Source organism: Patella vulgata, chromosome 8, assembly GCF_932274485.2.
Source record: "Patella vulgata chromosome 8, xgPatVulg1.2, whole genome shotgun sequence".
Classification (NCBI taxonomy): Eukaryota; Metazoa; Mollusca; class Gastropoda; family Patellidae; genus Patella; species Patella vulgata.
The window spans coordinates 3874101-3925786 of record NC_065886.2 but is presented as its reverse complement, the minus strand read 5'-3'; the positions used below and the strand labels follow the sequence as shown (position 1 = coordinate 3925786).

The 51686-nt window shown below is 38.1% G+C and overlaps 4 protein-coding genes across 6 annotated transcripts; all 4 read right to left on the bottom strand.

The window, feature by feature from the left end:
* Positions 1 to 2317: 2317 nt before the first annotated feature.
* LOC126831161 (cytochrome P450 2D26-like) lies at positions 2318 to 4542 on the bottom strand. Its single transcript, XM_050561844.2, has one exon. It carries the CDS (start codon positions 3582 to 3584, stop codon positions 2490 to 2492), a length of 1095 nt encoding a protein of 364 aa, XP_050417801.1. The 5' UTR covers positions 3585 to 4542; the 3' UTR covers positions 2318 to 2489.
* Positions 4543 to 8190: 3648 nt separating this feature from the next.
* LOC126831159 (protein unc-93 homolog A) lies at positions 8191 to 27895 on the bottom strand. Of its 3 annotated transcripts, none has more exons than XM_050561842.1 (5): positions 27793 to 27895; positions 17588 to 19644; positions 17070 to 17205; positions 13406 to 13537; positions 8191 to 11310 (listed from the first exon to the last, which is right to left on the bottom strand). In XM_050561842.1, the coding sequence occupies exons 2-5, from the start codon at positions 19613 to 19615 to the stop codon at positions 11075 to 11077; spliced, it is 2532 nt and encodes an 843-aa protein (XP_050417799.1). In that variant the 5' UTR covers positions 19616 to 19644; positions 27793 to 27895; the 3' UTR covers positions 8191 to 11074. The 3 variants fall into 3 exon arrangements, with proteins under 3 accessions (XP_050417799.1, XP_050417797.1, XP_050417800.1); XM_050561840.2 differs by lacking the exon at positions 27793 to 27895 and adding an exon at positions 27591 to 27738; XM_050561843.2 differs by lacking the exons at positions 8191 to 11310; positions 13406 to 13537; positions 27793 to 27895 and adding exons at positions 15360 to 15744; positions 27591 to 27747.
* An 11528-nt stretch (positions 27896 to 39423) lies between these two features.
* On the bottom strand, positions 39424 to 42337 carry LOC126829763 (cytochrome P450 2D3). Its single transcript, XM_050559879.2, has one exon. It carries the CDS (start codon positions 41797 to 41799, stop codon positions 40285 to 40287), a length of 1515 nt encoding a protein of 504 aa, XP_050415836.1. The 5' UTR covers positions 41800 to 42337; the 3' UTR covers positions 39424 to 40284.
* Positions 42338 to 47702: 5365 nt separating this feature from the next.
* LOC126829764 (cytochrome P450 2D3) lies at positions 47703 to 50529 on the bottom strand. The gene has a single exon (XM_050559882.2). The coding sequence runs from the start codon at positions 49921 to 49923 to the stop codon at positions 48409 to 48411; it is 1515 nt and encodes a 504-aa protein (XP_050415839.1). The 5' UTR covers positions 49924 to 50529; the 3' UTR covers positions 47703 to 48408.
* Between the last annotated feature and the right edge of the window lie 1157 nt (positions 50530 to 51686).

Below are 51686 nucleotides of genomic sequence, written 5' to 3'. Positions count from 1 at the left end.
AAAATATTTATTCATTGGGAGGCAGACCACCATTAAACTTCACCATCTCGGTACCCTGTGTAGTTCGTCTATTTATAGCAATTCTCTCTTTTCTCCCCTTTTGCATGCCCATTTGTGTTGATTTTTTTGGTCTAGAATACTAGAATAGACGAAGAGGGTTTGAATTAACATTTTCTGCCAGGTTTTGGTAAATATTCATGATTTTGAGGCGGAAGGATAATGGGGTTATGAGATTGGTTACGGTGATATATACGTCAAATAGTTACATATTTTTAGTATGCTTCTTCAGCGAAAAACATTCAGCCCAACGATAATTTGGGGTAAAGTTGGAGGCAGGCAAAGGGGCCAGAATTAACATTGAAGCCAATGGGGGAAATTAATGGTGGTCTGCCTTCATTGATGTCATTTTACAAAACTTGTTATCTCCCCTTAAATGTGTCGGACAATATTATTCTGAAAGATTTTTATGTTTAAAGAAATTGTGCTGGTAATTGAAACTTTGCAGTTTTACATAGGCTTGTATATACTATAAATTTCATAATTTTCTGAGGGATCACCTGGCAACTTGCGAAGCACTTCGTCCACTTGACATGGAATGACTCACATACATTTCAAGCTTCATCATAATCGAATAAACATTGGGAGCCACATAGTATTCACAAACAAATGTGAACGTACAACCGGGCATGGGTGACGACATAATGAAATGTAGCATATAAAAAAAATGAAATACTTTTCATCTGGTTAAAAATAGTATGTCTACGTTTCGTTGTGAATTTTTCGGAATTTTTACAGCGTATTACGACAAATACGCGGGAAATAACGGAACATGGATCATCAAGTCACATAATCCATATTTTTGATCTTCGCCGTTCAACGTTTTAGGAGAATTACAGACACCGTTAAAAATAGTCTTACCAAGGATAAAATTCAAAATGTAAATTGAATACTTTTTAGGTTTTATAAAGCAAGACATGTAACGCGGGCAAATATTGTCAGAAAGCATTCAAAGTCAACTGGTCTCTTCCGGTCAATACTCTGAATAAATCATTTTAAGTTTCAAAAGATACAATCACGATATTAGAAATGGAAGTACAAAGCATAGACATTGGCTGAATACGAAATATCACGATGGGAAATTTGCACGGTCAATTTTCAAATCGGGTGATGAGATTTGGATGTCACATGAGAATAAGCATAAGTTAGTTTTTGTAAGTATAGGCCGTATTACATTGTTTTGTTGAAATGAACTTCAAAATTTAAGAAATTGCGCTGATCGTAAAGAACATTCTGCTTACACCACTGCCTGTCATAACGCTAACCCTAACTTAAAAGTCATTTAAAAGGTGGCTGTATTCTGAAGCTAATCGAGAATTCGCTCTCGGAAGACTTTGACCCCGAACGACGGACTGATTACCCACCACTCGACATCTTATTCTACGCACAAGTTTATTATAGAAAAGTTGGGTCTGGTATTGTACCGATTTGATGGACTCCCTCCACACCGCACGCTGCCTCCAGGCTAAAGTAAAATTAGTGGGTGGTTCGGGTGACCAAATGGTTAACATTTTCAGTTACGTGGCGTGGTTTCGATGATTCTTTGCTTGTACGTGACAAGGAGTAGGGACGCCGACCTAAGCTCGTGGGTTTTCTCCGGTTCCTTCTACAATTACAGAACCATACGCGCTAACGAATTATTGAAATAAAATAGAGACATTGTTAGTCCCGAAATTACCCTTCTCTCTCTCTCTCTCTCTCTCTCTCTCTCTTTCTCTCTCTGTCTCTCTCTTAGTTAAAAATGGTATTAATTAGAGAGAGAGAGAGAGAGAGAGAGAGAGAAATGGGGTTTAACGTCCACTCTACACAAACTAGGTCATTTCGGGACTAACATATGGTTTAATTTTATTTACATAATTCGCTTGCGCGTAGGGGTCTTTAGCAGTGGGAGGAAACCGGAGGTATTAATTAGAGTGTAGTCATTAAGTAGGTGTTAAAAGGTAGGGGATATTGAAATGCAAATACCTATGCGGGTTGTGATATGATAAATAGTCATGGACACTTGACATGCTTTCAGAGTATCTTCACAGATGAAGAACTTATCGCCCCAACAGAACCACTGAGCAGCACATGCGACACGCAATAGCGCCATATACGTGGGATGGGTTCATTGTCAAATTTGACACTTCAAGGAAGATTTGATGAAAACTGCCGCGTGCTGATTTATTCTATCCATGTTTGCTTTCCTGTCGATTCTTGCATAAGATTTACTGTTTAGCGTATCTTTGCTTTAGTGTGTTACGTTTATTTTCATCGGGAGACGTGTTCGATAGATTTATTGAACACAGCATAATTATGAATGATACAATTCTTGTTAGATCTAATTGAGAGGCCCTTTACTAATGGGGTGGGTATGCAGCCATATCAGACCCTCATCCTCGTTAAAGTGGACCTCAGTTTGAGGATGAATAATGTCAGAATTTATGGATAAACTATCGCGGTGTAGCAACAACAGTATATTCTTGTGTTGACATACTCACTCCACATGTTCCATCAGTACTGGGTTTCTCACTGCCGGAAGTCGAGAAAGAAAACCTTTGTAGGAGATTGGTGAAAAACAGAAATATTTCCATCCTAGCCAGTGGTTCACCAGCACAGATCCGTGGACCTACTGAAAACGGTATTAATGTAGCAGCAGTTTGTTTGGATACCGCTCCTGTATCATCAAGGAAGCGTTCTGGTTTAAACTGTAAAGGTTCCTTCCAGTATCTAGAATCAAGGTGGCATGCGTACAAATTTGCGTAAACCAATGAACCTTGCGGGATTAGGAATCCTTTTACTACGGCATCTTTGTCCGTTGTGTGGGGAAGTGTCATGGGCACTGTGTTGGCTAGGCGTTGTACTTCGAACAGTGTTGCTTCGTTGTACGGCATTTTAGACTTATCAGACCAACTAACCATACGGCTATCACCGATCACACTGGCGATTTCCTCGTGACATTTCTTCTGGACTTCCGGGTGGAGGGTCATAAAGAGCAATGTCCAATCGAGGGTGGTAGCTGTCGTGTCTGATCCAGCAATAAATAGATCTAAAATGACTCTGTTCGTGTTGCCTTCACTGAGGACACTGGACTCACCCCCCTTACCACACATATCCAAATGAATATCAATAATGTCCTTTATGTCGTTTTTATCAAAAGCCCCTTTGTGTCCTTCAATATGTTTCGCAATAAACTGTTTTACCTTCGTCATAGCATTACCAACGACCATTAGTTTTGATGTCAAAAGGGGAATGAAACGAATCATAGGAAAACGATGAACAGGGCTAAACAACGCCATATCACTTTTAAAACTTATGTCTATAACGTGCATGATTTGAAGAAAATCAGCATCGCTATAATCATATCTTTTACCAAATACAACTGTACTGATGATATTGGTTGTAGCTTTCATCATAATATCATGGACTTTAAATGGTTTTCCTTCACGTGTTGTTATAAAGTCTAAAATGATTTTAGTTTCTTCCTTAATCCTATCCTCGAGAGTAGCCTTCCCGACTCCTAGATCCCGAAGTGCACGAACTGTCATTCTTCTCGCATCTTTCCATTCTTGTCCACTCGCCCAGACTACTCCCTTTCCGTCTTTTACAGCCTGTTGAATTCCCCAAAGCTTATCTACTGGTCGCGAACTGAACAGATCCTTTTGCTTCACAAAAGCTTCCTCGATAGATTCGAAATCGTTTTAAACTACCAACAACTGGTTACCGAAATAAATTCGGAAAATGTCGCCATATTTTTCTTGAAGTTCTGCATAATATTTATGTCTCTTACCTATTCGTTTGCCTCGCATATCCAGCATGTTTCCCACAATTGGCCAATATGGTGGTCCAGGAGGAATCCCAGATCGTTCCTGCATTGAGATGACATATCCAATAACTAATAGAAAGACAAGAGTCAGTAAAATGGTTGTTACATCAGTAAATGATGTTAGAATATCCCAAAGGTTATTCATATCTATACAAGTAGATCACAGCTGGCCTGTATGTCTCCTAATTAAATATCAGCATCCACCAAATCACAGTCACAGTCGGCCTATATGTCTTCTTAAAAGATATTGTAAACGGCATGTTAATAACCCACGAACAATCACTGAGTGTATACACCGCTATAAACATATATCGTATAGGTCTCTCTCCCTCCTACCAACATTCACTAAACAGACACCTTGCTCAATTGTTCACTTTATAAATATTGCAAAACGATTTATTATAGTTACTATACAGTCAACATCCACTATGTTGTTCTTTTCAGTAATATCGGATTGAAGACACGTACCTTACTGAATTATTCTATTCATAAGTAACTATATAATCAACGACGAGACATAACAATGTGAAGGTCGCGTGCATGACTGGCTTTATTAACTAATTCATACACACACCACCTCACTGTAATATTATCACACATGTATAACATGACTAGATCTATTTGTTAAGGCCAACTCAATATTTCGTCAAGGTAGCTGAGATGTAAACAAGGTTAGGTCATTCAAAAACACACCACACGACGTTTCGACAAGTATTCTCTTATATTTATCAATCACTAAATGCCACGCAAGGATTATAACGTTAGGGCACGTGATGGTTGGTGAGATTGTAGGTTGGGTTAGGGCAGTGGTTCTCAACCTTTTTTGCCAACGGCACACCTTGGAAAAATAGCGGCACACCTGGCTAAATATATATGACAAATATTTGAATTTTGCAAAATAAAAACATGGCAAGTCATAGACGGCATACAACCGTACACACAGACTAGTCATAGACACATAGAATGACAAATTAAATAAAGAAAAACACAACTATGAATTTACTTTATTGCAGTGTTTCGAATTTCATCAGTCAAATAGCTGGCTTCTTTAGTGAGAAATTTTCTTAGTGTGCCGTTCAAAATTTAGCGGCACACTTAAGAAGATCTCGCGGCACACTTGTTGAGAATCACTGGGTTAGGGGTAAACGTTAGGGCTAGGGTTGGGATTAGCGCCAGACCCGTTTACAGCTGGTGACCTTTACCCAAACTTGAAGTTGGCCCTATGAAATAGATCTATCACAATACTGCATTGCGGGGGCATAAATCGGGACAACTGTAATATACTCAACGTAAATGTAAGCGACCATATCCGGGCTGTGACTTCCCTGTGTTCATTTTATATTTTATACTCGGTATATTGCACGGGCTGAAACTCGCCATTTATTTAACATTTCATAACCGTATATTTATTGTCAATCTAGAATTAAATACTTCGCCAAATACAAAATAAATAGTATCACAGAATTCATTATAGGCCCACCTTTCAAAGATTCACATATAGTGTAAATTAAGATTTCGATAAAAATTTATGTTACTAAATGTTCTCAATATAGGTTATTTGGGTTTTTTTTATGCTATTGTTCTAATATTTAAGACTTATTTTATTTCTGAATGAAAATATCTTTAAACATTGTCTATTTAACTTCTAACTTTGCCATCTAACTGGCCATTGAGAGGACGGTTATTGTGCATTTCATACCACTTAAATCCAACTCTACCGACGAATTTCAAATACATTCAAATAACACACAAATTTTTAAAGTACACTCACTAACTTCGTATTTTTGTGTTTCATGTGTGTGTTGCAATAAGCCAATGACTGAATGTAATTTTTGATGACATGCCAGCAAAATGTCATGGCGATGTCCTGGAATAAAGTTGTCAGGTGCAGAATTTGTAGCCACTCCAAAGCGAGTCTAATACCCAGGAAATATTCATTCGCAGTCAGTTGCCCTGGGGTCAGTTGTTCAAAGCTCCGTTAACTTTTGGTTGTGCGTGACGAGGAGTAGGGTCGCCTGTCCAACCTCGTGGGTTTTCTCCGGGTCCTCCGCTTTCCTACCACTGCTAAAGACACCTACGCACAAGCGAATTATTGAAAAAAAGTTAAACCATATGTTAGTCCCGAAATGACCTAGTTTGTGCCGTGTGGACGTTAAACCCCATTTCTCTCTCTCTCCCGTTAACTTTTAACGACTCGTTAACATGGAGTTAATGGACCGTTATCTTTAATGGAGAGAGAGTCTGTTGCTGGAAGGCCCGTTAACTTTAATATGTCGTTAACTTGCCGTTATATGAGCATTTTATAGATTGTTATAGTGTTTTGTAACAGACTGCACAGTTGTCCCACTGTCTCCTATGAAGTCGTTATACATGGACATTGAATTTAAAATTAAGCCAATGACCAAACAGTCTTCTCTTGGATTAACTGTAATCAGTCTGTTAGCAAACGGATAATGAAATTGATTTTCCAGCAACACATATAATGATGGTTTGTTAGTGGTGCGAGACTCAATTTCTTATAAGAAGTTCTTATCCCGTTCGTATCCTCTTCCCCTAATTGTTGGACGCTATATAACCATGAGTTTACTGACAGTATGTATGTTTCATGTTGTTAATAAAGCTGCTACCATTATGCTGATCTTCTGTTATCTATAGTGTTACATTGATTAGAAACTGTTAAAGCTCTCGGTCCTCATTCTGGCTTATAACAACGACATAATTAATATACCTATAGCTTTAATAAAGAATTATTTCACCATCTTTATATTCGTGGTCCATTTGATTGAAACATTTACTATCTCGACTAATCAAAAAATAATAATGGTCCATTAATTAGCTTAATCTATCCCGAGGTTATTTTCTAATCCTTGTGCCTAAATTATGCCCATATTATCAGTTTTGTGACGATTTCGTATGCTTGTAATAAAAGGATGGACTAAGAATCATGCGCATGATTCTTTCAAAACCTTAAAATATAAATCCTGGTTTAAGTGTTGCGGCTGGGTGTCAAGAATAGCAATACCTCCCAATGGATGTTATGATAGGAGAACGACATAGAACGCAACCTGGTGCCAATAAGATGTTGGCCAGGTCTTGACTTAGATGTGGATATGGTGCAAGGAGTTGTAAGACATATCAATCCGATAGGTACAATCTTGCAACTGCACCCATGTAGCCAACTTCATGTTTATAACGCGGAAACAGTGCAAGGGACTGTAGACTTAGTGGTCGTGGACGAAGTGGATAGAAGCATTAGTGTGTAATACAAATTCATCAAAAGTATCAATTTCTAAATTGTCTAGTATCTTCGCAACCACCAGCAACGAAAGATTTTCCAAACAATCATTGTCTCCAATGGCAGATCTAGTTGGGGCGCATCAGACTCCCCCCCCCCACACACACACACACTTCCGATATGGATTTATGACTGAAGACGTCCCTTTACAATCCATTTTTTAGAACAGGATTCAGGTCATTGGAAAATGGCATTTACTGGCTTCTAGCTCTTGAAATTTTCCGGCGTAGTCCATGCCCTATCTATGACCCGCCCTTGGTATCTTACTATGGTTTAATACTTTTCTTGATAAAAGTGGGGTTTATCGGTTATTCCGTTATATCAACTAACGATTGTTTGATTGAAAAACAATAAACCAAGTACACGAGATGGCAGATTAAATCGACTGTTATTTACCTATAGCATTTCTATACATGCTACTACCTGAGGTCAACTGTGGACTGATTAAGAAATTAAGAAATGGCATTTGACATTTTCGAGATTGTGTAATTGGATCACGCGATTAAAAGTTCAAACTTCATCACCTTAGCGCGAATAAAAACGGCCCTAAATGGATAACTGCCAGGGTTGTTAAAGTTACTAATCCGTTATTGAGTCACGACACGTAATAATGATCACATATTACGTCTAAAACATTTCAGGCCAAAATAAAAGAGAGAGAGAGAAATGGGGTTTAACGTCCACTCGACACAACTAGGTCATTTTGGGACTAACATATGGTTTAATTTTATTTCAATAATTCGCTTGCGCATAGGGGTCTTTAGCAGTGGGAGAAAACCGGAGGACCCGGAGAAAACCCACGAGGTTGGACAGGCGACCCTACTCCTTGTCACATACAACCGGGGATTCGAAACCACGCCAGTCGACTCAATGACAGTCTTTATGATACAACGCGCGCACGCTAACCATTCAGCCATCCAACCCCCCAGGCCAAAATAAAGACCACTGACAAGGGAAACACCACGCTCGAAACTCCCGATGAAACGCTGTTGGTTTTAAAGATTATGTCATGCAAATAAAGAACTACGAGAAGGAAGAAAAATAATTTGATTTTAATAGTGTGTATAAATAAATATATATAAACATACACGATAAAAAAATATGTAGATATGTACAATGGTCCATGACATAACGTTAAAATGGGTATGGCACAGGGGAATGTCTATATACATAAAAAAAACATGAAGTTATATCAATATTTGTGTATATAACTGCATAAAAATACAACTATGCAGGCTTTACAGATGATTTTTTTTTTTGTTGTTGAGTGTTCAATCGGTTTGATTAACAAAAAGGGTCGTTGCCAGGCAACGAAAGATTAACCCACAGGTTGGAGAGAGAGAGAGAGAGAGAAAGAAAGAGAGAGGGGGGGGGGGGGTAACATCCAGTCGACACAAATTAGTTCAATTCAAAAGTAACATGTTGTTCACTTTTATTTCAATAATTCGGTTGCTCGTAGGGGTCTTTAGCAATATTATGAAAGCGGAAGACCCGGAGAAAACCCAAGAGGTTAGACGAACCCTAAAGAAATTAACGGAAATTGTTGAAGTAGAATGGGCTCCTTCGTTTCGCAAATTTTAATATTACCCATATGATAACTTTTATTGCTACAGCGTTTAAAAAATTCAATAGAATTCCTCGTCTTAACAATATAAACAACATAATTCATTTTTTAAAAAGATCATTTTTCCCGGATTTCCGTTCGCGCTGTTTTGTTACCTTTCACTTGTAAAGCGCGTTGACTATTTCTTGGAAACTGAAGAAATTAGAAACAAAGTTTTGATTTACTCTTGATCTTATATAATAATTATATATGATATATGTTTATGAAAATTCCGAGTATAAATAATTAAATAGTTCACAGTAGCTAAGTAGTCCGGTTGGATTGTCCATAATAAATGCATGTCGAACGAATACATTTTCGGTAATAAAGACATTTACACTCTGTACCACGTAACTCGTTAAACAAGTTGTGGATAAGAGAAATAAACGAGAACAAACTGTGTTTACATTCCGGTCACCACACCACATATTGTAAAATATCATACAAAATATCAATAATATGTTTGTAAAATTTCGATCATTGGCACAAAATAATTGCGAAGATGTGCCAAAAATAAAACGGATAAAAGAAGGAGGTTTAAATTCTGACATACTGTAAGAACAGTATGCCAAAGAATTAGTACTTTTTGAGATATGGGGTAAAAAATAATCACAACAAAAACAACAATGTTTCATACAAGCTTCGAAGTGTGAAACCCTAATAAACACAATCATCATCAATAACATATTTTGTCTCAGAACACAACCACTGTATTTAAATAAGGATTGTGCCGAGATGCTTTTACCTATTGATATTCGAGCAATATTTATATACATACTCGAATTGCGCGAACAATGTATCACTGTCGTTGAACAATGTTTATAGATTTATAGTGAAACTTATTGATCTCTTGAAGATGCATTATGTAAGAGCTAAATTTCCTGAATGCAGATCTTTCTTTTGACCTTAAAGCGAGAATTTCATATTTTCTAAGAAAGTCAAAACATAATTATTTCTATGTCATTTGCTCAATAGGTTATCAACTCACTATTATACGACCATGGGCATTATTTCCCACCCTTAAAAATCATTGACACAGGAAATAATAACACAATTACCTCCCTTGTTTTCATATTGCCTCCATGCATTAGCTACCTTGAAACGTTGGAATTTGAAGTTGAAAATGATATTTTTGCCAATTTCTCAGCTGGCAATAGTGAATTATAGGATTAATAGGATTATTCTTTAACAAGGTAGGACGGTTTATGGATACCATCTATTTTAGGGCTTTATTTTAATAAATATTAAAAATATAACTTAAAAATATGAAATTGTAGCTTTAATGATTTAATGAAAAAATGGAGAATAACGACTTTGTTTATTGTAGTAACAACGGTAGCAATGGCAATCGAGTCAACACTGCTCTTCTAATGCCCAGTAATTTGACAGAAACTTTTAACATATTCCCTTATCATTATCTATCTTTTAACTATTATAGCGAGCACTGTCAGCTCTTTATCTAGATCTTACATACTGCATCTTTGAAGAAAATTAAAATTAAAAATATATTGCCACACTCAATTTTTATATGATAGATGTAACATTGTGTATGTTATATATATATAAAATGAACTACCCAGTAGTCGCCATGGTAGACTATAACTATACACTAGCCGCCATGCTAGATTATGACTATACATTAGCCGCCATGGTAGACTATAACTACACAGTAGCCGCCATGGTAGGCTATAACTACACAGTGGCCATGGTAAGCTATAACTATTAACAATTGCACTAGATAAAAAGTCCGGTAAACAAACACACACATATTTATATAATAGGAATAATGCATAGCATTAAATAATAAAACCTTCAAAAACGAAAGCGTTGTATATATATAGTATGAGGAGGTAACATTAACATCATTATAAACCTAAAAGGTCATAAAGAGCAAGTCGGTCGGTTTATGCCCACTGTGCATTTTAATACCCAGGTATTGGCAATTTCGGCCTTTAGGATTAATTTTATTACTTCCTTTTTGAGGTTTTTTTTCTTTTTTTTCTTTTTAGATTCTTTTTTGGCACACGACTCGGCCTTTATAGCTGTTACCCTTTCATAACTATTCAAATATAACAGGTGATTTTAGCACGTGACAAAATACCGGTAAATAAAGTAATAAAATTACCCATAATTATCTTTAATATTGTATAACAATAAAATAAAACATATATAACTATATAAAAAAAAAATAAAACGTACGATATGTTTAATATTCACCTTTAAAAAAAAAAAGATGCAGGATTTCAAAAAAAATAAAATAAAATAAAAATAAAGATCTTGAAAGGAGACAATGTTCTATACCATCATGAAGAATTTAAACTATCTCGACATCCAACTTCTTTGTTCTAGGAATGTGACGTGCTCTATAAAATTCTGACAAAAAATAACCGAGCATACCAACCACACACGCAAAGCCAAGTATGTAAATTTTGGTCATCATACAGAAGCCTTGAGCGTAACTAAAAGATATAGTGATACCTAACCCCTGAACAATTCGTAAGCCGGTATAACCTTCTTCATAATTGTCAGGGAACAACACACCAACCAACGCTGAAAAAGAAAATGCTTGGTCGTTTATATGTTCACCCTTTTAGTTATCTTTAAATAATGCTTTTGAATAGGGCGGACCACGGCTAAATTCTTACAGCAAACAATCTGATTAAAATACAGATCTATATCTCGTTTCGTTTTTTTTTTTATACTTTCGCTGATCAGTTGTGGCGTGGGTCGAGTCAGAGGTCATACGAGCGGCTGTTGACCCTATGACGTTAGACATGTGATTAACCAATCAGCGTTGATGTTTCTACTAGGACACCCACAGTTCCGTGCATCGCACGCCAAAAATTCGCTGCAACAGATCGTTTCATTGGCTAATCCCTCACATCAATCAGAACACGGGTTATATAACAACTCTTCCCTATCCTAGTGTAGTGAAGCCAAGTAAAACGAAATTTTGAACAATAAAAAGATAGGTTGCCACGCAACGAAACATACGCCCGAGCAGTCAACAAGAGTTGTCGCATATTTTTTCTATTGTCGGTAATGAAACATTTATAATACACTAAAATCAGATTAAGAGTAACAACTCATTAAGTCATTAAGTAATTATCCGAAAATCATTAGAAATTGTTTGGCTTTTAGTTCTGCCCCTTGCTAACGTTTAATATACGAAACATTTAATATCATGGATTTAGCTGTTCAAGTTATCAAAATTCATTGAAAATCAATATACTTGTTCGTCTCAAGACCTTAAACTCTGTTTATCAATCTAAAGTCAATCCGATGATAACTTTAGTCTCTAGAGCATCCACAAGTGATCAAGAGCCATAACTCTGGTAGTAATTATCGGAAATCATTGAAAACCACTGGGTTTTTTCGTATCACGACCTTAAACACTGTGTATAAATCTGAAGTCAATCGGATATTAACTTTAGTCTCTTGCGCGTCCACAAGATATTTCAAAGTGATCAAGGGCCATAATTAGCGTATATCGTTGAAAATCAATAGGATGCTTCGTCGCATGGCCTTAAACACCGTGTATAAATTCCAAGTCAATCGGATATTAACTTTAGCCTCTAGAACGCCCACAAGATTTTTCAAAGTGATCAAGGGTCATAACTCTGGTAGTAATTATCACCGTATATAAATTTAAAGTCAATCGGATATTAACTTTACTCTGTAGAGCGTCCACAAAGATTTTTCAACGAGATCAAGGGCCATAACTCTGACAGTAATTATCAGATATCGCTGAAAAGCAATATGCTTCTTAATCCGATGACCTTAAACACTGTGTATAAATTTAAAGTCAATTGGATACGATTAAGGGTCATAACTCTGGCAGTAATTATCGGAAATCGCTGAAAATCATCAGGCTTTTTCATCTCACTAATGTTAACAACATATATCAATTTCAATCAGATGATAAATGTAGTCTGTAGAGTGTTCACAAGAAATTGTGGACGACGTACGGACGAGGCGACGGCAATATACGACCACATTCCCAATGTGGGCGTATAAAAACGAAATGAAATAAGATCTATTGTTTGATCAGATTGTACAGAAAACACACATTATAAATTATAACTAGCCTACCTTTGTTAATGTTGTGGGGCGAAGTAAAATACGTCTACAAATACCTAATCAATCTTTGGTAATCATGTCCAAACACTAATGTTTTGTTCACACATAATTCTATTACAAAAAGTCAACAAAACTGTCACGAAAAGGTGGGAGAAAGAGAACATTGCTATCAATAGGTGTACACCATGAATTCAGGGGAGGCAATCCAGCATTAGACTAGTAATCTTTGTAGAGAGAGAGAGAGAGAGAGAATGGGGTTTAACGTCCACTCGACACAAACCAGGTCATTTCGGGACTAACATATGGTTCAATTTTATTTTAATAATTCGCTTGCGCGTAGGAGTCTTTAGCAGTGGGAGGAAACCGGAGGACCCGGAGAAAACCGACAATCGAAACCACTCAGTTGACTCAATGACAGACCTTATGATACAACGCGCACACGCTAACCATTCGACCATCGAACTCCTTGTACGGGATTTGGTGATTTGTCATGATTTTGAGATGTACTTATAAATAACTATAGCCGTCTTGTTTATCTAAATACAATGACACGCCCTTTACTTACCCGTTGTCTGGGATAACCATATACCATCTGCCAGACCCCAACCACCCATTAGTAAGAAATAAACATAAAGCTTGGCAGGGTCGGGTTTCCATAGAGCCATAAACAATAACAATCCCAGGTTAACAACAGATGCTACAATACATAGAAAAAAAAACAATTTGTTAATCGTTAATTCTAAACCTCACCAGACCTGTAATATGAGAAATAAATATACTACACAAAACAGAGGCAGCAATATGTTTAATATGGTTCTTAATTACTCTCGTGTATATATGGATACAGGAACCTTGATGTTGAAAAAAAGGGTTTTTATTCTATCTATAATGAAAGACTGGGTTCCCATGTTTTTAAATGTATACATGAGTAATCACTCTATGTAATATTAAACAAAATAAACCTATTTGCTCCTGGATTTCATTAGTTATAAGAATAAGTACATATATTTATAAAAAAAAACACGGCATGGATTTGCTAGATGTTCAGATTCATAATTGTTGTATTTGTCGTGTCCAAAATAAAATGAAATTGTAATTAGCTTTCTTCATATAATTACAGAATATTTTTAAAATTTGTATTGTTTTTATTTATTCCATTGTTTACTTCATACAACAATAATTAAAGACAACAATTTAAAGACTTGTAAACAGTGTACTACATTTTATATATTATATTATATAATAACTGTTTTCAATTCTATAAATTATTGTCTAATGATCAACTTGTTAATGGAGTATCAGAAAAGCTGATCTTAAAAACTGACCATATTCCATGAACAAGCATTATAATTGAAAATAATTCTCATACACACCTCACACTAAAGACAGGGCTATGCGTAAAACTTACCTCAATGATAATATTTGACTTTACAATATGCTCGATATATTTACTTATTCAGTAATATATTTATATTATTATCACTACCGATATTCCCTGATTTTAAAAACCGTTCTTGATTCCATACACACATTTCATTCATTAACAATGCAAATAACCAAGTTCAAAAAATACCAATTACTTGCTAAAATATTCAGATGTATTAAAATATAGATAATTTAGTGATTTATTAGAATATGGATAATTTAGTGTTTTACTAGAATATCGATAATTTAGTGTTTTACTAGAATATGGATGTATTTTGCATTGTCAGTCAGATTCATACACACACCAAACATTATAAATATAGATATATATATGCAAATTCTTTCATTTTTATAGATCAATTTACTGTTCTTTGTTTTCGTTTTTGTAAAACTAACTTTATATAATTTTGAAATAACTGGTAAACCAAATATACTTGTCATTAAGATAAACAAATTAATAAAATGAATGAATGTGCTAATATAACATACAAGATACGAGGGCTGGATGAAAAGTTCTAAGCCTGAATAGGTTGGATCAATAGGGTTGAAACAAACTTTTGCCACCAACAAGTACAATCATAGAATGAATCATGTCAGCTGGGAACGACTTTCTTTTTGAGAGTGGCTGAAGAAAATTTCTTCCTGACCGGCATCCCGGCTTTGCAACATCGTTGGCAAAAGTGTGTACTCCTCGAAGGGGACTATGTAGAGTAATAAATGGAAACCATCGACTTTTTACATGCCTTTCACAGATAGGCTTAGAACTTTACTGTCGGCCCTCATAAATATAACCCTTATATTGAGGTTATTATATACATCAGGTTTGTTTTCAAAAGCCTCGAATGTTTCTCCCTAAATTTTAAAGTTTTAGATACACAAACCAATGAATGATCAAATATAATGAATTTGGAGAGGAGGCTTGCTGTATATTTTGAAAACACTTAATTCTGAACAATTAGCAAACCATACGAATCAGTTTTCAAACAATATTTTGAAATGCTATAAAAACATGAGTTGTTTCCCCTGTCTATATCCCAACCGTTAACCCTTTGTTGTGAATGGTGTCTTTAAACCTTGAATGTAATTTTTGTTAAAAAAAAAAGAATAGCTGCTTTTGTTAAGAGTAGTAGTTCTATAACTCTTACAAAGACTGGCTTCGTTTCATTTGGCCATAAACATGTGAACTTCAAACTCAGAGGGGTCACTGCAAACTACCTACCACTGCTGCACCAATGACCCCTCACGTATACTTACTGAATTCGTTAATACCAACCATTTAATGTGAAGTATTCTAGTAATTAAACAACAAATAATGATGTTTAATATCGTCTTGTTAACAGGTCAGAGTGAATGGCTACGTTCACACATAATAACACAAGGTCGGCTATTTTATATAGGGTGCAGGCGACTTCTCACACCATCTGGTACGCCTGCGATAAACATCGCCCTGTTAATCAAATATAATATTTGATCATGGTACTGAAAACACAAAATTGTAAGGAAATGAAAGCAAAATTAAACTGGCTAAGCACAAGGCTATCTGGTCATCCCCAACTTGACAGTGGTCAGTATTCTGTCCTCGATAGCTAAAAAATAAATATATACTTTATATCATAATTACGGTAAGTTTAACATAAAGAACTATAGACTATCAGGTAGCGTAACATACACCAACAGAAACCAAGCCGTCTGTGCAGCCGACAAAGGTTGTGCCGTATTTCAATTATGGACGTATAACAGCACAGTAAGTTTCTGATGATAACACAAAATGAAGGACAACACGTAATCAGCTAATAAATATTGCTGGTCCAAGTTATCGGAAATTGTTCATATTAACAACGTATCAATTTCAAACCAATCGGAAAATAATTTTAGCCACTAGAGGGAAAAATATTTTTTAAAAGGGAGCAAGGCCAATAAGTCCTAAAGTAATTCTATACTCCTATGGCTCATGAACATACCACTGTACCAATCAAATGATAAAATCAGATTTAAAATTTATCAAAGTGACCAAGGGCCATAACTCTAGTAGTAATTATCAGAAATCGCTGAAAGTCAATAGGAGTCTTCGTTTCATGACCTTAAATATTCTGTATAAATTTAGAGTAATTCTTCGTCTCATGTCCTTGATTACTGGGCATAAGTTTAATGTCAATCGGATGATAACTTTAAGAGCGACCACAAGCATTTGTGGATGACAGACGGGCGGGCGGGTGGGACGACAATATACTACCACATGTCAATGTGAGCGTATAAAACTAAAAGTAAACCTTGAAATTGTGTTCTGTGAGAACTGACAGTATTTACGTTCATCTAGTAACAAGACTATAAATTATAAAAACAAAACAAAAATAAATAAAACGAGAGAGAGAGAGAGAGAGAAATGGTGTTTAACGTCCACTCGACACAAACTAGGTCATCTCGGGACTAAAATATGGTTCAATTTCATTTAAATACCCGGAGAAAACCCACGAGGTTGGACAGGCCACCCTACTCCTTGTCACGTACAACCGGGTATCGAAACCACACCAGTTCACCCACTGACAGACCTTATGATACAACGCACACGCGCTAACCAGTCGGCCATCCAACCACCTTTAAAAAAAACGACATGCGTCCATATATTGTATAGTCTTTTAACTAAAACAATGATGGATAAATTACCATAGACATTATGGTGTTCCTATACTAGTTCATGTTCGTTGCTTTAATAATTGAAAATGCTGAATTATGTTGAATATAAAGTTACACAATTTAAAATAATATACATAAATAGAGATATGCAGAACATAGGAAATACCTACCAAAACAAAGTATCGCTGTTCTCCCAACTAATTTGTTTAGTGCTCCGGTTAAATAAGATCCTATGCTAGCACATACTCCTAGACATACCATAGTATAGCCCACCATATGAATACCCAATGGACACGTTACAAAGGCCTATAATAATAATAATAACAATAATAATAATACACTAGTAAGAAGAATGTTACTGAATTTCAAAGATTTCTTACGATATGCTCGTAACCTACAACCCACCACGTGAAAAGAAGATTGCTTCATTTCGTTCACATTCACAATTATTGTTTCCAACGGAACACGCATAAAAGAACGTACGTGTTTCTCGAGACAACAGCAATAATGTTATAAATCAATGCGCATTAAAATGGACATATTTTTAAAAAAAACCCACATGTTTGCTAGGAGATAAGCAGTACTGATGTAAATATGCACACAATTCTTAAACACTCCGGTGCTACATGTAGGGTACACGCGAATAACTATAACCTATGTGTGTGTGCATGGATGGGTGTATACATACCTTGAGCATGTCGGCGGTAGCAAATCCTACTTCCATAGAACTGTAGAGAAACAATGGCACCAGAAACAGGAACTGGGGGGTGATGAGAAATTTAAAAACTGCTTTGAGACGAGTGTCCACTATTTTGAATGTTAAAACCGATCGGCATACTATATCTTTGTTTAATGGTTCCAACCAAAAGGCAGTTACAACCACAGCAATTATCACAAATACTCCATATACACTGAATAAAATATACTTAGTCATATCTGTGACGGGAGTTTCAGCAGTCGGCATTTCATAGTAATGGCAGTGTGAGGAACCACACAGGTGGAGATGGCATGTGGAACTGACATTGTTATAATCACTAGACGTTACATTATTTACATCGTATGGATATGACGTATTTTGTACATTTATTGGTACGATTCCATCCACAGTTGTCGAGTCTTTGTTGGTCATGAGTACCACGGAAGCGATAAGATTACCAAAGATCATCGAGGCCTGCCAGAAAAAACATATTATTCCAAAATATTTGGAGGAAACTGAATCGAAGTCTTCTTGGTGTTTAACAGAATGTCCACGGGCTAAACATGTCACGTACGTGCTCATTGCATTCCACAATATAGCTAGAGAGAATCCCTGAAGACCTGAGGTAATCCCCATCAACCAGATATTAGGGTATATATTACAGATAATATATAATAATTGTGGAATTAAGCTGTACAAGAAACACTTTTTAGGTTGAACGTGCTGGACGATGACAGAGCTGAATATACTAACTACCATAAACATAACATTACTACAGATGAGTGAGATCATACCAACACCTCCTTCATGGTTAATGCTACTCTGAAGATTACGCACCGATCCAATAGCAATGTTCATAAAGGCCAAAGCAATACCAATTGCTAAAAGACTTCTCATGTATTTGTTGCTGGGTATAATATCTTCTGAATTGCATATTTTCTTTATCAGTTCATTATCTGGTGACGTACCATCGCTAATTATATCTTTATCACCAAATCCAGGAAACAGTAACGGTTGGGAAGATTTGTGGTCATTGAAAAACATGGAACCTGCATGATGTAATGCGCCAAATTTAGAGATATCCGGAACAGAATGGATAAGGGGGTCGATAAATTCTTGTTTATCATGGATTGTCTGAGTTTCTAGATCTAATGCTGTCATATCTAGTAGAGTTAAAATCTCACATTTAGAAGTCGTTTCTTTAATATGTGATTCATCATTTGCTACAGACACTTCATGGTGAGAATATGTTTCACTTTCATCGCTGATAGAGATGAGATATTTACTACTATCAACACTAGATACTGTATCCATATATTCAGTGTTGTCAAATGTATCCGATGGGATATCGCCTATGGAATCTTGACTGAGATTTTCCAATGGGATATCGCCTATAGAATCCTGACTGAGATTTTCCAATGGGATATAAGCTATGGAGGAATCTTGACTGAGATTTTCCAATGGGATATAGGCTATAGAAGAATCTTGACTGAGATTATCGCTACTAACTAGAATATTATCATTCCAATTGCCGTTTACGTTATCCTCATAATAAACGTCATCAGCAACATGATAATTGTCAACGTTGGTTAATGCGAATGTGAGATTCGGCTCCTTATAGTCATTGCTAATGTTACCATTCACCATGTCAACAGTATATAAACTTGATCCACATTGTTCTATGTTGATGTTCAGATGTTGGTTATCAAGACCATTGGTTATTATATTATCGTCAATTAGTTCACCTGAACATGGATATTCCTGTTGAATTGGGTTAGTCTGTTCATTTAATAGTATCATAGTTTCTTCTGATATTGTAGACGGGCTAATACCATGGGCTACTTGTAAATCATTAGGAGACAAGTATGATGTCATGTTTACGTCATCAGTAGAATATAATGACGTATATCCTGAACTAAATCCTGGATCAGGAGGCGGTAATATATGAGAATTTTGTTGAATACCAACATGTACCATTTGCTTAGGTTCACACTCTTCAGATTCTGTCTGTGTAACCATTTTGAAGATTTTCACCAATTAGTTATCACCTGTAAAAAATAACAAAACCTCTTATTTGTCTATCCCCAAGGCGCATTGCTAATATATGCCCCAAGTCTTCACAAAGCCCGAGTCCCTTTGAAGTCGCCAGTTCATCAAATGAGCCAGCAATTCATAGGGAATAAGGTAAGTTAGAGTTATGCCCCTTCGCCGCGGGTCATCGATGCGACTTAAGTGGGACTCAGTCCGAGTCACGGGACTCGAGTTTCCACCCCTGTATGCATGACAGCACCACAAAGGCAAAATTGGTATCAAATTACTGGACACTGTAAGATCGCGTGTCTCTCATATCAATGAATGGACAAAGATAGATTGTCAAGCAACGAAACATACGCCCACAGCAGTCAACATCGTCCGGAGTGTCAATAAAGATTTCGCATTCTGAATGGTTAGCGCGTGCGCGTTGTATCCTAAGGTCTGTCATTGGGTCAGCTAACGTGGTTTCGATTCTCATGTACGTGACAAGGAGTAGGGTTGCCTGTCCAACCTCGTGGGTTTTCTCCGGGGCCTCAGGTTTCCTCCCACTACTAAACATCCCTACACTCAAGCGAATTATTGAAGTAAAATTGAACCATATGTTAGTGACGAAATGACCTAGTTTGTGTCGAGTGGACGTTAAACCCCATCTCTCTCTATCTCCAATTACTGTGTTCACAAGATTCTACAAACTGAAACAAGGGCCGCAAGTCTATTAATTAAGGGAATTTAATGAAATTAAATAGATCAGTTAATCAGTTCACTTGATTTTGTACAGGGGCTATAAGTCTAGCAGTAACTAACGGATACTATTAAAATTCAATATGGTTCTTCCTTTCACTAATTTGAATAAATCTCGTAACCTTTAAACATGGGATGATAACTTTTGTCGTTTGAGCTTTAAAAACATTAGAAGTAATGAACGAAAATTGTTAAATAGGATTCCTCATCTGACTAAACTTTCAAAACTTTAACAATAACGAACGAAAATCGTTAAAATAGGATTCTTCATCTGATTAGTTTGGATAAATCTCGTAACCTTTAAAGATAGGTTGCCAGGCAACGAAACATACGCCCACATCAGCTATATCGTCCGGGCAGTCAACAGGAGTTGTCGCATATTTTTACTTTTTTCGGTAATGAAACATTTATAATACATTAAAATCTGATTAAGAGTAACAACTCATTAAGTAATTATCAGAAAACCATTAGAATTTGTTTGGTTTTTATAAAGTTCTGCCCCATTCTAACGTTTAGTATACGAAACTTTTAACATCGTGGATTTAGCTGTTCAAGTCATAAAGATTCATTGAAAATCAATATACTTGTTCGTCTCAAGACCTTAAACTCTGTGTATCAATCTGAAGTCAATCGGATGATAACTTTAGCCTCTAGAGCGTCACAAGATTTTTCTAAGTGATCAAGGGCCATAACTCTGGCAGTAATTATCCGAAATCGTTGAAAATCAATATGAGTCTTCATCTCATGGCCTCAAACACTCAATCGGATATTAACTTTAGCCTCTAGAGCGTCCACAAGATTTTTCAAAGTGATCAAGGTCCATAACTCTGGCAGTAATTATCGGAAATCGCTGAAAATCAATAGGATTCTTCGTCTCATTACCTTAAATACTGTGTATAAATTTAAAGTCAATCGGATATTGACTTTGACCTCTAGAGCGTTCACAAGCAATTGTGGACGCCGGACGGACGGACGGGGCGACAAAAATATACGACCACAATTCAATGTGGGCGTATAAAAATCGGATGATAACTTCTGTCGTTTGAGCTTTAAAAACTTTAACAGTAATGAAAGAAAATCGTTAAATAGGATTCTTCATCTGACTAATTTGGATAATACACATATATTTAATAGAGATCGGCTGATAACTTTTGTCTCTAGAGCGTGCACAAGATACTACAGATGAAAGACGGGACCATAATCAACTAACGGAAATTGGCAGAATTCAATTGGCTTCTTCGTTTAACTAATTTATATAATGCATAAACTTATGATACAAATCTCACACTTGTGTCGCTAATAGCCTGCACAAGATTCTACCAAGTGAAACAAGGGCCATAAATCTACAGGTGATTAACGAAAATTGCTGGAATTCAAGAGGCTCAAAAATATAAGCAACGAATATACCTTTTTAAACGATCGAATGAATGTAGTTTGTAGAGGGTCAAATTCACAAATTGTGAATCCCGCGACATGGGCCTAACTATGAATTTTATGACCAGAGGACAATATAAGATCGGTTGTCAGACCGTGAAATTAGTTGAAATTGTTGAACTCCATCAGACATCTGATTTGAACAACGCACTTTAATTACATACAGATCAGATGACAACTTTTGTTCCTACAATAGTCAAAGGGTCATTCAAGAAGTAACAAGCCAACAGTGAAGCTGATGTCCCGCGCCGAAATACCAAAATAAATAGATCACACATATTAATTAATCGCACATTTATTTTTTTCAAAAGTATCAAGAAATCAAACAGATTATCAACTATACACCAAGTTTCATCACTCTCTATCAGATAGAATCAAAGTTATCTCTGTTTAGCTTTAGCTCGAAATGTTGATCATTGAACTCAGTCTTGACATTCACCTAATGAACATCTACATCAAGTTTAAACATTCTAACTCAATTAAAAGCAGAGTTCTTATGTTCCAAAGCCTCGACCAATCAAATTGCTTATCGATCTTTAGCCTAAGCAGAAAATTCTCATCATGAAACTTGGTCAATGTAATGATATAATGAATCTATACTCGGAGTTTCACCACTCTCACTTAATTAAAACCAAAGTTATTGACCCCAAAGCATCAACCAATCAGATTGCTTATCTCTGCTTACCCTACGCAGACAATGTTTATCATCGAACTCCATCAAGGCATTCATCTAATGAACGACTACACCAAGTTTGAACATTCTACCTCATCTAGAAGGAGAGTTATTGTGTTCCAAAGTCTCGACCAATCAAATTGCTTATCGCTCTGCTTTCCCTAAGCAGAAAATGCTTATCATGGAACTTAGTGACGGTATTGATGTGATAAAACTATACACCAAGTGTCCTCACTCTCACTTAATTAGAACTAAAGTTATCGTGCCCCTAAGCATCAACCCATCAAATTGCTTATCTCTGCTTACCCTAAGCAGAAAATTCTCATCTTCGAACTCCATCAAGGCATTCACCTTATAAATACCTACGCCAAGTGTGAACATTCTAGCTCAATTAGAATGAGAGTTATTATGTTCCAAAGTCTCGACCAATCAAATTGCCCATCGCTATGCTTACCCTGAGCAGACAATACTCATTAACGAACTTAGTCAAGGTATTGATGTAATAAAACTGTATACCAAATTTCATCACTCTCACTTAATTAGAACTAAAGTTATCGTGCCCCAAAGCATCAAAAAATCAAATTGCTTATCTCTGCTTACCCTAAGCAGAAAATGCTCATCTTCGAACTCCATCAAGGCATTCGCCTAATAAAACACCTACACCACGTTTGAACATTCTAGCTCAATAAGAAGGAGAGTTATTGTGTCCCAAAAAGGGTGACGGACAGACAGACAGACAGACGGACGGACAGACCGACGGACGAACCCATTTTAATAGTCCTCTGCTTTCTTTGAAAGGCGGGGGACAATTAACGGAAATGCAATAGGCGTCTTCAATTCAAAGCAGATCGCGTGTTAAAAAGGTATTATGCAAGACCTAAATCTTCATAAGTCTTTATTCGTGGCTTCAGCAGCGTCGGATCCAAAAGGGCACCCCCCCCCCCTCCTTCCCTTCCCAGCTACATAAAGAAAAGTGTATAAAAACACGTTTTATGAGAAGACAAGTGTCACGGTCGTGTGCTTTATCCTTTATAATCAGATGGTTGGATGAGATGGGCATTCAAAGCGCGAGATAATGATATAGACATATGCGGTATCACAATTATTGCTTTGCATCAATGAATTTGGATGACATTGTGATCGTATTAATTCATAATAAAAATTGAGGTCAACTCGGGGTGTTGGATTTCTCTCTTTAAAAAGCTCAATGTGTATGTATGCCTACGTAATTTGGAGACGATGATGGCATCAACAGTCAACAGTCAAATTTCATTAAAAGGACCCTGGTAAACCACATCCTGCAACAATTCCAGACTGGGGGCGCGGTGGGGTGCAAGAAAGCAGGGAAATGATTACCATTCTTGTTAAAATTCAATAGAATATGTCGTTTGACTACGCTGAACACTGACTATAAATTTCAAGCAAATCAGATTATAATGTTGGTTGCCAGGGGGCACTTGCTCGGTTTTTACGAAGAGAGAGGTGGCCATCTGCAAACAGCATAATATAAAATTTTGAATAGATTAGATGATAAGCGTAGTCCGTAGACGAATGGCGGATGGGCGACCATATACCACCACATTTCCATATAGGACGTACAGATGGACCGCATTACACTTACACAAGACAAACCCTTCGACACGACACAATATACAGACCTTTCAAACAAACATGGGTTATTCGAAAGCGTCCAATGCGCTATACAGTGAGCATATAAAAAAAGCAAACCAGCGGCTGCCAGGCAGGATACGCCCACATTTTGCAAGAGATGGACAGAGAACAAACTAAACAAAGGTATGTTGCCAGGCAACGAAACATACGCCCACAGTAGCTAAATCGTCCGGGCATACAACACGTGTTGTCGCATATTTTTACTTTTTTTTGGTAATGAAAAATTTATAATACACTAAAATCTGATTAAGAGTAACAACTCATAAAGTAATTATCAATCTTAAGTCAATCGGATGATAACTATAGCCTCTAGAGCGTCACAAGATTTTTCAAAGTGATCAAGGGCCATAACTTTGGCAGTAATTATCGCAAATTGCTGAAAATCAATAGGATTCTTCGTCTCATGACCTTAAACACTGTGTATAAATTCAAAGTCAATCGGATATTAACTTCAGCCTATAGGGCGTCCACAAGCAATTGTGGACGCCGGACGGACCGACGGCCGAACGGGGGCGACGACAATATACGGCCACATTTCAATGTGGGCGTATAAAAAGCTATTCTCGTAACATCAAGGGCCATAATTCAGGAAGGTACGATCAGATATGCGCAAATATCGACAAGAACCAAGATCTTTCGGTTATAAACATGCATTTTAAGTTTCATTAAAATCAGATCAAAATTGTGATCTCTAGGGGGGCCACAACCTTGATATACCAAATGCTTACACCATTTGCGCAGAGAGGCGGCCATTTTGTCCGGTAGTCTTCGTCCGATTTTCACGAAATTTGACTTCTTGCGGACCACAAGCTAAAAACGCGATTTGTCGTACAATCAGGGGCCATAATTCAGGAAGTTACGATCCGATATGCGAGACTATCGACAGGAACCAAGATCGTTGGGTTATAAACATGCATGCCAAGTTTCATCAACATTCGGTGAAAATTGTGACCTCTAGAGATTCCACAACTTTGATATACCATATTTTTACACTATTAGCGTACGAGAGGCGGCCATCTTGTCCCGCAGTTTTGGTCCGATGTTCACGAAATTCGAACTCAACCATCATTAGGGTGTAACGGGGATATATTCAAACGGTTTTTTTTAAACTGGATAAAAACTGTTACCTCTAGAGGGACCACAGGCTTAATTTTCATACGATCAAGATCCATAATTGAGGAAGTTACGATCCAATATGCGCGAATATCGAAAGGAACCAAGATCTTTGGGATATACGCATAAATTCAAGGTTGCATCAAAATCGGAAAAAAGATTATGGCCTCTAGAGGGTCTACAACCTTGATATACCACATATTTACACCATTTGCGTTATACGAGGGGTGGCCATTTGGTCCCTCAGTTTTGGTCCGATTTTCACGACAACGGTTATATATCCACACGGTTTTTTAAATCGGATAATAATTGTGACCTCTAGAGGGACATCAAGCTAAAAACTCAATTTTTCGTACAGTCAAGGGCAATAATTCAGGCAGTTACGATCCGATATGCGCAAATATCGACCGGAACTAAGATCTTTGGGGTTATAAACATGTATTTCAAGTTTCATCAAAATCGGATCAAAATTGTGAGCTCTACCATATTTTTACACTCTCTGCGTACGAGGGGCGGCCATTTTGTCCGGTAGTTTTCGTCCGATTTTCACGAAATTCGAACTCAACCGTAATTAAGGTGTAACGGTGATATATTCAAACGGTTATTTTAAGTCGAAATAAAATTGTGACCTCCATAGGGTCCACAAGCTAAAAAAACGTGATTTTGCGTACAATCAGGGGCCATAATTCAGGAAATTACGGTCCGATATGCGCGAATATCGAAAGGAACCACGATCTTTGGGTTATAACCTTATATTTTAAATTTCAACAAAATCAGATAAAAATTGTGACCTCTCTAGGGTCCACAAGCTAAAAACGCGATTTTTCGTACAATCAGGGGCCATAATCCATGAAGTTCCGGTCCGATACATGCCAATATCGAAAGGAACTGATAAACCTATATTTCAAGTTTCGTTCAAATCGGAAAAAATTGTGACCTGTAGAGTGTCCACAAACAACTGTAGACGGAAAGGGGTGACGCAAAATACGTCTACATGAAAATGTGGGTGTATAAAAACCTTTACACTGTATAACATAACTGGCGCGTTAACACTACTCTATTGCGTGTTTGCCGATCACGCACCGTCGCCGCGATCCACCCCATCATATGTGGTAACAAATTAACCAGTATGACACCGTCAATGTTTGAGATCATCGAATTTGGGCCACGAGCGTATTTAACGCTTCGTTAGCGCGCTCCACGCCCCAAATATGTGATATCTAAATAACTAACAGGACTCTGTTAAAGGGACCATCCCGATTTTAACAGAGTATTAGAAATGAAATTTAAGCGCCAAAATATAGAGGAATAAAATATTTACCTTAATTGTCTCAAAATTTCAGAAATGAAATTTAAGCGCCAAAATATAGAGGGGTGATGTATCTACCTTGTCTCAAAATTTCAGCTCAAAATATTGAGTCGTTTGGACGTGAACGTCAAAACCGTTTATCCGGTTTCTCTGATCATTCCTTTTCATTGGGTGACCTGATAATCTATTGCCGTTCCTTTACAGGTCTATACAGTGCATAACCCACGTTCTGTACTTGATAACGAAAGGTAAATTCCACCTACACGTTATTTTTATAAAATAAAATCTGGTTTTATCCAGACACCATATAATACAGCTTGGGACACCGGTCTACATTCCTGAGGAAGACTGACGGGTTTAATTTGTTTGATGACGTATCATATATATATATATATTGAGTTAGTTGCTCGGCCCTAAGGTAGAGGATTTTAAGGGCTTTTAACACATAATTAAGCAGTTTTATTCTCCACAATATAATCAAGATTGGCCCTTTTAGGCCATCGAATTTTGGCACAGGGCGACTTTGTTCCCCGCACGGATTTGGGCCACGGGCGAATTATACCCCTGTCGAAATTGAGCCGGGTATCCTAGTTAAAACACATGCGTCTTACTGATCCTGACCCTGTTAATGTTTCAGGCCATCGAATTTGGGTCCCGTAAAAATTTCTTCCCCGGACGAATTTGGGCCACGGGCGAATTATGTCCCTGTAGAAATTGGGCCCTGGGCGAAGCCGTATATTAGTTAAAACGCCTGAGTCTCACTAAATAATCCACTTAATACAGATGACAAAATTCTAGGGCAATATCTGACATATCGATTCCTTATTGTAAACAACAACAAATGAATAATTTAAACACGATCGAATGATCTATAGAAATTTCACCCGAAATGGTGGACAACGGACAGACAGGGGTGACGGGAAATATACGACTACATTCCTGAGAATACAATACGCGGAACAATAACCTTAATCCACGACCAGTGACTTATCACAGTTAGAAATGATAAAATAAATTACCTAGCTGTCTTAAACCATGGCACAACACCAGCTAAAACCAGTTTTATCCTGCTAGTGGTCTGTTCAATGTATCAAACTGGTATTCATCGTCTGCTTTTATCCAGTTAAGCTAGCCATGTATGGAATGTTTCATTTTAATACCTTGAACATCGAGATTTATTAAAATTATTTAGGAAATGGCATAAGAAAAAGTATAACTTACATTGACGGTGAAGTTGTTCTTGATTTAATCTCCGTTAACCTCTTTGTTCTTCGTAGCAAATGTCATCTAAAATTACGGGGTCGATGTAAATGGAAGAGAAAAGATGAATCAGGCTGTGAGATTTTATTAAATTAGATTATATGGAAATGTTTTCTGTTGCATTGATAAACAAAACGGAGTTTAAAACACATATTTGTATTCCAAATAAGATTTATAATTAATATATATGCTTTAACAGTTACGTTTTTGTTTAACAGTAAACATCTAACCTACCCAACGACCCAATAATGGACTCTTCCATTTGAGGTTATTTGCATTGGTCCACTGAAAGAACACATACCATATGACGTCGATGAGCGCGTGCGTCTATTTATGTTGACTGGGAAATTGATCAGCAATCGATATGTTACGGTTCAAGTTGCCCTGAGCATGTATCGAGCTGGTTTATATATAGAACATTTAGTAGTTTCGAGAGGATGTAAGATTATTTCAATTTAAACAAGGCGATCCCCTGCATAGTTTGTCGCTTGATGTCGAGTATTTTGTGGGTCCTCTCGTAGTTTTAGAGTTAGATGTGAGTTATTAAGGATTGAAAGTGAAATGAAATGAAATGGGGTTTAACGTCCTACTGTTCTGTGCCGACTTGGCTAATGAAGACAAGCATACGCCATACAGTGTGCTATGAGGGAAACTGCCCGGGCAGCGACACTATGGCCAAGGATCTTTTACGTGCACGCCAATGCAATTTAAAGGATTGGATTTCAAATAATTATCTTAACCCATTCAAGAGCGTATGACTGTATTTTTTTAAACCTTAACAATAACGCGACGGCTTTGTTTATTAAACGTTAAAAGATCATAATATCAAGTTTATTACTTCTTAATAAAATGTCCTTTCTCTTGATTATCTGTAAAACGACGATGGGTGAACAAAATAAAGCACAAAACTTACGTCAAATCTGTATGCTGACTATATTATACAGCGTGCTTGATTAACTTATTACATCACTTTCGGTTTTACTAAAAATTATTTCCTCGCTTACAGGAAATTATTCCTGGTCCAAAAATAAAAATGACGTCACCTGGCGCCATATTATATGATGACAGAGATGTGTAATAGTCGTACGAAGGCCCATTAATGCCAAATAAAAAATAATTTTAATCCGTTTGAACGAGTTCGTATCTCGTTTGAACGAATTAATTATCTCGTTTACTAACGGTCTGTTTATAACGCTAAGTGAAAGATGAAATTTGTTTTGATTATTACCGACTAATTTGTTGTCATGTCGTGTGGCTTAGTGACATTGCAAACTAGCGACTTTCACTCGGCAAACCCCAGCAGATTCCAATACCCTACATCTAGCCTCGGCTGTACGTCGAAGTGAAGTCCGCCATATTACCAACGGCGTCGCCCATGACGACGCCTTTGAAGAATGTTTTATCATACAAAGATTTCAAAGTTTTTCTTTCAAGTTTATCCGATTTTCTTGAGACAAGTGCAAGTTTGCACTGAAAATTCTACACACTCTTCGAACGATGTAATTGTGAGAACGTCTTTCTAAAAGCGGCAAGTTTTCCTAATAAGTAAACTGGTGCCGCATCGCAATTGTATAGGCGTAGGTACATCGTCATAGAGCCGAGGGTAGGGTGCCAGAATCCGCCGAGGTTTGCCGAGTGTAGCGACTTTGCGTAACGGCATTCACCAGACGACCTCCATTAAGACTAGTCGTATTTTTGTTCGATTGCCTCCTTGTATTCAGTATGAGATTTACCTGTTATGCCCTAATTGTATAATTAAAACACTTGTGGTCTGATCACTATTTTTACTACTCCACGGGCTATTTAGTTTTACGTGGCTGTTTCGTATTTCACAATGGTAACTTGCTTTATTGTAAACGTATATCAAATACTAATATTAGTGTGACAGTCTTTAGATAGCTCGACCTGGGGTCACTGCTCAAAATCTAGCACGTGTCCTGGATATAATTCATCCTGTATCGACTGTTGACCCCAATACGTCACAGACGACTGTCTACAACCCTGTTGATCAAAGATACCGGGACAACACGTCATACTGAGAGAAATTTGTCCCAGACAGCGGCGCTACGGTCTACTCTTATATCCAATTACAACGTGGCTCTTATACAAACCGGAAAATTGTTCGAGAACTATACAATATGCTGATAGTTGACGGCCAGTGTTTCGATAATTTCAAAATACACATACTCATGACAATGCCCTCGTTCATGTCATCATATTCATATTACCCCCCATGACATCATATTCATATTACCCTCCATGTCATCATATTCATAGTACCCCCCATGACAATATTGTACCCCCATTTTCCCACTGCCCCTCTCTTGTTAAAAACAGATCTAGCGAAAATAATAAACACCTATCGCGCTAAATGCACGTACATGCACCATTGATTTATAATAATAATAATAATAATATGTACATTTATATGGCGCTAGTAATCCATGCACAGAGGCATGCTCACAGCGCATACAGTTAATTAATTCGATTAATCATGATAACATTTCTCAAAAAGATGGGTTTTAAGTCTTGATTTAAAACAAGAGAGAGTTGAAGATGATTTAATGATTTCTGGTAGATTGTTCCACTCTTTAGGTGCATTAACTGCGAATGATCTATATCCGAATGATTTTAGCTTCCACCTTGGGCAACACAACTGATGAAGTCTGTTTGATCGGAGGTTACGTGAGGGAACATGTATTTGCATAAGGTCGGATAAGTATTTTGGAGCTAAGCTATTTACACACTGATAAGTCAAGGACAGGATTTTGAAGATGATTCTTTCATTTATTGGCAGCCAGTGGAGTGATTTCAGAACAGGAGTTATATGAGAGTATTTTGATGATCTGGTAACAATTCGAGCTGCAGTATTTTGTATAAGTTGAAGTTTTTTAATATTGGCAGTAGATGTTTCTGCTAACAAGCTGTTACAGTAGTCAATCCTTGAGAAAACCAGAGAACACACAAGTGTGACAGCTGCTTCCTGGCTAATCAAGTGTCTTATATGGCTAATGTTTCTGAGCTGAAAATAGCATTTTCGACAAATTTCGCGAATGTGACTGTCCATGCTTAGATTAGGCTCTAAGAGGACACCTAAGTTCTTCACAGTGTCTGATGGTGCAATTATTGCATCACCTAAAACCACACCATTTGAACCTGGATTTTTCAGACGAGTATTTGGACCAAAGAAGATACATTCTGTTTTACTGTCATTCAATTTCAACATGTTTCTTGTCATCCAGTCTTTAATGTCACGTGTACACAATTTGATGTCAGAAAAATTTTGAGATGGAACAGTTTTTGAAATGAAGTAATTTCCAGTCAGCTGTGTGTCATCTGAATAAGAGATGGTGGAGAAGGCCTGGATGTGTGTTGTGATGTATATGTAGTTTCATTCCTTACTGATTTAATCAAGTCATCTCGGATTTTATCAATCTTCCCTTTGAAAAAACTTGCAAAGTCATTTGCCAGGGTGGTATAATCCTGAGCTGCTGGAAGTGGGGACGATATCCTTTGTCCTAATAAATCAAACAGATGAGTGAATAAAGCCTTAGAATTTCCGGAATTTGTTAAGATTTGGTTATTGTAATAATGGGTTTTCACCTGTCGGAGTTTATTGTTCACATCTGATCTGGCTTGACAGAAAATTTGTCTGTGTACTTCAAATCTTGTCTTCCGCCATCTTCGCTCAGCTACCCGACGCTTACCTTTCAATACAGCAATTTCATCAGTGTACCACGGGGCATGGGATTTGACACGAACAACTTTGGATATACATGGAGCGTGTTTGTCCAAAAGGGAGGTAAGGGTTGAATTGTACAGGTCAACGAGTTCGTCAACCTTTTCAGGTGTATTTTTAAAGAGGCTTGAATCTAACAAATCCTTTTCAAAATCTGTCTTTGAGATACACTTAATGTTTCTGCAATCTATCACCTGCTTTGGGTTTGGTGGTTTACAACAGTTCAAAGATATTTTGATCATAAAATGATCAGACATTTGATGATCTTTAACAGAGACTGACTGAACTACTGAATCAGATTGTCGAGAAACAACCCAGTCAATGATGTGTCCATTTTTATGAGTGGCTGTGTTTACGTGCTGGATAAGCTTATGAGTATTTAAAAGACTAAGAATCTTTTTGACATATGGTTGATGCTGTTCATCATACTGGGTATTCAAATCACCCAGAAGGAGCAGTTTCCCCTTTTTGACACTTAAGGAACCTAGAAATGTAGATAAATCGTCATGGAATTGACCACATGTCAGTTTGTTTGTTCTTGATGGAGGGGGCCTATAGATACAAACAGCCCGAGTGGATGTTTTGCAATGCTTGATTAATGTCTCAATATATTCAAATGAGGAGTACTTAACATGTTTCGGGGGGTTTAGAATCTCAACATTCAGCTGGTATTTATAGATAACAGCGACTCCACCACCTACTGATGTATTCCTGAGAACATGCTTGAACGTATAGCCTGGTGGGGTTAATTCAGCTATTTTAGCCTCATCGCCGTTTGACCGTAACCAAGTCTCTGTTAGATACAGAATATCAATTTGATTTTCAATGATAAAGTCGAAAATTTCAAGAGTCTTGTTACGGCAGGAACATGAGTTCCAGAGAAATAAATTCAGTTGAGATGACTTATGCTGCGGATAGACTTCTACAAGGTTTCTTATATTGGTGCCTGTGGAAGGGTGTTGACAGATTTTGTTTTCAGAGTTTAATGTTGCATGTACCTTAATAGGAAAGATACCCTGATCATAGTTCACCTTAAGCTTTCCTCCCCGACTTCTTCGACCACTGCGAAAAATTCCAAGATGTTTCAGAAAGTTAACCTCTAAATTTTCACAAAGTCTTTTACCAAAGTTTTTAATTGAAAAAAGTTTTTCCCTTGAATAAGTGTACATCACTGTGTTTAGATGAGTAGAAACCGGGTTTAACAAACTGTTGAATAGAGAAAGTTCAATGAGACAGCTCACAAACACTAAACTAGTCAACAACATTTCAGTTTTTCGCTGAGTAATTATACCTCACATTGTTTGGATGATTAGAGTTTGAGGGTTACTTACAGATAAATGATGACAGTTCACTAAAAACAGCTCACAATCAGCAAACTAGATAACAACATTTCATTTTAAATCCATTGTTTAAACAAACTTGTAAAAAACTTTTAAAATCCAAAAATTCACAATGAAATTTTTTGCACAAAGTAATCCTGATGATAAGAGAAAATGACAGAACAACTTTGAAAGTTGTACACAATGAAATAACTCCAAAATCTTAGAACAAACACAGAGCTAAATTACAGTGGCTGCCTGTTAGGCGCATACAGATTGTATATCCTCCTTGCTTGCTGGGTCTCAGCCCCCGTGGGACAGAAAACCAGTTAAGCCTATGGTGATCGACTGATTGCGGCTGATATGCATTTTTCTCTGATTTGGGTTTTGATTTTAAAAACGATCGCTGTAAGCAATCATTATAATCATAATTCCGCATTTATCCCCGTAATAAGATTGTTAGGGGCGGGCTGGGTATCTCAGACTCTCAGACCAACGAACTGGGCCCGCCATCGTTCTAGGGATTGTGTCAGTTAAATGGCTCTAAAGAAAAGAATCGAATGAATCTTGTAAGGAATGCCAGAATCTTTGTAAGGAATACCAGAACCTTTTGTAAGGAATATCAGAACCTTTGAAAGGAATATCAGTTCCTTTTGATGCTTGCTTTTCGGGACCTAACCACAATCCCTAGGGTTCTTTTACGTGCACGCCAGTTGATTATAACTGTTTATTGGAATATGTTAATCTGTTCATCTCAACAAGTAACCCATTAATTAGCACCTAGCTGTTCAGAGGGTTAAGATTGTTGATTGGGTAATGTAAGTAAATGAACTTCTTTCCAGTAGTTGAAACCTGGTATATTTTATTTATTATGTGAACTGTGTTATACAATAAGATTTTACATTAGTCTCGATATAAAGTCAAATCAACAAATCATATAAATAATTAACTTGTCTGACGCCCACCGATTAACTTGTCTGACAAGGTAACACGCCTACCAATTAACCTTCAATACATAGGCGTACGGGCTGGATGACAGTTAGGGGGGGGGCAGAACCCGAAGTGCCCGAAAAAATTTCGGGTTTACAGACAGCGGGCGCCGGTTTTCCTGGAGAGGCGAAAAAGCGGAGCTTACCGTGTATGGACCCCCACCCCCACCACCCCACCCCACCTCCTCCAAAGAAAATTTTGGAATATTTGACGGCTGCAAACACGTTTTCCTGCTATTTCAGTCGGTGAACAAAGCAACTTCAAAGTGGCCGAATATAGCCTAATTAAGGTGGCTAAATCGAATTCCATTCAATCGTTTACAGTCCTCGAAGACGGGCCCGTTAGGAGAAAATTTTGAAAATTTAACTGCCGCAAACGCGTTTTCCTGCTATTTCATCCGGTGAGCAAAGCAACTTCAAAGTGGTCTAATATAGCCTAATTAAGGTGGCTGACTCGAATTCCAATCAATCGTTTACAGTCCACGAAGACGGGACCTTTGGACGAAAATTCTGAAAATTTAACTGCCGCAAACGCGTTTTCCTGCTATTCCAGCCTATGAATACAGCAACTTCAATTTGATCCAATATAGCCTACCGATATAGCCTACGTCGCGCGGTATGGGGGCCTCACCCTCCCGGAGAAAATTTTGAAAATTTAATCACCGCAAATGCGTTTTCTGCTATTCTAGCCCGTGTAAGCAACTCCAAAAGTATCCAATGGTTTTGTAACTGAAATCCCACTCTGTATTACAACCAACCAATCAGACTGTTGCACTTGCATTCACAAATAATAATCGATGCCCGAAAAATGTCGCACAAAGTAGAGTGGCTCCAGACAAAATGTTTTAATACATAGTCAACAAATTCGTGATATTCAATTACAAGAAAAGTAAAATTAGTGTTTTATTAGGGCTCGATGACAGTTAGGGAAGCAAAACTAGCAATGCCCGAAAAATTTCGGGTTTATAGACAGCGGCGCCGGTTTTCTTTGAGAGGCGAAGAAGCGGATTATTTGACGGCCGCAAACGCGTTTTACTGCTATAAAATTAGTTTTTTATTAGATTTCGGGCACTTTATTTTGCCAAGTAGATGAAATAAAAATTTTTTTTCACTTTACCCGTCTGTCCGAAAAGTCAGCTTACCCGAAAGTTAGGGGGGCAGCTGCCCCCCCCCCCCCTGCCCATACGCCTATGATAACCAACCTTATCAGTCCTGCATAAGGACTACGATATTTTAATCAGCAACTTATTTCGCATCATGTAAATTTACATAAAACAATGAAACTACAAACTACTATGCTTATATAGCAATGTCTACAAAACGGTACAAAATCTTACCTACATAATGTTTAAGATAAAAAAATTTAAGCGTTAATCACAGTTAATGCACAGAAAGTCAATTTCAGTCGCCCGTCACCTGTGATATATCATATTGGTAACAGTTAAATCTAGGTTTCAAGTTATGAATTAGTCAGAATACATCAATCTGGTACTACTTGTGTGATTAGGGTCATTCTGTAACGCAACACTATTTCTGAAAACTTGTTGAAAATCGGCGGAGAACAAACTCTTTTTGTGCGAGTACAAGCAACGGTGGACGGGTGGATATGGGTGGCGACGAGCAAATGTGAGTTGCAATAAAACGATAAGCAAATTACACCAACAAATAATTTGTTTTTAGAATTAACGGAAATCTTATCGAGGCGTGGCAGTTAGGGTATATTCTGGTGTGGACATACTCACTCCACACATTCCATCAGTACTTGGTTTCTCACAGCCGGAGGTCGAGAATGAAAACCTCTGTAGGAGATTGGTGAAAAAAAGAAATATTTCCATTCTAGCCAGTGATTCACCAACATATATCCGTGGACCTGTTGAAAAGGGTATTAATGTAGCAGCAGTTTGTTTGGATATCGTCCCTGAATCATCAAGGAAGCGTTCTGGTTTAAACTGTAAAGGTTCCTTCCAGTATCTAGAATCAAGGTGGCATGCGTACAAATTTCCATAAACCAAAGAACCTTGTGGGATTAGGAATCCTTTTACTACAGCATCTTTGTCCGTTGTGTGGGGAACTGTAGTGGGCACTGCGTTTGCTATCCGTTGTACTTCAAGAAGAGTTGTACGGCATTTTAGACTTATCAGACCAACCAACCATACGACTATCACCGATCACACTGTCGATTTCCTCTTGGCATTTCTTCTGGACTTAAAATGGTTCTTTTCGTGTTGCCTTCACTGGTGACATCGGATGCCCCATTAGCACACATATCCAAGTGAACATCAATAAAATCCTTTATGTCGCTTTTGTCGAAAACTTCTTTGTGTTCCTCAATACGCTCAGCAATAAACTGTTTCACCTTCTCGATAGAATTTCGAGCAGTCAATATTTTCGCAGCCAGGACTGGAATGAAACGAAGCATGGGAAACTGATGAATAGGTGAAAAAAAGGTCATCTCTCCCTTGAAATTTATCTCTAGAACTTTAATGATTTGAAGAAAATCAGGATCGCTATAATCATATCTTTTACCAAATACAACTGTACTGATGATATTGGTTGTAGCTTTCATCATTATATCATGAACAATAAATGACTTTCCTTCGTGTGCTGTTATATAGCCTAAAATGATTTTAGATTCTTCCTTTATCCTATCCTCGAGAGTAGCCTTCCCGACTCCTAGATCACGAAGTGCACGAACTGTCATTCTTCTCGCTTCTTTCCATTCTTGTCCACTCGCCCAGGCTACTCCCCTTCCGTCTTTTACAGCCTGTTTAATTCCCCAAAGCTTATCTACTGGTCACTTTATAATTACTGCAAAACGATTTATTATAGTTACTATATACTCAACATCCACTACATTGATCTTTTGAGTAATATCGTATTGAAGTCTTCGCTTTACTAACACTTTAAACCTCCGTCTAATACTTCAAACCTTCTTATTGTAACACGAGACAATGTAAAGGCCGCGGTCAGGGATGACTGCTCCTACTTACTGCAAGATGCACGCGCTACCAAGATGATTTACTGTCTGTAGAACAATATTGCACAAATGCATTCATGACATTACGACACACGTACTGTTAGCATTTGGCTATCTACACGATTGTATTTACCATAAAAGGACAGCGACTTGATTACATGTTAATGACCCCATTCACGAACGAACGACTGTATGCATAAGTCATCTCACAGTTACGACCCAGTTTTAAAAATAGCTTTTTACACTACAGCTATATGACGATAAAAGTGCATTATCGGGTCATAATTACAAATTTATAAATATACGTCCCACTTAAATCTATGTCTTAACAATATATGCGTTGGTTTATGCAGACCGCAGGGGGTGGATGGTCGAATGGTTAGCGAGTGCGGGTTGTATCATAAGGTCTGTCCTTGAGTCAACTGGCGTGGTTTCGATTCCCCGGTTGTACGTGACAAGGAGTAGGGTCACCTGTCCATCCTCGTGGATTTTCTCCGGGTCCTCCGGTTTCCTCCCACGGCTAAAGAGCCCTAGGCGCAAGCGAATTATTGAAAACAAAATTGCACCATATGTGTTAGTCCCGAAATGACCTGGTTTGTGTGGAGTGGACGTTAAACCTCATTTCGTCCTCTCTTTCTCTCTGTGCACGGAACTGTGGGTAAACCTCTAGAAACGTCAACGCTGTTTGATTAATCAATGTCGGACGTCATAGGGTCAAAACACGCTCGTATGACGCCACCCCCCAGTACAACTGGTCAGATCTTCATGTAGTCTAGGCTATCGAAAGTATAAAAAACGAAACGAAATATACATCTGTATTTTTAATCAGATTGTTTTTTCGTTCAGTACGAATTTCGTCATTCCTGATGATATCAGGGCCATGTGTGGTAGCAATAGACACTAAATTAGATTTACAAACACCTATGGTGATACCCATTGCTCCATAGTGATACCGAACCACGGTGAGTAAGTGACTAAGACGCTGGCTCGCTAGTCTGGATATCGCGGGTTGGTTCCCGCTGTTTGTCGAGAAAGTTCATCGGGATTAGCCGGCGTGGTTTCCCCTTGTCAGTGGTGCAGGACGGAGGACCTAACACGGTCATCTGTCTGGTCGTTCGGATGGGACGAAAAACCCAAGCCCCGTGTAGACATTGGCGTGCATTAAAAGATCCCTTAGCAGATGGAATTTGAAATAAGAATAGGCCATAGTGCCGATGTCCGGACAAAATTTCCCTCAAAGCATATAGTGTATGGCGTATGCACGTTTATGATTAGCCCAGTCGGAGCAGAACAGTAGGACGTTAAACCCTATTTCAGTATTCCATGGTGATACGAACTCTAACCGAAACCCGAGATCCCAGCGTGGGGTGCAAATTCAATTCCGAATCTCGGGATAAAAATTTTAGGACTTTTCAAAAACTTTAATTTTAGCGGAATATCCATCCATTGTTACTTGCTTTATTGTAAACGTGTATCAAATACTAATAATAGTGGGGCAGTCTTTAGATAGCTCGACATGGGGTCACTGCTCAAAATCTTAAACGTGTTCTGAATATAATTCATCCTGTATCGACTGTTGACCCCAATACGTCACAGACGACTGTCTACAACCCTGTTGATCAAAGATACCGGGACAACACGTCATACTGAGAGAGATTTGTCCCAGACAGCGGCGCTACGGTCTACTCTTATATCCAATTACAACGTGGCTCCTATACAAACCGGAAAATTGTTCGAGAACTATACAATATGCTGATAGTTGACGGCCAGTGTTTCGATAATTTCAAAATACAAATACTCATGACAATGCCCTCGGCAATGTCATCATATTCTTATTATCCCCCATGACAACATATTCATATTACCCTCCATGTCATCATATCCATAGTACCCCCCATGACAATATTGTACCCCCATTTTCCCACTGCCCCTCTCGTTAACAACAGATCTAGCGAAAATAATAAACACCTATCGCGCTAAATGCACGTACATGCACCATCCATCAACCATCCTTGCTTGTTGGGTCTCAGCCCCTGTGGGACAGAAAACCAGTTAAGCCTATGGTGATCGACTGATTGAGGTTGATATGCATTTTTCTCTGATTTTGGTTTTGATGTTAAAAACGATCGCTGTTAGCAATCATTATAATCATAATTCCGCATTTATCCCCGTAATAAGATTGTTAGGGGCCGCCATCGCTCTAGGGATTGCGTCAGTTAAATGGCTCTAAAGAAAATAATCGAATGAATCTTTGTAAGCAATACCAGAATCTTTGTAAGGAATAGCAGAACCTTTGTAAGGAATACCAGAATCTTTTGTAAGTAATACCAGAACCTTTTGTAAGGAATATCAGTTCCTTTGATGCTTGCTTTTCGGGACCTAACCACAATCCCTACTCTTATATCAAATTCCAAGGGATCTTTTACGTGCACGCCAGTTTATTATAACTGTTTATTGGAATATGTTAATCTGTTCATCTCAACAAGTAACCCATTAATTAGCACCTGGCTGTTCAGAGGGTTAAGATTGGGTAACGTAAGTAAATGAACTTCTTTCCATTAGTTGAAAGCTGGTATATTTTATTTATTATGTGAACTGTATTTTACAATAAGATTTAACATTAGTCTCGATTTAAAGTCAAATCAACAAATCATATAAACAATTAGCTTGTCTGACAAGGTAACACGCCCACCGATTTACTTGTCTGACAAGGTAACACGCCCCCCGATTAACTTGTCTGACAAGGTAACACGCCCCCCGATTAACTTGTCTGACAAGGTAACACGCCCACCAATTAACTTGCCTGACAAGGTAACACGCCCACCGATAAACTTGTCTGACAAGGTAACACGCCCACCGATTAACTTGTCTGACAAGGTAACACGCCCACCAATTAACTTGCCTGACAAGGTAACACGCCCACCAATTAACCTTCAATAACAATCCTTATCAGACAAGGTCAACTGCATAAGGAATACGATATTTCGCATCATGTATATTAACATAAAAAAAATGAAACTACAAACTACTATGCTTATATAGCAATATCTACAAAACGGTACACAATCTTACCTACATAATCTTTAAGATAAAATATTTAAGCGTTAATCACAGTTAATGCACAGAAAGTCTTATTTCAGTCGCCCGTCACCTGTGATATATCATATTGGTAACAGTTAAATCTAGGTTTCAAGTTATGAATTAGTCAGAATACATCAATCTGGTACTACTTGTGTGAATAGGGTCATTCTGTAACGCAACACTATTTCTGAAAACTTGTTGAAAATCGGCGGAGAACAAACTCTTTTAGTGCGAGTACAAGCAACGGTGGACGGGTGGATATGGGTGGCGACGAGCAAATGTGAGTTGCAATAAAACGATCAGCAAATTACACCAACAAATAATTTGTTTTTAGAATTCACGGAAATCTTATCGAGGCGTGGCAGTTAGGGTATATTCTGGTGTGGACATACTCACTCCACATATTCCATCAGTACTTGGTTTCTCACTGCCGGAGGTCGAGAATGAAAACCTCTGTAGGAGATTGGTGAAAAACAGAAATATTTCCATTCTAGCCAGTGATTCACCAACACATATCCGTGGACCTATTGAAAAGGGTATTAATGTAGCAGCAGTTTGTTTGGATATCGTCCCTGTATCATCAAGGAAGCGTTCTGGTTTAAACTGTAAGGGTTCCTTCCAGTATCTAGAATGAAGGTGGCATGCGTACAAATTTGCATAAACCAAAGAACCTTGTGGGATTAGGAATCCTTTTACTACGGCATCTTTGTCCGTTGTGTGGGGAACTGTATTGGGCACTGCATTTGCTATCCGTTGTACTTCAAGAAGCGTTGCTTCGTTGTACGGCAATTTAGACTTACCAGACCAACCAACCATACGAATATTGCCGACCACACTGTCGATTTCCTCTTGGCATTTCTTCTGGACTTCCGGATGAAGGATCATATAGAGCAATGCCCAATCGAGGGTGGTAGCTGTCGTGTCTGATCCAGCAAGAAATAGACTTAAAATGGTTCTTTTCGTGTTGCCTTCACTGGTGACATCGGATGCCCCACTAGCACACATATCCAAATGAACATCAATAAAATCCTTTATGTCGTTTTTGTCGAAAACTTCTTTGTGTTCCTCAATACGATCAGCAATAAACTGTTTTACCTTCTCGACAGAATTTCGAGCAGTCAATATTTTCGCAGCCAGGACTGGAATGAAACGAAGCATGGGAAACTGATGAATAGGTGAAAACACACCCATCTCACCCTTGAAATTTATCTCTAGAACTTTAATGATTTGAAGAAAATCAAGATCACTATAATCATATCTTTTACCAAATACAACTGTACTGATTATATTGGTTGTAGCTTTCATCATTATATCATGGACTTTAAATGGTTTTCCCTCACATGCTGTTATATAGTCTAAAATTATTTTAGCTTCTTCCTTGATCCTATCCTCCAGAGTAGTCTTCCCGACTCCTAGATCCCGAAGTGCACGAACTGTCATTCTTCTCGCATCTTTCCATTCTTGTCCACTCGCCCAGAGGACTCCCTTTCCGTCTTTTACAGTCTGTTGAATTCCCCAAAGCTTATCTACTGGTCGCGAACTGAACAGATCCTTTTGCTTCACAAAAGCATCCTCGATAGATTCGAAATCGTTTAAAACTACCAACAACTGGTTACCGAAATAAATTCGAAAAATGTCGCCATATTTTTCTTGAAGTTCTGCATAATATTTATGTCTCTTACCTACTCGTTTGCCTCGTATATCCAGCATGTTTCCCACAATTGGCCAATATGATGGTCCAGGAGGAATCCCAGATCGTTCCTGCATTGAGATGACATATCCAATAACTAATATAAAGACAAGAGTCAATAAAATGGTTTTTACATCAGTAAATGATGTTAGAATATCCCACATGTTAATCATATCTATACAAGTAGATCACAGTCGACCTATCCTAATTAAATGTGAACAATCACAATAGGTTTATATGTCTCCTAATTAAATATCAACATACACCAAATCACAGTCGGCCTATATGTCTTCTAATAAGATATTGTAAACGGTATGCTAATAACCCACGAACAATCACTGAGTGTATACACCGATATAAACAGATATCGTATAGATCTCTCTCCCTCCTACCAACATTCACTAAACAGACACCTTGCTCAATTGTTCACTTTATAATTACTACAAAACGATTTATTATAGTTACTATATAGTCAACATCCACTACATTGATCTTTTGAGTAATATCGTATTGATTTACTAACACTTTAAACCTCCGTCTAATACTTCAAACCTTCTTCTGATTGTAACATGAGACAATGTAAAGGCCGCGGTCAGGAATGACTGCTCTTACTTACTGCAAGATGCACAACCCAGACGATTCACTATATGCTCAGATTGTCACCGTGTTCCATCAGATCAGTATTGCACAAATGCATTCATGACATTACGACTCACGTACTGTTAGTATTTGGCCATCTACACGATTGTATTTACCATAAAAAGACAGCTACTTGATTACATGTTAATGACCCCATTCACGAACGAACGACTGTATGCATAAGTCATCTCAAAGTTACGACACAGTTTTACACAACTGCTATATGACGATAAAAGTACATTATCGGGTCATAGTGACAAATTTGCAAATATACGTCCGGGCCCGTATCTACAGGGGGCGCGGGGGGCGTGCCCCCCCCCCCGCTCAGAAATTGCTAACAATCATTAAAGTATACACAGTTCCTTATTTTAACCTAAGAAAACTACGCTTCCCTAAGCAGGGGGAGGTATAATTCAGGCGACAAATGAATTGCGCGCTAAACTACAAACGAAAGACTAGGCAGCTAATAACATAATCAAGGGAGATAACTCTGCCGATATCGTTTTAGGCCACGTTGTCACAAACACTACATACATTATTATTGACACAAAAAAAACAGGTAAAATAATTGTTTTGTCCAAGGAGTTTGAATATATAGATTGGTCCGAACTGATGGATAAATATATTACGTCAAAGTCGCCAAGGGTAAGGTCTGAAACAGCATCTACATCTATGGACAGAAGTAACGAGGTCAACAAATGCCCAAATGATCTTGGAATGTTGACCACTTGTCCGGCACAACCGCAGACAGGTATACAATTCCCGAAAAATTCTTCTGGCCGGAAATTTTCACCCATGTGGTATGCACGTTTTCCATGGCTTGAGTATTCTGTAGAACGTGACGCTGCCTTCTGCTACGCGTGCCGACAGTATGTGAGGCAACATTTTCTACCATGGCCAGTATAAATAGTGAGCAACGTCGCTCCATGACGTACATGCGCCATCGTAACTTGGTTCTGTTGGCATTTGAACGAAGACGAACTAAAATGATTGACATGGACCAATTTATTACCAAATTTCAACCAAAACACACGCGTCTGCAACTATCATAAACTAACTGTTTGAAGCCATATGCCAGGAGCGAAAAAATTATTAACATTTACCAGTACTGAGTACTGACAAAGTAAAGTGCGACTCGAAACAAAAATTTAGCGGTATTTACTTATTTTAAAATGCTTATTAGACGCCTAGGTAACTCCATAGCATGATGATTACAACAGTCTGTTAGAATGACCTTTCCGAAAATTTCCTCAAAATGTTCGCCCCCCCTACCGAAAGGTAATGCCCCCCTATGTCTTAAATCTATGTCTTAACAATGTATGACGACAATGATCGACTAATAAAGCGGGACACCACTCATTATCAATTTACAATATAAGTCAGACTTAAATCTATGTCTTAACAATATATGCGTTGGTTTATGCAGACCTTAGGGGTGGATGGTCGAATGGTTAGCGAGTGCGGGTTGTATCATAAGGTCTGTCATTAAGTCAACTGGCGTGGTTTCGATTCCCTGGTTGTACGTGACAAGGAGTGGGTCACCTGTTCAACCTCCTGGATTTTCTCCGGGTCCTCCCACTGTTAAAGAGCCCTAGGCGCAAGCGAATTATTGAAATTAAAATTGCACCATATGTGTTAGTCCCGAAATGACCTGGTTTGTGTGGAGTGGACGTTAAACCTCATTTCTTCCTCTCACATACCCAAATATACCCCACTCTCTCTCTCTCTCTCTCTCTCGCTCTCTGCACGGAACTGTGGGTAAACCTCCAGAAACGTCAACGCTGTTTGATCAATCAATGTCGGACGTCATAGGGTCAAAACACGCTCGTATGACGCGTTCATCGGGATTTTCCGGCGTGGTTTCCCCTTGTCAGTGGTGCAGGACGGAGGACCTAACACGGTCATCTGCCTGGTCGTTCGGATGGAACGAAAAACCCAGGCCCCGTGTACACATTGGCGTGCATTAAAAGATCCCTTGGCAGTTCGAATTTGAAATAAGAGTAGGCCATACTGCCGCTGTCCGGGCAAAATTTCCCTTATAACATATAGTGTATGGCGTATGCACGTATTGATTCGCCCAGTCGGAGCAGAACAGTAGGACGTTAAACCCTATTTCAGTATTCCATGGTGATACGAAATCTAACCGAAACCCGAGATCCCAGGATGGGGTGCAAATTCAATTCCGAATCTCGGGACAAAAATTTTAGGACTTTAATTTTAGCGGAATAACCATCTATTGTTACTTGCTTTATTGTAAACGTGTATCAAATACTAATATTAGTGTGGCAGTCTTTAGATAGCTCGACCTGGGGTCACTGCTCAAAATCTGGCACGTGTTCTGAATATAATTAATCCTGTATCGACTCTTGACCCCAATACGTCACAGACGACTGTCTACAACCCTGTTGATTTAAATATCAAAGATGCCCGGACAACACATCATACTGAGGAAAATTCGTCCCAGGCAGCGGCGCTACGGTCTACTCTTATATCCAATTACAACGTGGCTCCTATACAAAACGGAAAATTGTTCGAGAACTGTATAATATGCTGATAGTTGACAGCCAGTGTTTCGACAATTTCAATTCGTCTGCATGTATATTTTGTATATTTCATGCAGCGTGTATCCGATCGTGACTCACGCTAGTATGACACAACGTTTAGTAAATATTCCCCTGGGTTATTTTTCTTGTGTTACTCCCTTTATGGTTAGTTCGTTTTCCATTTCGAGTGACGTCGGTATCACTACAGGCCCGGTACTGTACAGCGCAGTCGCAATGGACGCTTACTGCTAGTTCCCGGATTATTTCCCTTGATCTGATATGTACGTTTGTTGTTTGTGGTGTCTGTGTATATTTTGACCCGTCCGTGGGTTTGTCTTGTTTAATTGTTAGTGTGTGGTGCAGCCCCCTATTTAAATGTGATGTGGTGATCTGAAGCGCATGTTCACAATTCGATCCACGTCCTCCGTTGATCTATTTATTAAATCTAAATTGGGTCATTTGTGACGAACAGGAAGTGGGACAAAAAATAATTTCAGATTGCCCATTTCTCGGTTATTTCTCAACCGATCTTCTTCAGGTTTTCACTTTTGGATTCTTTGGACAAATCTCATATGGGCTCTGACTGACGGTTTTTCGAAATTCGGAAGTTTGCTCTATTAATATTAGCATAAAAGATTTGCGAAAGTTTTCTTCATCATTTTTTCGACATTCAAGAAGGCATTTCTCAGTCACTATTTGAGGCATCAAGTTGATGCCTTCAATGTGGTATATTAAAAAAATTTGTGACGGCTTCCGGAAATTACCGAGGCATTCCGATTTTTCCCGAGCATAAATAGTTCTCTCCAATTTAAAAATAGACAAAAAATGACATATGGTGGTGATGGCCCAAGATATTATCTTTCATTTTCAAAGACCTTGTCCCATAACATTTTCAACCACTTGGCCGCCATATATATCCGCTGTATCCAGAGATCCAGTTCAATACAGTGAGAAGCAGGCTCGATTAAAGGCTTTTCACAGTACACGGATTACAGACTTTCGGGGTTTACAGTTATTCAGCTGAGCTTAACTGAAATGTTCATCTATCTTTCATATAAAGGCTTGTTGAGGGTGGTAACGTGTCATTTGTTTTCAACATCAGACTTTTGGGGCTACAGTTCAAAGCAGTTTGCTACTGGACTCTACAGACAAAGTCTATTCGGAGTTATACACCGTAATATTTTCTTTCTTCACTATTCTCGTGCATGTTTTGTATGAATACGTTTTGTGTTGTCCAGTTTAAATAGATTTGATAGTTTATAAAGACTCGTTAATTAAGCCCCGTTTACTATTATTCCTAAGCTAGCTGTTGTAATGTGTCCGGACGTCCGTTCACATTTTGTCGTGGACACGGTACATGTCACAAAATCTGACGCGTGCTGGGCGGTTATTGTCTACACTGTCCTCATAAATGCAAAAACAAAAGAAACCGGAACTGGTTGATAAACCTCGAATCCGATTGATTTCCAACCTGGGTGTAGTCACGTGTGTGGCTCTGTTCCCGACCTTCCGACAATTTGCCATCTCTTCTGAAAAAGTGCCCTCGAATTTCGAAAGAATTATCCCAAATACTCATGAAAATGCCCTCGTCAATGTCATCATATTCTTATTATCCCCCATGACAACATTGTACCCCCATTTTCCCACTGCCCCTCTCTTGTTAAAAACAGATCTAGCGAAAATAATAAACACCTATCGGGCTAAATGCGCGTACATGCACCATCCATCAACCCTCCTTGCTGGGACTTAAAACCAGTTAAGGCTATGGTGATCGACTGATTGCGGCTAATATCCATTTTTCTCTGATTTGGGTTTTGATTTTAAAAACGAGCGCTGTTAGCAATCATTTATAATCACAATTCCGCGGTGAAGAATTATGTTTTCATATTAGAATCAATTGATCTGTCTTTGTTGTGGGGGGGGGGGTCACTGTGACTAAGTGGGTAAGACGCTAGCCTGGAGGTCGGGTGTTCGATCCCTGCATTGGCCGAGAAAGTTCATCCAGATTTTCCGATGTGTTTCCCCCTTGTCAGTGATGCAGGACAATTGTCCAGTCGTTCCGATGGGACGAAAAAGAGAGAGAGAGAGAGGAATGAGTTTAACGTCCACTCGACACAAACTAGCTCACTTCGGGACTAACATATGGTTTTAATTTTATTTCAATAATTCGCTTGCGCGTAGGGGTCTTTAGCAGTGGAAGGAAACCGGAGGACCCGGAGAAAACCCACGAGGTTGGACAGGCGGACGAAAAACTGAGGTCCGGTGTACACATTGGCGTACGCGTAAAGATCCCTTGACAGTTGGAATTCGATACAAGAGTAGGCCGTAGTGCCGCTGTCCGGGCACAATTTCCCTCATAGCACACAGTATGGCGTATACCCGTCTTCATTAAACACCATTTCATTTCATTTCATTTCATTTCTGTCATTGTTTTATTTCGCTAAATAAATTGAGGAAAATGGGAAATGGAAAAAAAAAATGTCGAAATTGCAACACGGGCGACGAGAACCTTTTTAACTGTTAGCATACTCAATGCCAATACGCAAACCGATACCACGAACTATATTGACATTTATTCTGTCACCAGTAACTTCCCCTTGACCAGGCTTAAAGTAAACTTTGTCATCTTCTCGCTCCAGACCCTTTTGTAAGTAATATCAGAACCTTTGAAAGGAATATCAGTTCCTTTTGATGCTTGCTTTTCGGGACCTAACCACAATCCCTACTCTTATATCAAATTCTAAGGGATCTTTTACGTGCACGCCAGTTTATTATAACTGTTTATTGGAATAGGTTAATCTGTTCATCTCAACAAGTAACCCATTAATTAGCACCTGGCTGTTCAGAGGTTTAAGATTGGGTAACGTAAGTAAATGAACTTCTTTCAAGTTTTTGAAAGCTGGTATATTTTATTTATTATGAGAACTGTGTTATACAATAAGATTTTATACTAATCTGGATATAAAGTCAAATCAACAAATCATATCTAAACAATTAGCTTGTCTGACAAGGTAACACGCCCACTGATTAATTTGTCTGACAAGGTAACACGCCCACCAATTAACTTGTCTGACAAGGTAACACGCCCACCAATTAACCTTTAATAACCAACCTTATCAGTCAAGCTCAACTGCATAAGGACTACGATATTTTAATCAACAACTTATTTCACATCATGTAAATTTACAAAAAACAATGAAACTACAAACTACTATGTTTATATAGCAATATCTACAAAACGGTACACAATCTTACCTACATAATCTTTAAGATAAATATTTAAGCGTTAATCACAGTTAATGCACAGAAAGTCTTATTTCAGCCGCCCATCACCTGTGATATATCATATTGGTAACAGTTAAATCTAGGTTTCAAGTTATGAATTAGTCAGAATACATCAATCTGGTACTACTTGTGTGAATAGGGTCATTCTGCAACGCAATACTATTTCTGAAAATCGGCGGAGAACAAACTCTTTTAGTGCGAGTACAAGCAACGGTGGACCGGTGGATATGGGTGGCGAAGAGCAAATGTGAGTTGCAATAAAACGATTAGCAAATTACACCAACAAATAATTTGTTTTTAGAGTTAACTGAAATCTTATCGAGGCGTGGCAGTTAGGGTATATTCTGGTGTGGACATACTCAATCCACATATTCCATCAGTACTGGGTTTCTCACTGCCGGAGGTCGAGAATGAAAACCTCTGTAGGAGATTTGTGAAAAAAAGAAATATTTCCATTCTAGCCAGTGATTCACCAACACATATCCGTGGACCTGTTGAAAAGGGTATTAATGTAGCAGCAGTTTGTTTGGATATCGTCCCTGAACCATCAAGGAAGCGTTCTGGTTTAAACTGTAAAGGTTCCTTCCAGTATCTAGAATCAAGGTGGCATGCGTACAAATTTCCATAAACCAAAGAACCTTGTGGGATTAGGAATCCTTTTACTACGGCATCTTTGTCCGTTGTGTGGGGAGCTGTAGTGGGCACTGCGTTTGCTATCCGTTGTACTTCAAGAAGTGTTGCTTCGTTGTACGGCATTTTAGACTTATCAGACCAACCAACCATACGACTATCACCGACCACACTGTCGATTTCCTCTTGGCATTTCTTCTGGACTTCCGTATGAAGGATCATATAGAGCAATGTCCAATCGAGGGTGGTAGCTGTCGTGTCTGATCCAGCAGCAAATAGACTTAAAATGGTTCTTTTCGTGTTGCCTTCACTGGTGACATCGGATGCGCCATTAGCACACATATCCAAGTGAACATCAATAAAATCCTTTATGTCGCTTTTGTCGAAAACTTCTTTGTGTTCCTCAATACGCTCAACAATAAACTGTTTCACCTTCTCGATAGAATTTCGAGCAGTCAATATTTTCGCAGCCAGGACTGGAATGAAACGAAGCATGGGAAACTGATGAATAGGTGAAAAAAAGGTCATCTCTCCCTTGAAATTTATCTGTAGAACTTTAATGATTTGAAGAAAATCAGGATCGCTATAATCATATCTTTTACCAAATACAACTGTACTGACGATATTGGTTGTAGCTTTCATCATTAAATCATGAACAATAAATGGCTTTCCTTCGTGTGCTGTTACATAGCCTAAAATGATTTTAGCTTCTTCCTTAATCCTATCCTCGAGAGTAGTCTTCCCGACTCCTAGGTCCCGAAGTGCACGAACTGTCATTCTTCTCTCTTCTTTCCATTCTTGTCCACTCGCCCAGAGGACTCCCTTTCCGTCTTTTACAGCCTGTTGAATTCCCCAAAGCTTATCTACTGGTCGCGAACTGAACAGATCCTTTTGCTTCACAAAAGCTTCCTCGATAGATTCGAAATCGTTTAAAACTACCAACAACTGGTTACCGAAATAAATTCGAAAAATGTCGCCATATTTTTCTTGCAGTTCTGCATAATATTTATGTCTCTTACCTACTCGTTTGCCTCGCATATCGAGCATGTTTCCCACAATTGGCCAATATGGTGGTCCAGGAGGTATCCCAGATCGTTCCTGCATTGAGATGACATATCCAATAACTAGTAGAAAGACAAGAGTCAGTAAAATGGTTGTTACATCAGTAAATGGTGTTAGAATATCCCATAGGTTAATCATTTCTATAAACGTAGATCACAGTCGACCTATCCTGATTAAATATCAACAATAACAGTCGGCCGATATGTCTTCTTATAATTAAGATATTGTAAACATCATGTTAATAACCCACGAACAAACACTGAGTGTATACACCGATATAAACAGATATCGTATAGATCTCTCTCCCTCCTACCAACATTCACTAAACAGACACCTTGCTCAATTGTTCACTTTATAATTACTACAAAACGATTTATTATAGTTACTATATAGTCACCATCCACTACATTGATCTTTTGAGTAATATCGTATTGAAGTCTTCGCTTTACTAACACTTTAAACCTCCGTCTAATACTTCAAACCTTCTTCTTATTGTAACACGAGACAATGTAAAGGCCGCGGTCAGGGATGACTGCTGTTACTTACAGCAAGATGCACAGCCCAGATGATTCACTATATGCTCAGATTGTCACCGTGTTCCATCAGAACAGTATTGCACAAATGCATTCATGACATTACGACACACATACTGTTAGTAGTTGACTATAAGCTCGATTGTATTTACCATAAAAAGACAGAGACTTGATTTAATGTTAATTACACCATTCACGCACGAACGACTGTATGCATAAGTCATCTCACAGTTACGACACAGTTTTAAAAATAGCTTCTTACACTACTGCTATATGACGACAAAAGTACATTATCGGGTCATAATTACAAATTTATAAATATACGTCCCACTTAAATCTATGTCTTAACAATATATGCGTTGGTTTATGCAGACCGTAGGGGTTGGATGGTCGAATGGTTGTATCATAAGGTCTGTCATTGAGTCAACTGGCGTGGTTTCGATTCCCCGGTTGTACGTGACAAGGAGTAGGGTCACCTGTCCAACCTCGTGGATTTTCTCCGGGTCCAACCGTAGGCACATACTAGTCATAGACACATTGAATGACTCGAACTAAATACTACGGCTAGTATGAGCTTACTTTATTGCAGTGTTTCGAATTTCATCAGTCAAATATCTAGCTTCTTTAGTGAGAAATTTTCTTGGTGTGCTGTTCAAAATTTCGCGGCACACTTAGGAAGATTTAGCGGCACACCTGTGTGCCGCGGCACACTGGTTGAGAATCACTGGTCAGGAAGAACACCCGTGTATAGATCCAGAAACCAAAAGAAATCTGGTGGATAAAAAATTGGTGGAAAAAGAAATCTGGTCGAAAGAAATTGATGGAAATTGGGAAAATGCATTTTCCGATAAACTGAACTTGTTTAAATTTGTTTAACAGATCAAATAATACTCATTTAGCAAGAACTGCAGCGCTAAAATGAAAAATTTGTGAGTGATTAACTCAAACTGTTTTTAGTTGGCGTTCTGCTGGCTCGTTAAAATTCGTGTTTGTGTCGTCCATTTAGCTAAGTAGAGCTAAGATGATTTTGCGACCCTAGTCCAAGTCCAAAATCATGGTGATAGCCAGATAAGGTTGAAAGTATGAGTAATTTAATCTTTGAGTATAAGGTTAGATTTCAATAAGAACAAAATAGAACCCTGTAAGTCGCGAATAGCGTTTAGGGGGTAATAAAACAATAAAAGGAGTTATATGACCTTTGGGTATAAAGGTTAAAATTTTGCAGTAGAAGTGTCAGTATTAAATCGCGAGGATGCGAGTAGGTATTTAAGATAATTGAATCGTTAAATATACGAGATTATCAAGCGAGTCAGTGGTTTAGTATATTACGATTTCGTATATTGTTGCTTTAAAATGTATAATCCTATA

Coding starts and splice junctions, on each gene's coding strand:
- LOC126831161 (XM_050561844.2), bottom strand. CDS start 3,584: ATGACAGTTCGTGCACTTCGGGATCTAGGAGTCGGGAAGGCTACTCTC.
- LOC126831159 (XM_050561842.1), bottom strand. CDS start 19,615: ATGGTTACACAGACAGAATCTGAAGAGTGTGAACCTAAGCAAATGGTA. Junction 13,538..17,069: donor AACAGCGATACTTTGTTTTG/GTAGGTATTTCC, acceptor TATGTATTGTAG/CATCTGTTGTTAACCTGGGA. Junction 11,311..13,405: donor ATGGTTATCCCAGACAACGG/GTAAGTAAAGGG, acceptor TTTCTTTTTCAG/CGTTGGTTGGTGTGTTGTTC.
- LOC126829763 (XM_050559879.2), bottom strand. CDS start 41,799: ATGATTAACATGTGGGATATTCTAACATCATTTACTGATGTAAAAACC.
- LOC126829764 (XM_050559882.2), bottom strand. CDS start 49,923: ATGATTAACCTATGGGATATTCTAACACCATTTACTGATGTAACAACC.